We start from the raw sequence: 66,452 nt of genomic DNA, 5'->3' as shown, positions 1-66,452 counted from the left end.
TTCTCCTCCTTTTTTCTGTGATTTTTTCTCCCCATCCCAATTTACCTCTCATGCCAATTCTCCCTGTCCTGTCCTGATCGTTGCTCGCATATGCCCCCCACTGGCCGGTTGTAGGGAGGATAGAAGCCTTGCATCACATGTCCCCTCCGATACATGTGGAGGCAGCCTGTCACATCTTTTCACCTGCCAGCGCGGACTCTCATTTGGCGAGGAGTAACGTGTAGGAGGCTCACACTGCACCCGCCATTTTCCTGACTTTGCTGTGCAGGCACCCCAACCGACCTGTAGGAGTCGCTGTTCACAACGACCAGACTACCACCCTTCGACTTCCCACCCACTAACTCTGCCAATTGACTTAATATGACGGACGGCCCAAGCCGGAGGCAACGCCCACAGCCGTATTCGAACCCGGTGTCTCTTGCGTTGGTGACGAGCGCAATGTCCGCTGCGCCACCCAGCCGCCTTATTTTGATATTCCTTAAGGTGAGACAGCACCCCCTAATATGGAAAAAAAATACTTGAATAGATATCACTATGAAACTTTCCCAGTTTGTTATGTACATATACTAAGAAAAAATATATTACAAGTTTTCTGGATTTTATGTTTATATATGCAAATTAGGCACTTCCCCATTAAATATGCACATATTTGCATGTATCGCCAAGACTCGCATCACCAAAATGGATAATGCCAGATTCAAAAACTTGGTTTCATTTTGTTGATACATTCAAAATGAACTTTGTATAGAAAGACTTTGTGGCTATGTCCTCTTATCAGCCCATACATCAGGAAATACTGTCTACTGTCATTAAAAGAAAATCTCCTAGTTTTGGTATAAAATGTACTATAAACCCGGCTATGAGTGATATATCAACAAACCTTTCTATAGAAAGAAGCATAATATGGATGGGAAGAAATGTGGAAAGTTTGGTGTGTGTAGGTACTAGGGAAATGGAGTTCCAACTCTTTATGTGTAAGTAAAATGCATAAAAACTAGTTTTTCAGAAAACAACCTCAAAGTTTTGTATTGTAAAATGCCATACATTTTTATTTGAAACAGCTATTTACAAACACAACACCCAATCAAACCATTAGTAATAGACAACCTAAACACATGCCTGATAACTGAATAATAATAATAATAATGATGTTATTAAACTGAACAGAACTACACACAGGCTACAAACAGTGTAGTAAGTGTAGTACCCTCTAATAGGCAAAAACAAATTTGAATAGATATCACTATGAGACTTTCCCAGTTTGTTATGTACATATAAACTAAGAAAAAATATATTGCAAGTTTTCTGAATTTTATGTTTATATATGCAAATGAGGCACTTCCCCATTAAATATGTGCACATTTATGGTTGCAAATTGCAATCAGGCAAAATGAAGTCAAATAAACAACAAAATGTGTGTTATTGACATTTTATTGTCACTAGTTTCATAGAAGACATGTTTAGGAAGCAAAATATAACAAAATCTCAATATCGTCGAGAGAAAAAAAGCAAAAAGGCAATTTTGGGGGTGCTGTCTCGCCTTAATTCCATGTTGAAATTACATGGGGTCGCCAAAAAAAATCATAAATAAAATGGGGTTGTGGTATAAAAAAGTTTGAGAAACCATACGTTAGACCAAAAAATATAATACTAATAGATAATGTGAGCAAATAACAATTTCTGAGTCCAAAGTTGAATAAAAATTAGATAGATTTATTCCTGTATGGCCATACAAGGAAAAATGCTCAGTTCACAATCACAGCCAGAGACAACATGTAACACAAAATGTCTGACCGAGAAGTGAGAACGAACTTTGGTCAGACATACAATTAAATACATGAAAATGACGTAGGAGAATGGAAAATAACAAGAAAGAACAAGATGGTGGTTTAGAATAATCAATACTACGACTATGTTATGGCTATCCTGGGAGGAAAACAGAGCAGTTTCCCACACAGCTATGTTATGGCTCTGAAGAACACACATTGTGTGACCCACAGCATATGGCATATAATAGAATACTTATAATACAGCCTGTATAATGACATAAACATTTTCCACCACAAAAGTCTAGCGGGAATTAAGAAAAAAGGCCTCATGTACAATGAAAGCTGGCACTTATCAGGGACAGGCTGGCTTTAGCATAGTGATACAACAATTTTTGGGGCAATGGGGAACAACACGACCACCAACAATAGACAACGAAGTGAGAAATAATATCCATGATGGTGATAGTGATGATGATCATGTTCCTATGTGATTAAAGCAAAAACACAGAGGCACCAGAAAGGTTGTCTTGTGTGTCATGATGATGCCAGACTCTGGCCTTTGGATTGCTGATTGAAAAAAGTAATATGCAAATTCACTGGATTACTCACACCTTTAGATACATTTGGGTTACTTGTCACACAAATCGAGTGGGTTTGTAGAATATGAGGTACAAACATGATATGGTAAACCAATCTCATGTTTTGGTTTTTGGTGATACTTATTTTTGCATTTACCAGTATTTTTATTTATCTATCATTGGGCTGAGCAACACTTCAAGTAATCAGGCTATGTAGGCTTGACACTTGTATGTACCAATAATAGAAAATAAGAAAAAATAATAACATCCATTATCATGGCATTACATCAATATCCATATACAACAAACGATCAAAATAGAATAGAATAGAATAGAAATACTTTATTTATCCCGAGGGAAATTTAGCACTACAGATCGCTCACAGTAAACAGTAAACATTTAGATATTCAAAAACAAAAGTCATGAATAAGAATAAAAATAAAGAATAAAATACAGGATATACATTCTGATATGTATATACATTCTAACATTTTAAATATACAGCCAAAAATATACAGTAAAATGTACAGTACTAAGTGTAAAAATTGTAAAATGTCGATTTAAAAGTAAAGGTCCAAGAAGATTTTGCCAGACTGTACTGTCACCCTGTGCTCAGTGATGCAGTGAGGCACAGTGATGCCTTATAAGTCTGATGGCTGTCGGAATGAAGGACTTCCTGTGCCATTCAGTGTTGCATCTTGGACACTGAACGTGCTCCTTCTATCAGCCAAGTCTGTGTGTAGTGGGTGGGAGGGGTTGTCCATGATGGCGTGGAGCTTAGCAAGGCTCCTTCTCTCTGACACCACCGCTAGAGAGTCCAGCACTCCAGCTCCACCCCCACCACGTTACTGGCCTTCCTGACCAGATTTTCCAGCCTGATTGCGTCCCCCGCACTCAGTCCGCTGCCCCAGCAGGTCACAGCGTACAAGAAGGCACCCGCCACCACCGACTTGTAGAACATCCTCAACATCCTTGTACAGATGTTGAAGGATCAGCCTTCTGAGGAAGTAGAGTCGGCTCTGGCCCTTCTTGTAGTGTTTTGACCTGTTCAGTTTCGACCCCCCTGATGGAAACGGGGTCACAGATGTACTCCTCCTCCTCCCCAGATCCACAGCCAGTTCCCTGGTCTTCATCACATTTAGCTGGAGGTGGTTCTTTTCGCACCATGTGACCAAGTCCGCCACCAGTGCCCGGTATTCCTCCTCATTACCGTCCTTTATACATCCCACCATCGGAGAGTCATTAGAAAACATCTGAAGGTGGCAGGACTCTGACTCGATAGTGGAAGTCGTTGGTGTAGACAGTGAAGAGGAAGGGAGAGAGGACTGTCCCCTGCGTGGCCCCTGTGTTGCTGACCAGTCACCAAAATATGACTCTCACAGTGCTCGCAGGCTTGTCTAGGTGAGTGTAGGCTCGGTTCAGCAGGTAGATGACAGCATCCTCTACCCCCAGTCGGGGCTGGTAGGCGAACTGGAGTGGGTCTAGGTGGGGTTTGATCGCCGGGCGGAGTTGCTCCAGGACCAACCTCTACATCGTCTTCATAATGTGAGAGGTTAGAGCCACCGGCCTGTAGTCCTTGGACATGCTGGGACGCGAGGGACAGGGACCACACAGCAGGTTTTCCACAATGTAGGGACTTTCTGCAGCCTCAGGATCATGAATATGTGCTGGAGCACATCACACAGCTGAGAGGCACAGGCTTTTGAGTACCCTTGGGTTGTTCAGCTGTTTATTCACCTGGTCTACAGAAAGCCACACTGTCGGGGTCTCAGGTGTTTGGGGGAGGGGCGGGTCGTCAAGCTGTGGGGAGGGGAGGGGGTGGGCAGTTGGGGAGAGGGAGGGGGTTGCTGGATTTGAGGGGCTGATAGGCGGGGGGGGAGACAGAAGACTAGCAGGGGCAGCTGTGTCAAACCTGTTGTAAAGCTGGTTTAGCTCATTAGCCCTATCCACGTTTCCATCAACTCCCCTTCTCCCCGCTGGTTTAATGCCGGTTATGGTTTGCATGCCCGTCCAGACTGCCATGATGTCGTTTTTGCTCCTGTAATTGTCTTTGAATTGTCATGAGAGTGACACTGAACATTCTGTAGATCTGTCGATTGAATGTGAAACCTCATGAAAATAAAAAGATTTAAAACAGTAATTGTCTTTGGCCTCTCTGAGGTTGGTTTTCAGCAGCCCCTGAACTCTTTTCACCTCCTCTCTGTTACCTGCATTGAAAGCCCTCTTATTTTCGTTCAGTAGGGCTTTGATGTCCTTAGTGACCCATGGCTTGTTATTATGGTAGCAGGTAACAGTCCTTGATGGGACATTGGAGTCCACACAAAAGTTGATGTAGTCTGTGATGCAGTCTGTGAGCCCATCAATGTCCTCTCCATGGGGCTCATAGAGTGCCTGCCAGTCTGTGACCTTAAAACAGCTCTGTAGTGACTCTTGGGCCTCCTTCTCACCGTTATTTTGGTCGCAGGCTGTCTTTTGACCAGAAGCACATAGCAGGGGTTGAGGTGAACCAGGTTGTGGTCCGACCAGTCCAGCTGTGGTAGTGGTGAGGAGCTGTACTGATTGATTGATTGATTGAATTGATTGAAAACTTTATTAACAGATTGCAGAATGGGTACAATACAGTACAGCTCAATACACACAATTGTTAAGGGGATGCAGACCAGAGAAAGACTTTCGTCTTGTTTACACCAGGGTCCCCCATTTTCAATTCATCAGGACATATATGACATACATGACATACAGATAGTCAGTACTGCTACATCTATACATTTATGACATACCAGATTTGCAAATACAGTACTGTTTGTGATACAGAAGGAGTCAAGAAAAGGGAGTATATACATTTGACGTAGAAACTGTACATTGGAGGAGGTTGGGTGGGGGGGGTTGGGTACACTGGGATATTGACAACCATACTGGGTAATTTACATTGGAGGTGGGTGGGGGGGGGGGGGGGGGCACATTGTATAAACAAGCAAAACTGTACATTGAGGGGGGGGGGGGGGGGACTCTGTACAAACAAACAAAATTGTACATTGGACTATTGACAAGACCATACTAGGTAAATGACTGTACATTGGAGGGGGTTGGGTTAGGATATTTACAGGGGCCAGTGTTGCATTGCAGTCTCCCGTAGGTGTCTCTTGAGAGAGGTTTTGAAAGTGGGTAGTGATCCACATTCCTTTACAGCTTTGGGTAGGGCGTTCCACATTGATGTGGCATAATTGCGAAACGTGTTTAGTCCCTTATTTGAGCCGAATCTGGGTTTAACATGATTTGTGGAGCTCCCTCTGGTGTTGTGATCGTGGTATTCACTGACCTTTGGGAAGTATTTTGCCATGTACATGGGTACCTTGGTCGTGTAGTGTATCTTGTAGACCAGGCCCATTGCAAGTTGCTGTACTCTGTCATCTACTCTAAGCCATCCTAGGTTGTCAAAGTGGGCAGGGGTGAGGTGGGTTCTAGGAGTAAGGTCAAGCAGTAGTCTGACCAGTTTGTTTTGAGATGTTTGTAATTTTGTTTTTAGCGCATTTGAGGTGCTTTGGTACCATGAGGTGCAAGCATAGTCGTAGTACCCCTGAATGAGTGCTCCTGCCAGAGTCTTCAGGGTATTCTTGTTTACCAGAGAGGAGATCCGGTACAAGAATCGAGTTCGTTGGTTGACTTTTTTTATTACATTGGATGCCATTTTGTCACAGGAGAGATTAGCCTCTAGGATGGAACCCAGGTAGGTAATTTCATCTTTCCTTGTGACAATATTGTCACCCACTGTAACTGAGAAGCCGTCGGTCTTGCTGAGTTTGTTATTTGAACCGAAGAGAATGGACTCTGTTTTGCCCATGTGTAATGATAGTTTGTTATCAGCGAGCCATATGCAGATTCTGCCTAGTTCAGAGCTGAGGGTTTTTTCAACCTGTAACTTGTTCTTGTCAGAGACCAGCAGGGCTGAGTCGTCCGCAAACAGGAACAAGTTGCAGTCACAAGCTGACGACATGTCATTTGCATAAATTAGGAACAGTAGCGGTCCTAGTATGCTTCCTTGTGGAACACCACAGCTCACTGTGAGAGGGGGGGATAGGGTACCGTTTACCTCCACCATCTGTTCCCTGCCCTCAAGGTAGGATTGCATCCAGCTCACTGATAGACTATCAAAACCAATTGCTTTTAGCTTGTCAATCAGAATGGAGTGATTGACCGTGTCAAATGCCTTTTGTAGGTCCAGCATGACCATGCCGCAGTATTTGCCTGCGTCCACCTCTTGTTTGATGTGGTCATTCAAATAGAGAAGGCATGTGTCAGTGGAGTGGGATGTTCTGAAGCCAGATTGGAATTCGTAGATTAGATTTTTTTCCGCTAGGTACTTTTCGACCTGTTCGTAGACTATTTTTTCCATGACTTTCGAGATGGAGGTGAGAATAGAAACAGGGCGGTAGTTGCCTGGGTCTAATTTGCTGCCCTTTTTGTGCAGAGGGGTCACCCTCGCAATTTTGAAGTCCTTGGGGACGTGTCCCTGTTTTATGGAGAGGTTTATTATGTGTGTGATGATTGGGGTGATGGCGGCTGCTGAGTCTCTGAGGAATTTGGAGGGGATGTTGTCATGGCCAGTGGCCTTGTTAGGTTGGAGGGCGCTCAGTTTATTGAGTACCTCATCTGTTGTTACCATTTCTAGCTTGAAGTCGTCCTTGCGGACCCCTAGGTTTTTGTAGTAAGCTACTATGTGTTCTACCCCATAAAGCCCTGAGTGGGAGGGTAGTTTGTTTACCAGTGTTGTGGCTATGTTTGTGAAGAAAATGTTTAAGTAATTGGCTACATCCAGCTTGTCTGTGATGAGCGTGTTGTCCGTTTTTATGTTTATGTTTGAGAATCTGGTTTTAAGTTTTTTACTGCATCCTAGTTGATTATTGAGTAATTTCCAAAGTTCACGTGGTTTGTTTTTGTTTTCCTCAGTTTTGTCATTGATGAAATTCTTTTTTGCAGTTTTGATCATGGAGTTTACGTCGTTTCTTAGTCTGTTTCTTTCTAGTTTGAGTTCAGTCACGTGGACTTGGAGTTCACTGCTCGTGCTTTTAGTAAGCTTTGACTGACTTTTACGAAACTCAGAGCATTTTTTGTCTCTGGTTTTCATAGCGGCCAGTATTTCGGAGTGCATCCACGGCTCAGCGCGATTTTTTACCCTGGTGGTTCTTAGGGGGGCCATGTCGTTTAGTATTGTTGAGAATTTGGTTTTGAAACCAAGCCATGTTTCTTCAACCAGTGTACCATTGAGTTCATCTGACCAGTCCAGGCTCTCCAGTTCAAGGTTAAAGGCCTCGCTAGAGTAGGTTTTGAGGTCTCTAGATGTGACTGTTTTGTGGCAGCCAGCCTTTTGTTTTAGTTTTTTGCGGGTACAGAATATCATATAATGATCACTTAACCCGCATGCTATAACCCCTTTATTGGTGTTGACATACAGCAGGTCCAGGGTCCTGTTTTCCCTGGTGTGGCAGCTGACATACTGTGTGAAATTTGGTAGCGATTTGTCCAGTTTTACTTGATTAAAATCCCCTGAGATGAGGATTAGAGCCTACGGTTGTTTTGTTTGTAGAATAGCATGTTATATAACAGACATAATAATAATAATACATTTGTCTTATGTCATGATATATCTGTCCCTTCGCAAATATGAAATATGACGTTGAGATTATGAATTGAGAATGACGTTTTGAATTCTTATTGATTTGTCTTTGTTTCTCCAGTAGGAGGCACTGGCAGTATAAATGATTGTAACGTTCCCCCGGTCCTGCTTCACAACTCCCATCTGTTCCAATACTATCCACCTGCAGAACCCCAGATCCCCGCAGGCTGAGGATTCGCAGGCTGAGGATCCGCAGGCTGAGGACACTCGCTTCCATTGGCTGATTTGGGTCACGTGACCGTGACCGTGTTATATAACAGACATAATAATAATAATACATTTGTCTTATGTCATGATATATCTGTCCCTTCGCAAATATGAAATATGACGTTGAGATTATGAATTGAGAATGACGTTTTGAATTCTTATTGATTTGTCTTTGTTTCTCCAGTAGGAGGCACTGGCAGTATAAATGATTGTAACGTTCCCCCGGTCCTGCTTCACAACTCCCATCTGTTCCAATACTATCCACCTGCAGAACCCCAGATCCCCGCAGGCTGAGGATCCGCAGGCTGAGGACACTCGCTTCCATTGGCTGATTTGGGTCACGTGACCGTTGTTGCACCCAATGGCTGAGGGGACCCGCAGGCTGAGGACGCTCGCTTCCATTGGCTGATTTGGGTCACGTGATTTGGAGCAGCGGAAAGGAACCAAAAAATTATAATAATAAACACTGAACAGACGTAGACAAAATGGGGGCATCTTTGGACACCCCTGCGGCTTGTCCTTTGTGTAGTTATGCATATCGGGACCCGATCACGTTGAAGTGCAAGCATCGTTTCTGCAAGTTTCTGGAGTGACTTCGCGACCGGTCCGTTTTATTGTCCCGAGTGGCGGTGCAACACCTCGTACAAGATTGATTGATTGATTGATTGATTGATTGATTGATTGATTGATTGAAACGTTTATTAACAGATTGCAGAATGGGTACAGTACAGTACAGCTCAATACATACAATTGTTAAGAGGATGCAGACCTGAGAAAGACTGATGAATGAATTGAAAATGGGGGACCCTGTAAACAAGACGAAAGTATTTCTCTGGGCTGCATCCCCTTAACAATTGTGTATTGAGCTGTACTGTACTGTACCCATTGATTGATTGATTGAAAAGTTTATTAACAGATTGCAGAATGGGTACAGTACAGTACAGCTCAACAATACACAGACCAGAGAAAGACTTTCGTCTTGTTTACATCAGGGTCCCCCATTTTCAATTAATCATAACATATATGACATACACGACATACAGATAGACAGTACTGCTACATCTATACATTTATGACATACCAGATTTGCAAATACAGTACTGTTTGTGCTACAAAAAGTGTCCAGAAAAAGAGTGTATATACATACATACTTCCTTAACTGTCTCAGGTGGTAGAGGCGCTGCTTCACCTTCTTTACGACTGAGTCTAATAATAATAATAATAATTTAGGACCTGCTCAGAGGTCATCAATCGGCACACATGCGATGCATGCATGCAATTCGTATCTGCGATTAACCCATCCCATCGTCCTTCCCCCCCAAGGGCAGCCGGGAGCAGACGGGCGTCAACGTGAGCCGCGCCAGGGGACCAATCCAAGTGCTCCTGTCCGTCTTCGTCAAGGACGCCACAGCGTTAGCGATCTGTTGTTGTGCATGTTTTTCCATTGGGTTTATCTTATCGGGGGGGAAACCCTTGCGAGCACATGCAAACATGCAAACTCCACACAGAAAGGCCCGGGAGATACCCCACCTGGGTAACTGGCATCATGGAAACCTGGTCCCCAAGCGGGAATCGAACCCTGGACCTTCTTGCTGTGAGGCGACAGTGTTAACCACTACACCACCATGCCGCTATCGTCTATGTGTGTTGTCCATGTCAGGTCCTCTGAGATGTGGACCCCCAGGTACTTGAAGCTGCTCACCCTGTCCACGGTAGCCCCGTTTATAACATTACATCTCTAATATATTGTATAACATTACATCTCTAACATACTGTAGTATTATAACATTACATGTCTAATATATTATATAACATTACATCTCTACCTACTGTAGTAGTTTAAGTAACAGGACATGTCTAACTCATCTCTGATCGCCTGTCTTCCTCTTGTATAGCTGGGCATATCTCCACTATTGTTCCATGAGGTCTACCTGCCAAAGAAGGACGACGGGGTAAAGACCGTGTCCCGCCGCCTGGACAACCAGAAGGGACACGGAGGCAGAGAGGACGGGGTAAAGACCGTGTCCCACCGCCTGGACGACCAGAAGGGACACGGAGGCAGAGAGGACGGGGTAAAGACCGTGTCCCGCCGCCTGGACGACCAGAAGGGACACAGAGGCAGAGAGGACGGGGTGAAGACCGTGTCCCGCCGCCTGGACGACCAGAACGGACACGGAGGCAGAGAGGACGTCTCCCTCCCCTGTCCCCGACTCTGTGTCCTGGACCGAGAGGAGACCGGGTTCGGGTTCCACCTGGGCTGTGTTCAGGATGAGCCCGGGACATTCATTAGCCAGGTACTCCATACTATAGGGATGCACCGATCCGACTCTTTCAGTCCCGATACTGATACCGATATACCTGGGCTTTGGGTATCGGCCGATACCGAGTACCGATCCGATACCCATTGTTCAATTAATAAACTGTATGCCTCACTGTGTGGAAGAGACTGGGATCATTCTTTTGTGCAAGGCAACATCAGGCTTGACATAGATATAAATGTACTGAATTGTTATTTATTATTAAATTAAATATAAACATATAAAAAACTCTAGGAAAATGGAGAGAAAGAGCGCATATACAGTAGGAAAATGAAAGCCGCAACCCAATCAGATAAGTCGACCCTAATTGGTTGGATGGAAGAGAGTCCAGTACAGATTATTGCCGACGAACACGACCATACAAAAGGTAACGAATAGCTGTGGAAGCTATTTGGCTCCAGGTTCACTTGCCTCATTTAAAACCTATATTGATATGCTGTTGCTACAGACCACCAGGTACTAATATTGAATATTTGGATACGATTTGTAATATGATACATAATGCCACGGATTCCGACCAGGAACTACTTTTGACTGCAGATATGAATATTAATTGGTTTGATAGTAATTGTTTTTTGAAAAGAAGGCTGATCAATGCAGCTTCTGTTTGCAACCTGTCACAGATCATGAACCTCCCAACCAGAATACATATTAATCAAGATGGTTCTAGGTCATCAACTTGTATTGATTACTTCATCACTAATGCTCCTGAAAAATGCTCGAATGTAATTTCTGTTGCTGTGGGTTTTAGTGATCACAACTTAATTGCATTAACTTGGAAAGCAAAAATACCCAAAAGTGGGCAGATGATAATTAATAAGCGTATGTATAAGGCTTTCTCAGAAGAGACGTTTTTAGAAGATTTAAAAGATGTGAATTGGGAGGTTGTGCTTGAGGGTAAGGATACAGAGGTTGCATTGTCATATTTTGTGTCATTATTTTCTAGGATTTGCGATAAACATGCTCCAATTAAAAAGCTGACAGTCAGAACAACTAAAACACAGTGGCTTGATAAAGAATTAAAAACAAGTATGACGAAGAGGAATGCTCTTAAAGTGTCTACAATTGCCTCTGATCTATCTTTAGACTGGAAGGCATATCAAGTCAAGTCAAGTCAAGAGTTTTAATTGTCACGGCATACAGGTATACAATGAAATGCGGGTGGTCTTGCCCGCAACGATGTGCAATACAGTGGTACAACATATAATAGAATCAAAAAATTGAAAACAACATTGTGCAGTAACAGGTAACAGGTAACATGGAGTGACATCTCGGTATCTGTACATAGTTATTTACAGAGCATATGGGACATGCTATAGTTAGCTTTTGTAGTGCAATACACTGTTCCTGTTATTCTAATTCTAATTTAAAGTGTCCTTTCCTTTGGCCATAAGTGTGCGTGTGTGCGACATGAGTGTGTGCCCGCTCATGTTAAAGTGTTAAGTGGCTGCTCGTGTGTGAGCGTGCACAGCGTGCATGTCGTGTGTGTGTTCATGTGTGCTTGTGTGTGGATAGTTCAATGTTCTGAGCACTCAATGTTCATTGTTCATGGCTCTGATGGCCTGGGGGAAGAAGCTGAGCCTATATCGAGCTCTTAGGAACAGAACCACTCAAATGAATAGACAGAAGAAGAAAAAATTATTATTATTTGAAGCTTGAAGAATATAAAAATGACAGTAAAAAACTTTGGAGGGCACTTAATGAAGCTATGGGGAGGGATACATTCACCAGGACACCTTCCTTCATAGAAGTGGAGGGAAAGTTTATTACAAAACCTGTGGAAATAGCCAATTACTTTAATAAAGTGGACACAATTAGAAGTCAGATGGGATCTGTGGATGGGAAACTCTCTGAATCAATAATAAAAAATGTAATTATGAAGGAAAAGGAGTGTAGCTTTGAATTCACGAAGATAAGTGTCAATGAGGTGGACACACTCTTGTCAAGCATGAAAAATGGCAAGCCATGCGGCTTTGACAATATAGATGGTAGATTATTACAGCTAGCGGGTTCGTTTGTAGCAGAGCCTTTATGTCACATTTTCAACTTGTGTTTTGAGTGGTATTTTTCCACAGTCCTGGAAGATTGCGAAGGTCACTCCGCTGTCAAAAACAGTAGGGAGGCCTTCACAGGACAAAATAGTAGACATGTGAGCATATTGCCTGCCTTGAGTAAATTAATGGAAAAGATTATATACAAAAAGGTACAGGCTTATTTTGATGGGAACAGAATCAATTCAGAACACCAACACGCATACAAAGCTGGCTACTCCACAAACACAGCACTCACATCGCTGACTGATAACTGGCTTAAACATATTGATAGGAAGTCAATGGTGGGTGCTGTGCTTCTGGATTTTAGCGCTGCATTCGACATTATAGATCATGGTCTTCTGCTCATGAAACTTTCAGCTTATGAATTCAATGAAAGTGCTATTAAGTTGTTAAAGAATTACTTACTTAATAGACTACAATGCGTGATGTTTAATGGCACACTATATTGGAGATGAGGGAACTCCATGCCGGAGTGCCCCAAGGGAGTTGCCTGGGTCCCTTGTTGTATGCAATATTCGTTAATGATTTACCATTAGTACTTAATAATGCATCAATGGAGATCTATGCAGATGATACTACAGTGTACATAGCGGCGGAAAAATCTGAGTCTGTTAATAGGTTATTGCAAGATGAGATAGTTCTAATTCCCAACTGGGTAAGTGAAAATAAGTTAAAGTTAAATGTTGCAAAAACCAAGAGTATAATAATAGCCTCAAAATATACATCTAGATCAAATCCTAAATGAAATCTAGTTCTGAACTGTGCTGATATCGAACAGGTCAGTGAGGCAAAATTGCTGGGTGTTGTAATAGATGAAACACTTTCTTGGTCAAAACACATTAGCAATATGGTGGCTAAGATGGGCTGTGGTACTTCAATGATCAGAAGGTGTAGAAATCTGTTGACTAATGGTACTGCAAAGCTTGTACTACAATCTTTGGTCTTATCCCGCCTGACCTGAACAAACTCCAGTTCGCTCAAAACAGGGTGACACGCCTCGCTCTGTGCTGCTCTGTGAGGAGTAGTGTTGGAGTGATGCATGCCGCGCTGACCTGGATGATAGTGGAACAGAGGATGGCATGTAGCCTGGTAACTTTTTTGTTTAAAATCTGTAATACTGGGAAACCGGAGGGTTTGCACTCACAACTGTACCCAACTAATATGAGACATGGATATAACACAAGGCAAGCATTAGATGATTCATGCTTTACTTTACCTCTACCAAAAACAAATGCTATGAAAAAGGCGGTAATGTATAGAGCAGTTGCTTATTGGAAAAAAAAATGTTTAAAATTGCGCTCATGAATAATGAGTTACATTTTGGTCATTGACTCATTATGGAAATTAGTATAGAAATATAAAGGTGATCGGTGACTTGAGAAAAGTTATGCTATATTATGAGTTAAAATCATATAAATGATTTTGAACTGTTTTGTTCTTATGGACTGACTATGTAATCTGTATTTTATGGTTGGAGAATTGTGATATCTAACTTATGAATATTGAGTGAGCTTTAATTCACTGTTTTGTTCGTTGTGATGTTTTCTTGTGAGTACTTCAATGTTTGTGGTTTTATATTTTTATTTTTACTTTTTGTGTGTGTTTGTATTTTTAATGTTTGGACCCCAGGAAGAGTCTCACTTTGGTGTGTAGACTAATGGGGATCCACAATAAAACAATAGTCAAGCTGCTCCCACAACAGCTCAATGGGGTTGATATCTGGTGACTGCGCTGGTCACTCCATTACAGACAGAATACCAGCTGCCTGCTTCTTCCCTAAATAGTTCTTGCATAATTTGGAGGTGTGCTTTGGGTCATTGTCCTGTTGTAGGAGGAAAGCACTGTCCACAGGGTATGGCATGGTGCTGCAAAATTGAGTGATAGCCTTTCTTATTCAAAATCCCTTTTATCAAATCTCCCACTTTACCAGCCCCAGACCATCATATTACCTCCACCATGCTTGACAGATGGTGTCAGGCACTCTTCCAGCATCTTTTCACTTGTTCTGCGTCTCACAAATGTTCTTCCGTTTGTTTGATTGATTGAAAACTTTATTAACAGATTGCAGAATGGGTACAGTACAGTACAGCTCAATACATACAATTGTTAAGGGGATGCAGACCAGAGAAAGACTTTTGTCTTGTTTACATCAGGGTCCCCCATTTTCAATTAATCATAACATATGACATACACGACATACAGATAGACAGTAGGCCTACTGCTACGTCTATACATTTATGACATACCAGATTTGCAAATACAGTAGTTTGTGATACAAAAAGAGTCTAGAAAAGAGAGTATATACATTTGACGTAGAAACTGTACATTGGAGGTGGGGTGGGGGACTGTACATTGGAGGTGGGTGGGGTGGGGGGTTGGGTAGGAGGGGTGGGTGGGGGACACTGTACAACTGTACAAGCAAACTGTACATTGGAATATTGACAAAACCATGTTTGGTCATTTACTGTACATTGGAGGGGGTTGGGTTAGGACATTTACAGGGGCCAGTTTCGAATTGCAGTCTCCCGTAGGTGTTCTTTGAGAGTGTTTTTGAAAGTGGGTAATGATTCACATTCCTTTACAGCTTTGGGTAGGGCGTTCCACATTGATGTGGCATAATTGCGAAACGTGTTTAGTCCCTTGTTTGAGCCAAATCTGGGTTTAACATGATTTGTGGAGCTCCCTCTGGTGTTGTGGTCGTGGTATTCACTGACCTTTGGGAAGTATTTTGACATGTACATGGGTACCTTGGTCGTGTAGTGTATCTTGTAGACCAGGCCCATTGCAAGTTGCTGTACTCTGTCGTCTACTCTAAGCCATCCTAGGTTGTCAACGTGGGCAGGGGTGAGGTGGGTTCTAGGAGTAAGGTCAAGCAGTAGTCTGACCAGTTTGTTTTGAGATGTTTGTAATTTTGTTTTTAGCGCCTTTGAGGTGCTTTGGTACCATGAGGTGCAAGCATGGTCGTAGTACCCTTGAATGAGTGCTCCTGCCAGTCTTCAGGGTATTCTTGTTTACCAGAGAGGAGATCCGGTACAAGAATCGAGTTCGTTGGTTGACTTTTTTTATTACCTTGGATGCCATTTTGTCACAGGAAAGATACTGTGTGATTCAAACTTCGATTCGTCTGTCCATAACACTTTTTTCCAATCTTCCTCTGTCCAATGTCTGTGTTCTTTTGACCATATTAATATTTTACTTTTATTGGCCAGTCTCTGATATGGCTTTTTCTTTGCCCCTCTGCCTAGAAGGCCAGCATCCCAGAGTCGCCTCTTCACTGTAGACGTTGACACTGGCGTTTTGCGGGTACCATTTAATGAAGCTGCCAGTTCAGGACCTGAGACGTCCATTTCTCAAACTAAAAACTCTAATGTACTTGTCTTCTTGCTCAGTTGTGCGCTGCGGCCTGCCACTTCTCTTTCTACTCTGATTAGAGCCGGTTTGTGCTGTTCTCTGAAGGGAGTAGTAGACACGGTTGTAGGAAATGTTGTTTCTTATCAATTTCTCACATGTAATAGCCTTAATTTCTAAGAACAAGAATAGACTGTCGAGTTTCATATGAAAGTTCTCTTTTTCTGGCCATTTTGAGAGTATAATCGAACCCACAAATGGGATGCTCCAGATACTCAACTAGCTCAAAGGAAGGCCAGTTTTATAGCTTCTCTAACCAGCAAACCCGTTTTCAGCTGTGCTAACGTAATTGCACAAGGGTTTTCGAATCATCCATTAGCTTTCTAACGCGATTAGCAAACACAATGTACCATTAGAACACTGGAGTGATGGTTGCTGGAAATGGGCCTCTATACAGCCATGTATATTCCATTAAAAACCAGACGTTTGCAGCTAGAAGTCATTTACCACATTAACAATGTACATTTCGAAGTGACCCCAAACTTTTGAACGGTAGCGTAGATTGAAAGATTCTTCCAATACCATGTGTCAAGGGATCATGTCATATTAAAACATGCGCATAATAAAGGTTACAATTCCCTTGACATGACTCCATGTAACAACCCATCATCTACTCATTGTACACACATTCCACACGACATTCATAACTCTTACCTCAACGTTTTGTACCTCTTTCTGCATTGTACCTCACCGTTTACCCATTTTTACTGTATTGTATATTCCTCTGTACTTTTTACTTAGTTTCTTTTTTACTGTATCAAGCACACTCGGGGCCTCATACAGAACCAAGCATTTCACCATAAAGTATGTATTTTATTGTGATGATTAAATAAAAAAAAAATTAACTTGAAGTGTTGTTTCTGAACAACTATTGGCAGGACTTACAGTAAAGTAAATGACGAGAGACATTTGAACTGTCAAAGCTGTTTAATAGGTGTCACATGGAGGAAAAAAAGCTCCCACTACTAGAATCCTCGACCAACCTCTGTGGTGCCTGCAGAACACGCTTGCCTCAAGCACTCAAACCACCACCAGCAAGTATTGACATTTATCCATGGGTAATGAACACAGTGACAAGTTGTCTGTTCACAAGTTCAGTGTCAGTCCGGTCATCTTGGAGTCATCCGAGTCCACAGCCCCCTCAAACCTTCAGAGTATCAACACTGGACCAGTCTTGTTCGGCAGGTATAGAAGGTAAACGTGAATCCACACAGATGTTTTTGATTGATGGGAGTGGGGCTAAATGGGATGAAGGAACTATACCAGCGTTATTCTTTTCTGTGGTTTACCTGAGCTCTGGGTGATGGCTGAGTTTAGGCCGCTGCCTCTCCGCCTACGGCATTAAGGAAATCTGCAGCGACAGGCTAGCTAGCGTTCAGCACTACCTATTAGATAGAGGATTTTATAGAGACATCTCCTATACCAAATGTTTCATTAAGAAAAATACACCTGAATTCTCTTTATGTACAACAGAAAAAGAAACATTAACCTGCATATTCAAGATTCATTTTAATATTATGTATATATATTTTCTGTATTAGAAATATCACTATTTTCTGAAATGAGGAACTTCGAACTAGTGTAATAATGATAATTTCACCCATAAATCATTGAAGTACAATATTTACATATATAATACAGAGCCCATTTTATCTGAAACAATATTAAAATAAATGTTCAATAGATAGAACGTTTTCTTTTTTTTGTGTGTGTTTTTATTTTTTATTCTATTTATATTTCAACAACCTTGTCAAGGAGTCCTTGAACACTCCAAAATTGTAAAGCCTCTTTTCCAACAAACTATTAAGTGCAAACAATTTTATTTTTTTTTGTTTTCAAAAAAAAAAAAAAAAACTATGATTGCAGCATCCAGCGTTCAGACAGGGGTCATGACAAGCTATATCCCAAGTGCTTCCAAAATGTCTTCAAACACTTCGCTTTTGTTCCATCACCACTATGGATTCAAATTAATAGAAAAACAGACCAAGAAAAGATGGAGAAAAAAAGGAAACAGTGCAAAAATACTTGAGCTGTGATATTTCTGATCGTGATTAACAACTTTTTTTTGTGAAGGAAGCAAACTGCTCCAATCTCCCTTTGCTGTGAATAATGAGGTTAGACAGTGGCTGCACCAGGGACATCGTCACATCATGGAGCGATACGCTTTGGAGAGATGCATCTCTGCCCTAAAACAAACCCTCATCCTGTTCCCTTGTATGGTGTGCAGATTCATTTTGGAAACAAGATACAGTTGGTATATACGATATCTAAATCTCCTCAGGTGTACACATCAAAAAAAGGTTAGGGAAAGACGTTCACCATACTGCTTACATGTTGTCTAGAATTTTCAGATCCGCAGACAAAAGAAAAAAGCAGGGAACTGGGAGTTTATCATCAGACTAAGCAAGCTGCGAGTTGATAGGGCTAGAGTTGACTCAACAACCCGTCTCCTGGACGTTTTCAAGCTTTTCCTCTCTCTCTCTCCTACTGCACCCCTTTCTTCTCCATACAGTGGGGTGTGACTTGCTACCCTGGCTAGGCCATGGTCGCCATCTGTCCTATCGATCAGCGTGGCAGCTAAAACGGAGCATCCAGGTGGGTCGCAGTGAAGAAGACGATGATGAAGGTGCCGCTGTGTGTGAACAGTGTGAAAAGCAGCTGCAGGGCTGTGGCCAGGTCATCTCAGTCTCTAGAACATACAGCACCCTCCCCCCGGGGAGGGGGGAGGGAGGGAGGGGCTATACTACTGTCCCGCTGGGAGAGTTGGCTGGGTTTTGGGATGATAGTAATCCCTGTGGAAGAAGACATACATTTAATTAAATTTCCACGCACACACAATGATGTGACTTTTTGGCCCTTACTCCGATTATGAGAATCATTTGATTAAGCCGTTTATGACAAGTAGAGAAGTACTCTGCCCAGTCTGCACTTTCCATGCAAAATATGCTATCCCAGTGGCACCCTCCCACGCTATGCGACGTCTCCGCGCAAAGGGTTAAATCCCATCATTCAAAATTACAGTGAGGCTTCTCCCGACGGCAATGTCCCTGCGAGTTTTCCGACTTGCCGAGATGCAAGCAAGCGGCGGTTCTTTTCATTGTGCAATGAAAAAAAATTAAGAGGGGAAGACTGGCGGGGGCCTATTCAGCAGGACTCCTTATTCATCATCCACCATATTCCATTCATGCCACCTCACATCACATGCACATTTTCTGAAGTGTGGAGCTGTACGGCGTTTACATGCCTCAACAAGCCTCCGATAACGCCACCGTCGCTGTGACACTCAGCGTCTCTAATCGCAGCATTGTGACCATATTTGGTGCGACACAGACTTTAGGTCGGTGCGTGCCTTAATAACGGTACTTTCAAAAGAATAGCACAGTGATCAATGTATTAGTGTGTGAATGTAAACATAAGTCATTGATGAAACTGAAAGACAGGAATTTGGATAATAAAATAAATCAAAAAAAATAAAAGCATCATGGTTGGATCATGAGGCACATCATCTAGAGAGGTTGTTTAACCCCAACTATCAACAGACGATGACGAGCTACAGAGAAAAGGAAATTACCCTTTACTTGCACAGAGAATAAAATAGCCTCTGAATGCAGTGAGGGAAAAGACTAAAACAGAAATCAATCTGCTGAGAGTGATTGATTTCAGATGCATCACATCACAGTGTCCATCGGAAGCCTGTCACTCACCACTTTCCCGGGCCTGGCCCATGTGCAAATGAAGCCCTCCTGGCAGGCTGTGACCAGACAGTCTTCCAGGAAGATTAACACAGTGAGTCTCTCGTGAGCGATCTTCTTGCACACCAGCGGCTCCAGCAGGGGCACCTCCTCCATGCGCGGACACAGAGTGGTCCCCAGAGTCTTTGCCGCATCGGCTTTTGCCGTCCGCGCCGAGCTCAGCTGGTTGAGTTTGTCGCTGCTCTTGCTGCTGATGTGACCCATGCTGTGATTGCGCTTATGGTCTTTCTCGTGGCGCTCTTTGCGTGTGTCATGGAGTGATAGAGTGGCAAACTTGCTAACACCGGTGGCAATGAAGGCGCTGTCTATGATGCTGTTGCCCTTGGTGCTGCTGCCAGTGTGGCTGTTGGGGGTGCTGGCCCCAGCTGGATTGGAGGAGTGTGGCAAGCTGTTAGATCGAGGCAGGGAGGCAGGGAGGGAGTTAGCTTGGTTGCCACTATTAGTACTACTGCTTGCACTGCTGTTGCCATTGGTGCCAGAGGGGTTTGTGGTGGCGGCCGTGGTAGCTGCCCCAGTAGCAGGGGGACTGCTGGCACTCATGACATTAGTGTGAGTCCTGGTGCGGGATAGAGGGAGGTGGGGGAAGAGTATGTCCTCAGTAAGATCCCAGAGACACAGTTGGGTGTCTTGGCCCACTGAGCCAAAGCGGTAGGTCACACTTACGGGCCTCCCATCTGTAGAGTTCCTCTTGGAGAGCCGGGACTGGGCACTGTTGGCCCTGTCTCTGCCCGCTCCGAAGTGAATCTGCTCATGAAAGTCCTCGTCGCTGCCGCTAAACTCGGCCGGAGGCTCGCCGTCCTCCACGCTGGTGGTACAGTGGTCGAACGCCACTACGCTCACCCAAGATTTGTGCCCGTGCCCCCGCGCAATCACCCTGCAGTCCGAGAACGACCACACCGTCACTAGGTCGTCCTCCCCACCCGCCACAATGTAGCGTCCGTCCGGGCTCCAGCACACGCACAGCAAGCCGCCAAAGTAGCTCTTCATGGTCCCGTGGAGTTCTGCGGCGTCAAAGCCGAACACCCTCAAGAAACCGTCCTGGCTAGCGCAGGCCAGAAACTTGCCGTCTGGGGAGAAGGCAAACTCGTTGAGGGTCCCCTCGCCCACCGTCCAGCGGAGTAAGGGGTTGCGCGCCGACTTGCTCTTGCAGGTGTGCACAGCGTAGTTTTCGCCCTGCTTGAGGAGCTGGTAGTGTGGCGGCGTAGTGCCACACGTGTGTTCCACGTTATACAGGTACATGCTGCCACTCGAGTGGGCCACCAGGAACAAGCTCTCGGAGCCGGGGACCCATCGCACGCACGTCACCCGCGACTTGTCAATTAGTCTCTGAGAGAAAGAGGAGACAGACACAGGCTGGTCAGGGAGAAGCAACACCTTTTATCAGTATTCTGTTGCTATTCCGTTGCTAGAGGAACAGCTTTGGTCCATGTTTATTTCCTGTCGGCAACTGTATTAACAACTCAAGATTCAAGATTGTTTATTGTCATATGCACAGTTAAACAGACAGTTTGCCATACAATGAAAATCTTACTTTGCTAGTCCGCCCTTCACACAAAATCACACAATACTTAACTTAAACATATTTAAATACAAGCGAGCGCTAGAAAATAAGGTAAAAATAGATAAATAATATATACAAGGCACAGTGAGTAACATTGCACGTTCCGATCAGTATTTACATATAAGAAAACGTAACAAACATTGCAACAGGAAATACAAAGGGGCCTATTTAGAATGTTTATGTTGTCAAGTTACAAAAGGTCTTGCAATCATCCCTGGTGCCATAGAGGCGAAGTCCCTCCCCTTCCACTAACCACCATGGGAATCTATTTCAGGAAGAGTATGTACGGTAGTCAATGGAAGAGTGTACGGTAGTCAATGGAAGAATATGTACGGTAGTCAATGGAAGAGTATGTACGGTAGTCAATGGCGAGAGACAAATCATCTTTTGATCTAGTTTGAGTTGTGCCATGATACACGTATGACGTTTGTCAATAAAATAAATCTTTATTGATAGCTTTTGATGCTATAACGTAACGTTAGCTAGCCAACAATTACACTTTTAAATTGACAAAGATCATATGTAATTCATGGCACAATACAAAAACGGGATAAAAAAATTATTCATACGTTATGAACATTCATATTTCTTCTGAAATAGGGTCCCATGGCGGTTCAGCAGAATGGGGCGGACTTTGGCTCTCTATAGACATGGGCGTCAAGTACTATGTGACGGTAATACTGATGCACAGTCAAAAGGCAACACCAATGGCTGATGCTCAGCAGGTGAGAAATCGTGTCTGCATGACAAAATATCTTAGTACTTTTCGGGAGTAGCAAAGCACTCTCTGGTATGTTTTTGTCATAGGCTTTAGTGTAAAAGAATGAAACTCAAGTCGGACAGAGTTGACCGGAATAAACCCACCTCTTCATTGAAGAGCTTGCTGGTTTCCTTCTTGATGGGGTCAATAAGCTGCACCTGGCCGGCAGAAAAGCCCACAAGCAGGGAGACGCTCTCCGCTGTGGCCGTGAGCGGGTTGAAGTCATGACACGTCGGCTGCGTTCCTTTGTATATCCTCTTGTCAATGGGTTTACTCAGGTCAGCAGCCTAAGAAGGGTGTGAAACACACAAGAATCAAAATTATCATCCACTCCAGAGTCTGAAAGGAACCTGAGGCAGCGCCTATTTCTAGTTCTCTGTTGAATCACAAGAATATTACTGTTGTACAATGTGAATACCAATTAGGGCTGCAACGATTAGTCGACGACGTCAATCATAAAAATTTGTTGATGCGGAATTTTAGTGTCGATGCGTCGTATAAAAAGTAAACAGAGAGCCGGTAACGTTCATTCAAAACTGCGCAAATGCACTACAGGAAGTGCTGGGGCAGTATCATTTCCCTTGTCTGCCATGACTGCATTCTGTGTACTAACGACAGAAGAAGAAAGCTGCACGAGCAAGCACCCTGGAACCGTGATGACAGCTACTCGGATCATTGGTAAGTTTGAGCTTACATGTTGGAAAACAGAATGTCTCATGGATAATGCTTGCTAAGCGAACTCTATTTCAGTTAATATGTTGTTGAAGCTCCGTGTCCACCAACTACTATATTGTAACGTTAGCAAACGTTAAACAGCGCCAAGCTTACAGCCTACTAGAGCACACTAGAGCTTGGCTAGGCTACGCCTACCGTGTTTACAGCTCCGTGAATTAGCACCAAGTGTCGTATTTTTGCAGACTGGAGTATTAATTAGGTAAGTTAAGATAGCTAATGCCAACGTCCACTGTCTATATAGCGCTATGGTCTAGACTAGGCTGCTTTTTTTTCTCAGTTGAAAAAAGTTGAACTTTTTGGGCTAAGACTGCAGAGACAGGGAACGCTAGCTATCTTATATCTGATGATTTATAAGTTTGCTATAGCAATGCAATCACGGGGTTCCTTTATGGACGCTGTCATTTGTAAATGGTGTGTTCCTCTGCATGAGATCAGAGTAAGACACACACATAGCTCCTCTCACTCACACAGCAAACAAAAGTCCTAGAAGTCTGTCTGATCTGACTCATCCTCCTCTCCTCTCCCCTTACAGCTGTTGGAGATGGTGGAGCCTAGTGAGGGATTGTGTCCATAGCGGAAATCTTTTTCAAGGCGGACCGCTTTGAAAAGCAAAAAAAAAGAAGCTCAGAGCGGTTTCCTGAGTCTCGCGACTGCCGCGGCTCCACCACTTGCTCGATGTTGATTGGTCGGTCAAAAAAAGTTACCTTGATGAGCACGCTACTCTCCAAAAGTTGAACTAGTTTCAACTTTAAGCGCTGGGAGCGCTCCGCCCAAAAACGCTGCCGCAGAGAGCGCTAAAACGCAAGGCGCGGCGCTGGGAAAAGGAGCGTGCCTGTCGCGTCTGTAGCATAGAAATTAATGACAGAAAGGAGCTGACAACTCATAAAACGTCCGCTATGGACACAAGCCCTGAGTGGATCCACATCACCCCCCTGGACCAGGTTAACAGCCCCATCAGAACCAGTGCTGGGGCAGAGGCTGCTACTTTTAACACTTTGAGTGCCAGCCACGGCATAATTCGTTATTTCATGCCAACCGTTCAGTGCCAGAAACGAGCTATGCTAGGGCTGGGCGATATGGCCTAAATATGATATCACGATATTTTCTGACCTTTCGGCGATACACGATACACATCACGATGTTTTTCTTTTTGACCCCAAACAATTCATTATGAGGCTTACCAAGACAGTATTTGATTTTGCAAGCTAACATTAAAGACAAAATAAAATACCCATGCATTTAGCATTTTTATATTATATATTAGATTTAGATTATTAGATTATATATTGCATATATTTAGCAATGAGATATTATATGATTTAGATATGAAATATGATGAATTGAAAATGGGGGACCCTGATGTAAACAAGACTAAAGTCTTTCTCTGGTCTGCATCCCCTTAACAATTGTATGTATTGAGCTGTACTGTACCCATTCTGCAATATGTTAATAAAGTTTTAAATCAATCAATCAATCAATCAATCAATCAATCAATAGCATTTTAATGAAACTACTGTATATATGTATGTCTCTAAATGTTTTGATGAATTGAAAATGGAGGACCCTTATGTAAAAAAGTCGAAAGTCTTTTTCTGGTCTTCATCCTCCTGTACTGTATTGTACCCATTCTGCAACCCTTTAACAAAGTCTTCACTCATTCATTCTGACGGAAACATATAATTTTGATTGACAGTCGAGTCTGCCAATTACGTCACAGCGCTTGCACCCGCCCTGCTGTTCTTAGCACCAATCGGCAAGCTCCTAGTTTTTTACTTCCTGAATGTCCTGTGGCTGAACAACGTCAACAAAGCTACTAACGTTAGCTCCCCGCGGCCGTCGAGTAGGAGACCAGTGCTCAACAGGATGACTAAATGAGGCATAATGATTTTACTACAACGAATGTTATAATAAAAGCCTTTCCATACATCTGTCTGATTGAAAACTTTATTAACAGACCGCGGAATGGGCATATCTCAGCACGGGCTGAGATATGAACGAGTAACGTGTGGACAGATTGACGCGACACAATCCTCTTGGGCAAAACATCACGATATCCACGATACGTTGAAAAAGTGTATCGTTAATGAACTGTACCCGATATTTATATAATATCGTCATATCGCCCAGCCCTAAGCTATGCCGTTTTTTTTAATCGTTATTATTAGCAATTTCCATTCATATTTCATCAATCTAGCCTCACGTTACCAGTGGCATTCTCTCTGAGCTCGAATTGGGAAAAGACCGCCCCCTATCGTCTCCCGGATGGTACTGCACCCCTTTGGATTGGATTGAATGAAACGCATGGGAAAAAAAGAGTCCAGAATCCAACTTTTTACTTCTCAGGCAAGTAACCCGAGCCGATCGGACTCATTGTGGACCATCAGAACAGCGTGGAATATATATTTCCAGTACCCAGGGTTGGATCAATAAACGCGATCGATATTTGGAATGGCTAATCAGGAATTGGAATAATCTTTTTGGAGAACATCTGATCTGAGGTAAGGAATCTATTTTACCAGTATTGGGATAATCAGAGCTGTTTTCACCTATATATCAACGTGTCCCATATGTGTGTGTGTGGCTGTGAGTGTGTGTAGCTGATCAGGAAATGAGAATAGATTTTTCAGCCCGCTTCTATAGCGTGCATAAGTACACATATATACTATCGATAATCTAGCATTTATTTGAAAACTATTCATAAATAGGCTGAAAAATGACAACATGTTTTGTGTATTCCAGTGTATTCCAGTAAAGGGCGATTATCACAGAATCTTCTGAAAGTTAAGAAACAAGCGTTTTTCAAAATGGTATAAAACGGAAATGAAACGAATAAAAAAACAATCCGTTTCGACAATGTTGACTGCAAACAAGTCATTGATAAGCGACGGCCATATTAGACACATAGCCATAATTTAAGATATATAGTTTATGCGTTCGCAAATATGAGAGAGAGCTCCATCATTGAAGTGGGTGGCGGCATTCAACAGGGTAAATGGGAAACGGAGGCCGGCACTGAAAGTGTTAAAACATTATTTGCACATTATCTTTACATTTAAACTTGCATTTTAATTTGTATTATTTAATTTGTTTTCATTATGATCGATTGTTGTATTTGTTATTAAAATACATTTGATTAAGCAAGTAGCTTAACACATTCTGCGCCAAGAACGAGTTAACTCGTTATTGCCCGCCAATCGAATAACGCCAATAACTAGTTTACTCGTTTTTATGATCGTTATTTCTTTTATTAGCTATATCTATTCATAATTAATGGCTGCAGCCTCTGCAGACCCTGGTGAATGTGTCTGAGCTGGCAGACGGTCAACACCGCCCTCTACTGCCTTGTGGAGCTATTGCACTCCATTGGAAACGGTCTGGTGTGTTTTCTGAACCGATCTGAGCCGTGGGGGCGGGGTTTAAATACTCAGGCGAGGCAGGCCTTTACAACGATGGCATGGAACACTAACCCTGCCAGCCCGTTCATGTGTAACGCTCGGTAATGTCGGGGACAGGAACGCTGTGGATAACTGGAATGGCGATCAGATAATTGGATTGTTTTTTTCAGAGATATATATATAGTAAGAACACTATATATAAAATCTTGCGTTGACCTGATATTTCTTTCTCCCGCTGTCAAAGCTATCTGTGTGGACCGTGTTGTGCTTTTTACCGTTGGCTGCGGTGGGGGGGGGGGGGGGGGGGGGGGGGGCGAGCGCCCCGCTACGAGGGACATTTCATGTATGCACGAAGAGACATAATTACGTGACAACTGGATTACACTAAAATGCCTTTTTCTCGTCTTTTCCTGGAATTACTCAGAATCACTCAAACTATACTCATATTCAAAACGGTATAAAACGGAAATGTACGGATGAAAAAACAATCTGTTTATTGCATGTTGACCAGACGCAACTCACCGACAGTCGACGGCGTTATTAGATCCATAGCTATAATATAAAATATAGTTTTAGGACTCGCAAGTTTGGCATTCTAAAACTATATCCATTGAATAACACACTGGCGCTGAAGGTCATCAGCGCCGCCTGCTGCTGGCGTCCAATGTGTTCATTAAGATCCAAATTCAAATGTTTCATGAGTCCTTAGCAAATTTTTTGCTATGGGATCATGTTAAGGCAGAGGAAGGGTGACATTCACAGGTGTGCAGACTTGAGCATGTGAGGTAAAACATGCACTGGAGCCCTGAAAATTTGCCACGCCCACAGGAAACAGAGATGGAGGGTAGAGCTGCCGCGATAACCGCATTACCGCGGTATCGCTGTTGCATCACGCTCACCGCAGAGTTAGGCTGAATACCGCGTCACCGCTGTTTATCATAATAATAAAGTTGGCTTGCGGCTTGCGGCTCTGCAGATATACCCTACTCGGTTCCAAGCGACCCTATTGGGTAGAAGTGGTACCAGAAAAGTCATGTGAAACATTGCAGACCACTGACTGGTCAGAAGAGAGACGCGTCACACTTTGTAGCCTCTGAACAAAAACAGAACGCCGCCATCTTTACTGCCTCGCTAAGGATGCATTTCATTCAGGATTTGTTTGCGACAGAACCAAGTGCAATAAACAAAAAAGAATGGATTCACTGTGTATTCTGCCTTATTTATTGATGAAACAAAACCGACATCAACCCAATTTACCACCGAGCGGAGAGTTTAGTGTCACAACAAGATCGCTGATGTGTTAAGTTTGTTGTTGTTATTAGCCTAATACTACCGTCAGCCGATATACACAAGAGGTAACGTTAAACCCGGGTTTGCTTGGTAGAATACACAATGAGAGGTAACGTTAGCTTTGGCAGAATAGACGCAACGAGAGTCTGGTTAATGTTGTTATTGATTGATTGATTGATTGAAACTGTGTTAAACTCTGGCTTGCTGCAAGCCCTCGGACATCTATGCCCACGGAGCTTTCAGTGTACACAAGCGAGCGGCCCCGCCTGCATCCCCACACGGAGACAAACGGAGTAGTACCTGGCTGCAGTGGAAAAGGAACGAAGTACCAGGTGCCTAAAGCGGGTCGAGTCGAGTAGGTACTATGCAGTGGAAAAGCGCCATTAGACTAGAGGCAGGCTATAAGAGTAGACTACTAAAAAAAAAAAAATGCATTCAAACTTTTTTTTTTTTTTTGTGCGCACTGTGCGGTAATAACCGCGGCGGTAGGAAATATTTCGCAAATTCGTGCGGTAAGGAAAATATCAATACCGCGGCAGCTCTAATGGAGGGTGTGACAGAAATAATCGTTAGATTAGTTGACTAATCAAAAAAATAAGACAGATTAGGCGACTACCAAAATAATCGTTAGTTGCAGCCCTAATACAAATTGCTTCAATTCCCTGCCTTTTGGAACTCAAAAACCTCAGCTCTCAACCTCAACTCCCACAGAGCACCACACCTAGTTTATATTGTTTCCACTGGGAAATGGGTAAAGCAAGTTCATTGTAGGGGTGCACCGATGTATCGGTCGGGTATCGGTATCGGCCGATAAGTGCCTTGTTGACTGCAATCGGCCTATCGGCCGATAAGCTTGAATGTGCCGATGGCAGTAGCCGATAAATATCCATCAGTTTGTGTAGCGTCAAGACAAAAAAAGTTCACTCGCGACCTGCACAACGCCGTCCCCAGTCCCCCCCACACACACACAAGCTACTGCATCAAAGTTACTACTTATGATTAACAAGGCATTCGTTTTGTGGCATTAACGTTATATAGTTAGTGTTACACGTTCAATAACATCAGCATATTATTTACCCGAACGTAGCAAGCGTTCATACTAGCTCAGGTCCTTCCGTTGCTCACAGAGCCCTGAGTTTTACCCATTCTGCAATCTGTTAATAACGTTTTCAATCAGACACATATATAGAAAGGCTTTGTTTTATTATAACATTAGTTGCAGTAAAATCATTATGCCTCATTTAAGTCATCCTGCGGAGCTAAAAGCTAAACGTCGGCCGCGCCGTGTTGTTGTTGTTCTAGAAAATTTTTGTTCTCGTCAAAATCAATGGCGGACAAAAGCAGAAGTAAAAAATGTATACGCGCTTGCCGATTGGTGGTAACAGCAGAGGCGGGTGCAAGCGGTGTGTGACGTAATTGGCAGAATCGACTGTCAATCAAAATTTCATTGGTTGAGTGACAATAGTATCTAGCTGCAGCCCAGCAGACCTGTAGACCATGCTGGGAGAACTAGTATCTAGCTGCAGCCCTGCAGAACATACTGGGAGAGAGATAGTGCTATTTCTTGATGTTTCCTTTTTTTAAGTAAGTAAAGAGGCCTATGTTCATATCGGTGAGCACAATTTGTAAGACAAATATACAGTAGTTTCATAAAAAAAATATATATATTACAAAAAGAAATATTAAAAAAAAAAAAAAGTGCCACAAATATCGGTATCGGCCGATTGTGTTAGTTGAACAATCGGTATCGGTGGCAAATTTTCATATCGGTGCATCCCTAGTTCATTGTATTGCATTACATTGACAGGAAACGTGGCATGAAATGGGGGGGGGGGGGGAGAATATAACTGACAATGGCATGTCAGACCCAATACAGATGGGTGCAACATAGAGCTATTATTATTATTTCAATTCCACTGAGACCCTCCTCCAAGGTGACCTTGAACTCTATTCCAACACGTTGACATGTTACTATTTTTCATCACAAAGAAAATTATTATCTCAAAACTCTGAAAAGTTATACAGGAAGGAACAATGGAAAATTCAGCTTTCACTTCAAACAAAAACATGGCCAAGATAACAAGCCTAACAAGAAGCATGGGTAGCTGCAAGCCCAGGGTTGGGGTCTTGAAAGGGCACAAGGCACTGCGTTCCGGCAGCATGACGGTAATGAAGTCTGAAACACTGGAAGTCATTATCCCAAAAGAAGAGAAAGGCAACAGCAAAGAAGGTAGGTTAGCCTGCAGTGCCTGTGTCTACCAACAGGTGGATGGGGTGGGGAGGCACAACAGATTTACAGTAGATCACAGAAGGAAGATAGAAAATGACATGAATTAAGTTAATCTGTTATTCAACAGCTGGTGGTATAAGCTCACCGGAGTGTGGTAAGCCACATCTAAAACACTACAAAACGGGCGGCCGGGTGGCGCAGCGGTCTAAGCGTCTGCCTCTGCCCACCACCACAGACACAGTGGGATCGAATCCAGCTGTGGTGCTTCCGGGTTGGCCGACCGTCCATAGTCCATACTAACACAATTGTGTGAGAGTGTTAGAGGGTGGGAAAACCCGGCGAGGGTGGGTCCTGGTCATTGTAAAACAGCGACTCCTACAGATCGGTCGGGGCGCCTGCACAGCGAGGTCGGATCCTGGGGGAGGTAGTGTCCTCCACACGTTAAGTGAGAGTCCGCGCTGCCAGGTGAAAAGAAGTGGGGATTGGCTACACATGTGTCGGAGGAAGCATGCGATAGTCTCCGCCCTCGCAGACCGACGGTAGAGGGCAGAGCACGCAACAACCAGGTAGGGGATTGGGAATTGGCAGAACGACTAACATTGGGATGGGAGAAAAACGGAAAAAGAAAGGGGGGGGAAAGAGAAAAGTATATATTTTTTTTTAAAACTACAAAACAAGATGACAGTGTGGCGCGCTGGTTTGTAGTAAGTTGCATTCTACAAAGCATTATTAATTGTTCTTTAAAAAGTAGCTATATGTGTAAACTTCACCACATTCTCTACAGATGAATTAGCCTGACGGTCACCATACTGAAAATAAGAGCAAGGAGGATGAACGTGAGCATAAATCGAAAGGTTAGGCTTTAGCCTATCAGAAATAATAGAGTAAAATAAAGACATGGACTAGATCAACAGAGGGGACAGGTATGTGCTACCAGAGGGGCTGACAGCTGGATGCTTTAGTCTCTCTGTCGGTCTAGTGGTGGTTACGGGAGGCAGGGAGAAAGTGTATTTGGATAAAGATGCACTGCCATCAGTTGTGTCAAACTGAGGCAACTAATTAAATTATTCTTTGTCCGAAACTCAAGTGTAAGGCTGCTGCTAAGCCTGGTTGTGGTGCTAACAGGACACTAGTGCAAACTTGGGTTTTATTCATCAGAAGCATGACAGCCAGGACATTATCATGGGACAGCCCACAGCTAGACCTAAATGTTATTGAGGGAAAGGCAGTCCAACTAGGACCAGGACCAAAGCATGGTATTCAATGCCCAATCTGTTAGGGAGATAGATGGCACACTGCTTGTCCAAGTCAGCCACAAAATTAAAACGCCCTGCAAATGAAGCTACTTCGTTTAGTTTATTGTTTAGTTTGTCAGGGACCATGCATGTACAACATACATTCATCTCAATTAATGAGATGCACTGCACCAGATTTAGCTATTAGCTATGTTACATCTTGCAGAGGGGTTGACACTGTACTACTGTGTGTTAATGGTGGAGTTGATAAACAATCTAATGTCATAAGAGTCAATCACTGAAAAAAGTAAAACAATCTTTGAAGTAAGTAGTAGTAGTAGTGCTGTTCTCTGACCAGTTTTTCTCTAAAAGGTTAGGTCATTTGAATGTTGTAAAGTCATGAGGGCTGACCACTGACCAGCTTTTGCATGTTTGTCTATTCTACCAGGCACTTAAAGCATGTTAAAAACCAGAGGCTGAATTTTTACTGTGGCCTTAGAACATTAAGTTATGTTCCCCCACCATCTTAACAGGCGTGCCTATACTCCGACGTGTAATGAGTCACAGCAAGATGTCAAGAGAATGACAGAGTGATCACACAACATTCCCTGTCTCTAGACAATGTATCCTAACAGCAAGATGTCAAGAGAATGACAGAGTGATCACACAACATTCCCTGTCTAGACAATGTATCCTAAAGTGACCCATTGGGCTGCCAGTCTTCAGAGTCACTGCTGCAACCGACACGGCTTAATTATATATATAAAATAACTCCAAATTCCAATCCTGTGTCATATTCTTGGCTATTTTGAGTGAAAGTCTGGTAAGAACAAAACCACTGCTAATTTGTGATGAACTCCCTCTGGGGGCATATTCCTAATGTGGTCGTGTTGGTGTGAAAGATGACAAAGACTGCCCTGTTTAAGAGAAGAGTAGCGGATAATTTAGATGCATGACTTCTAGTCAACATGAAGGTAGCCTAAAACTGCTGGGCAGCTTAAAAAAGCATCAACATTATCACAACAACAATCACAAGTGGGGAAGAATATCGCTTGCTACGAGGATATTATGTGTATACAACCACAAACTGGTCCACTTCACACTGCATCACATCCACTCCCAAAATCCTGACAGCTGAGCTCACACTGCATTACATCATCTCAAATACCAGACAAAGTCTAGCATAGTCAAGGGTACATAGGTATACAGTGTAGGCCATATGACAACCTTTTTCTGAGTATTATAAGGCTATACACACACCTTCAGCAAGGTTACCATTGGCATTGGGGACCCTGATGTAAACAAGACGAAAGTCTTTCTCTGGTCTGCATCCCCTTAACAATTGTATGTATTGAGCTGTACTGTACTGTACCCATTCTGCAATCTGTTAATAAACTTTTCAATCAATCAATCAATCAATCATGTATTGTATTGCACTGTATCCCCTCACGTGCTCCAGTGGCAGTGATAACACTAAAAGGGGCAATAGTGTTGAATATGTACTGAAAAAGTACAATGAATGCCTTCTTCGGTTCAAAAATAAAGTAGTTGATATCCATGCATAGCTAAACGCGCAACGGAAAGATGAGTAGACAACCACGTCCCCACAGCAACGTTCGCCTCAACGTGACGGCATCGCTGACTGACAGTTGTAAACATGTCAACTCATTGGAGCCATTCCCCCACACATCCACCAAGGTTAAAGCGTGCAAATGCCAAGAGCAAGGCAGTTTCGAGATAATCTCGTGTCAGAATAGCCAAATCAGCTAGCCAGTGACTGTAGACCAGACAAAGACTATTTGGATGTACACTGTGCAGATGACCAGCACATATCGGACGAGGTGCGGGCAAAACAAACTGTGGCGATGCTAGCTGGGAATGCTAACTAAGTTAGCTAGGTCAGCTAAATGGCCTTGTCTGGCTATCTGCGCACTTTAGTCAAACTAAAGCTACAGACACAGTGACGATGCAATACATTTGGATATGCAGACGAGAGTCGTGACAGTACAGGCTTTGTCATTGTAATGCTGTTTACCTTTCTCACGCCTTTGTAGATATAAAAGTACAGTTCCCGGCCCACATTGAAACAGATTCGGTCGCCGTTACCGGACTGATCGTTTACATTAACGAAGGAGACTTTCACGGGATTAGAGCCCTGCGAGTTAAAAGGCACCCTGTTTGGGCGGCTGTATTCTGAGTGAGTGAGGAGTTTATAGACGCCTTCCCGAGTAGTGAATTGAGTTTTAATTTCGTTCATCTCCTTCCCTCCTCCCTCCGCCGCCATCTTGAAAATTGGCGTTCATCCTGTCCAAAGCCCGGATCTGACCAACAGAGCATGCGCGTTCCACTGTGGAGGCTAGAAGCCATGCGCTCAGATGTCATCGGCATGAACAACAAATGGACCAACAATCACATGAACCTGTTATCTAATGATAAACGTGTGTCTAGTCCCACATAATGAAATGTCTGTCTGGTGAATGTAACTTGAGACCACAGAGACAGCCTATACTATGTGTTACAATCTGAGATATAGCTCTGGCCTGGGGTCAGAAGTATAGGTAGAAATAGCCCACAAAAAGTCATAGGGGGAAAACAACAACTTGGAAATACATTTATTTTTATTTCACATGTGTTTACCCAATGAAACCTTTTTGACCAGTAGACGATTGAAACATGAATATACCATATCAACATAACAATCTGATGTTCAAATAACAAACTCAGCAAGACCGACGGCTTCTCGGTTACAGTGGGTGACAATATTGTCACAAGGAAAGATGAAATTACCTACCTGGGTTCCATCCTAGAGGCTAATCTTTCCTGTGACAAAATGGCATCCAATGTAATAAAAAAAAGTCAACCAACGAACTCGATTCTTGTACCGGATCTCCTCTCTGGTAAACAAGAATACCCTGAAGACTCTGGCAGGAGCACTCATTCAAGGGTACTACGACTATGCGTGCACCTCATGGTACCAAAGCACCTCAAAGGCGCTAAAAACAAAATTACAAACATCTCAAAACAAACTAGTCAGACTACTGCTTGACCTTACTCCTAGAACCCACCTCACCCCTGCCCACTTTGACAACCTAGGATGGCTTAGAGTAGACGACAGAGTACAGCAACTTGCAATGGGCCTGGTCTACAAGATACACTACGCAACCAAGGTACCCATGTACATGTCAAAATACTTCCCAAAGGTCAGTGAATACCACGATCACAACACCAGAGGGAGCTCCACAAATCATGTTAAACCCAGATTCGGCTCAAATAAGGGACTAAACACGTTTCGCAATTATGCCATATCAATGTGGAACGCCCTACCCAAAGCTGTAAAGGAATGTGAATCACTACCCACTTTCAAAAACACTCTCAAAGAACACCTACGGGAGACTGCAATTCGAAACTGGCCGCTACAAATGTCCTAACCCAGTTGTACAGTAAATGGCCAAGTATGGCTTTGTCAGTATTCCAATGTACAGTGTCCCTACCCCCCCCCCCCCCCCCCCCCCCACCTCCAATGTACAGCCCCCACCCACCCACCCAACCCCACCCCACCCACCCAACCTCCCCAATGTACAGTTTCTAAGTCAAATGCATATACACTCTTTTTCTGGACACTTTTTGTATCACAAACAGTACTGTATTTGCAAATCTGATATGTCATAAATGTATAGATGTAGCAGTACTGTCTATCTGTATGTCATGTTATGATGAATTGAAAATGGGGGACCCTGATGTAAACAAGATGAAAGTCTTTCTCTGGTCTGCATCCCCTTAACAATTGTATGTATTGAGCTGTACTGTACTGTACCCATTCTGCAATCTGTTAATAAACTTTTCAATCAATCAATCAATCAATCAATCAATCAATGATACTTGTAGGCCCAGGCCTAGGACATGGACCTGTAAATGAATGGATATGAGAGTAAAATGAATAGACAATATCTCTAAGTATATACAAGCTCGGCGTTGCTAATAAACATTTTAAATATTTTTTATAAACTGGTCAAAACGGCTTTAGCTGTCGGCGTTGCTAATAAACATTTGGAATAATTTGTACAGATCACAGCGCAGGCGCATCAGGCACCCAATGCCGGAAATAAAGCTGTCCAGTTTATAAAAAATATTCAAAATGTTTATTATATTAGCAACGCCGAGCTTTCAACCCCTAGCGTTTGTCTGTCCGAAACCCCCGTGCAACTGTGAGTACCTTTGACATTTCTCTGTGATACTTGTACAACGAGCGTTTCGCTGAGGACCAGTTATTCAGAGTTAATTGTGGGATTTTCCTATGGAGGAATAATGGACTGTGTATTCACTCGGTGCATCACAGTCAGGAAAGGGGCTATCAGCGCACATACTTTCTAGCAGTAGTATCGCTGGTTATTAACACCTGGGCCATATTATAGCTTTTAAAAATCAAAGGGTTTATCTGAAAACACGCGTACCGGTAAGCCTCTTTTAGACAAACTGGTATCAGATCGGAATTTCTTAATATAAAATACTTTACTGTGTATCATTCTTATAGACAAACAGAAGACAAATGCAGTGCTACATTTGAATTTGCAACAGCATTTCCTCTCAATATTTCCAGAACTATCCAGAGACGGCTTCTACGGCTTTCTAAAGTAAAGTGGAAATTGTGTGAATTTAAGTAACTGAGTCAGTGTTACACACTGCCACCCTCTGGTCAGTTTAAGTTGGACATTCATCTATTCTAGTCGAGAAAATTCTAGTCAGTCATTCTGTTTTTTGTTGTTCTTTTTCACATACTGTCTAATACGTGTGTGACAAATGATGTATTCAACTTTCACTGAGATTGACGATAATTTTTTGTTACAGTAGTAGGCAATGTGATAGAAGTTAGAGTGTCAACCCATGACATGCCACAATGAGTCTGTGACTTCCTTCTTACCCCCTCACAACACACATCTAGTCATTCCGCTATTGGCACCAGGTTGCTACTGAAACTCCCGACAGACGTTACACTATGGCCAGTTTTCGTTTCGTTTTCTGGGTCAGTTTCGCTTTTCAGAACGCTATGTAATGGCAGGCAAGTTAGACATCGTTTTTGCCTCCTGAGCACAGTGATGTATATACATGTAGTACAATGCCAAAGCAGTAGGTGGCGATGTAGTTCAAACATGAAGGCCATTTTCAACCAATCAGAAAAGTTTAATGTGCCAATACACTTCCTGCTAAAAATCAACAATCCACCATCTTTAAATGCCTTGCGTGAGCCATTTAGCCAACGTAGCATTTATTTTTCAGCAAAGAAAGTGCAATAAACAAAACGGATACATTCACTGTGTGTTCTGCCTCTCATTTGTTTGTTTTTTTTGTATCTTTTCCCCCCCTCCTTTTTCTGATTTTTCTCCCATCCCACTGTTAGTCGTTATGCCAATTCCCAACCCCCTTCCTGGTTGTTGCGCACTCCCCCCTACTGTTGGTCCGGGAGGCCGGAGACTGTCACATGCTTTCCTCCGACGCATGTGCAGCCAGCCGGCAGCCAGCCTGGCAGCGCAGATTCTCACCGGGAGAGTGTAACGTGTGGAAGGTCAAACTACCTCCCTCCAGATCCTACCCTCGCTGTGCAGGCGCCCCGACCGAACTGTAGGGGTCGCTGTCCACAACGCCCAGGACCCACCCATCAGCTTTCCCACCCCTAACACTGCCAATTGTGTTAGTATGAACGACCAGCCAAGCTGATAGCAACGCCGATAGCTGGACTCGAACCCAGCGTCTCCAGCGTTGATGGCGAGCGCCTTGCCCACTACACCACCTAGCCGCCCCTGCCTCTCATTTGTTGATGAAACAAAACTAACATCAACACAATTGACCAGCAAGAGCAGAGTTTAGTCTCACAAAAAGATTGTCGCCGATTTTGTTAGCTTACATGCTAACATGATTGGGATATGCCAGTATAACAGTATAGCATTGTGGCTAGCAGCGAAGTTTGTTAGCTTACGTGCTAACGTGATTGGTATATGCCATTATAACAGTATAGCATTGTTGAGTTAAAACTCATGAGTGGAGCATGTCAAGACACCTCAGACAACTACCAACTACATCTCCCAGAGTGCATCAGCTGCAAGATGGCTGCCGTTGGCTGATTGAACAGCTGTTAAAGGCTGGTGGTGGAGACACTCACAGAACAAACAAACAAAGCAAGCTGAAGGTCGACCCAAGGAGCTCTACCCCCAAAGACGCCAATGGTCGGTTATGTTCTACTTATTCTACTGTTTATTTATACTTCTGCTTAAATGTGGTTAAAATCAGGCTAATTCAATTGTGTGTTTAGTAGCTCCAACTGTTTCAGTCTACACATTCACTTGCTTGAGAGTTGGTTTTCATTTATGTTTAAAAGTATCTCTTTACAAATTAAGACCAAGTTAGAAATGTTAAAATGATTTAAGAATTTGAAAGACTACTAAAAAGGTCGACAACTCATGTTTAAAGGTTTAAAATGCCTTGTTCATTCAGAGCTGATCTACAAGCTTAAAGTTTAGCTATATTTCTTCACTTATTCAATTTAAAATACCAAATGTTTACTAACTTGAATCATTTATTAAAGGTTACAATTCAGAAATGATTAATTGAAAATGACTTTAATAATTGGGTTAAAATGTCGACTTTATAAGGTAATTTAATACTTTACATTTTGGCATTCATTACACAATCGTTAAAAGACGTTTGATTATTTAAAATATATATTTAATGTTTAAAATCAACCATGTTTAAAAAGAACTTATTGGTTTGAAAAGATGGTTATTGTTTATTTATGTTTATTGCATTGTTAAAACCTTTTTCTTTGTTTTCGAAGGTTTTCAACCTATATGAAGAACCAACCAGTCAAGAATCAACTGCAACTGAAACTGTTGAAAATAAAATTGACTTGGAGTTGGAACTTGGAGTTGTTTCCTTATGTCCTTTGGAGTGGAAAGCAAGAGTTGACTTTACAGTTGAAAACCATTGGCGTCTTTGGGGGTAGAGCTCCTTGGGTCGACCTTCAGCTTGCTTTGTTTGTTTGTTCTGTGAGTGTCTCCACCACCAGCCTTTAACAGCTGTTCAATCAGCCAACGGCAGCCATCTTGCAGCTGATTCACTCTGGGAGATAATTTATAATAATTTAGGACCTGCTCCGAGGTCATCAATCGGCACACATGCGATGCATGCAATTCGTATCTGCGATTAACCCATCCCGTCGTCCTTCCCCCCCCCCAAGGGCAGCCGGGAGCAGACAGGCGTCAACGTGAGCCGCGCCAGGGGACCAATCCAAGTGCTCCTGTCCGTCTTCGTCAAGGACGCCACAGCGTTAGCGATCTATTGTTGTGCATGTTTTTCCATTGGGTTTATCTTATCGGGGGGGAAACCCTTGCGAGCACGGGGAGAACATGCAAACTCCACACAGAAAGGCCTGGGAGATACCCCACCTGGGTAACTGGCATCATGGAAACCTGGTCCCCAAGCGGGAATCGAACCCACAATCGAGATGTAGTTGTCTGAGGTGTCTTGACATGCTCCACTCATGAGTTTTAACTCAACACCTCCCACTTGAGCTCCTGGGTTCTTAACCACAGAGGTCACTCAAGTCCTTCACGCCTCTGTTCTTCAGTAGGAAGTAGAATGACCAGCCGTCTGACATCTCGATGCAGAATTGTGGCCGGGATTTTGGTTTTCTCACTGTTTGATTTTGTGGGCTTTCCTTTGTCATTTGCTTTCGTGATGGGGACAGGATAGCTGGGAAAGGTCCTCACCAGCACATCTCTTACGATGCCTTTGCGGTCAGCGTTGACACTGACTACTCTAGCCAGCTTGTACCGTCCTCTCAGGGCATTTTGGTCAGCCAACCCGACCACATCTCCAACAGCAACATTTCGCTCTTTGGTGTGCCATTTGTTCCTTATGAACAAATTAGGACCGGCCAATTGGCTCCATTTCTTCCAGAACTTGCTGACTTCTGCCTGAATATTCTGAAGTCTTTTGTATGGGTAGCCATCAAACTGAAAGTCTCCAGGGTCACCTTTAGGATGGGCACGTCCTAAAAGCAGAGAGTTTGGAGTGATGTACTCTATGCAGTCTTCCCTGCTTTGAGTTCTTGCGTCGATGGGTCTCTCATTAGCAAGGTTGGCTGCCATGAAGAGAAACGTTTGGAATTCTCCCCATGTGAAAACACCTTCTCCACCAAGGTTGCTTAAGGCCCGCTTCACTATTCTGACAGCTGCCTCTGCTGCACCGTTCCTGTGGGGAGAGTCTGCGGGGTGGATCTTCCACGACCATTTTGTGCCATGTTTGGCAGCTCTTCCTTCAAGTTCAGGCCTGTTCAGTTGGTCAAGGAATTTGTAAAGCTTTTCCAGAGCAGGCTTGGCTCCCACAAAGTTAGAGCCAGGGTCTGACCAGAGTTTCCTGGGGTGTCCTCTCAGCGAAGTGAACCTTTGATAGGCGAGCAGGAATCCTTCGGATGACTGGTCACTCACACCTTCAGTGTGCATGGCTCGGGAAGCCATGCAGCAGAAGACGATTCCCCATACTTTGAGTCTGGTCCTCTTTTTGACCTCATCCTTCACTTCATAGGGGCCGAACAGGTCCATGGTGGTGAATTCAAAGGGTGCAGCTGGGCCTGTTCGCTCTGGAGGCAGGTCAGCCATGATTTGTTGACACTGTTTTACATTGTTCTTTCTGCAAACGACACAGCTGTCAACCACCCTCTTGGCAAGTCTCCGGCCTTTTATCACCCAAGCCTTTTTCCTCATGCGAAGAAGGGTTCCTGCTACTCCCTCATGGTTTGCTTTGTGGGATTCTTGTGCCAGCAATGTAGACACCCACGATTCAAAAGGTAAGAATGGCACTGCAGTCTTCACTTCGTTGAACATCTGGATTCTGCCTCCACAAAGTAGGAGTCCAGAGTTCACGTCTTTGTACACTGCCAATCTGCTTAGAGTCGTCTCTGGGAAGGTTATAGCTTCTTGAGCAGCGAGGAAAAGGTCTTCAGATGCGTTGGCAAGTTCTTTTACAGTCAACCCAGCTTGTTTGGGTGATGCCTCCCACTTTGACTGCCCTGGCACCTGGCACTTCCTCTCTAGCCACTGCTTGACAGCTCGATAGACCCAGGCGATGACTCTCACCAGTTTGGACAGGTTGCTGAATCTTCTTATTTCCACAAGATCTTTGACCCAGCCAGTGGGCTTCCTTCTTAGAAGAGTTGGCATTTCCTTTTTGACTTTCCTGTGTGGTCAGAGGGTCGTCTTCCTGCAGACTGATTTTAGCTTGAGCTCGTGTGATTGCAGCTGAAAATGCCTTCCTTTGGAGTGTGTTTACGCTCTCCCTGGCCTGGGCAGCTACCTCTCCAGCTGATTTAATGGGCCACTCCTCCACTGGCCACTTCAGGAAATCTGGTCCATTTTGCCAGGTGGAATCCTCTTTTAAATCTTCAGGAGTGCCTCCTCTTGTAATGATGTCAGCTATGTTCAGACCTCCACGGATCCACCACCAGTCCTGCACTGGTGCAGTCTTTTGGATTTCACCCACTCTGTTGGCAAAGAAGCTTTGGTACCCATAACTGTCTTTCTGGATTGCCCCAAGGACCGTCTGACTGTCCAGCAGATGGAACCATTTCTCGATCTTCATTCGAGCATGCTTTTCCACATACTTCCTGATTCTGGCTGCGAAGACTGCTCCACAGATCTCAGCTTTTACAGCTTCTCCCTTTTGATCCAGAGGTGTCAGTTTGGCTTTTGATTCCACGAACCGAACTTCAATGCCATGACATGTTTCCCACCTTAAGTACATCACAGCTCCAAAGGTTTTGTCACTTCCATCAGAGAATGTGATGCCCCAAGGGTTTCCTTTCCAGTCAGCTGGTGTGAGGCTTCTGTAGAATTTCACCTGACCAAGCTGTACATATTCTTCAAAAAGCTGTATGGCTTCTTCTCTGATGCTTTCCGAGAGTGGTTTGTCCCAGGTTTCTTGGGTCAGCTTGCCACCTCCTCCCTCTTGGAATGCCTTTCTGAATTGCTCCCTTCTGCTTGACCGGTGCTACTAGGCCAATTGGGTCGTACAGCCCGGCTACTTGGCTTAAGAGAGCCCTTCTAGTCAGTGGGTTTGGTGTTTCGGTTCTCACCTCTTCTTTGAGGAGATCTTTGCCAACTCATTTTCTTCTTTCTTTTGGAAAAGTTAACTGAGGTCAACATGTAGAGCTTGTCTTCGTCCACTTGGTAGCCGATGCCTAGGGCTTTGTCTTCTTCCCTCATTTGATTTGGGAGAATGAAGGTTTTCCCTTGTTCCTCTTTTAGGACTTCCTTCTCTGTTCCTTTCCTCCCACTTTGCCCTGACCGGACCCATGGTTTGAGGAAGAAGCCTCCAGCTCCCAAAATCTCCAACTTTTGCAGTGATTTTGTCGAGTTGATCCAGGTTATTGTGGGAGGTCAAGAGGTCGGCCACATAACTGTCCTCTTCAATGACTCTGCGTTCATCTTCCAAGTGAACAAAACTGGGCAGGCTCGCCGTTTCTCTCATAGCCAACTGAGCGATGCAACCAGCAGGTTTGTCCCCGATGTTGACTCTGGTGATTGCATATTCACTGATCTCCTCTTCTGGGCTGTCTCTCCAGAGGAATCTGTGTAGATGCATCTCACGCTGCTCCAGCCACACAGAGTTGTACATCTTCTTTATGTCTCCTAGAGCTGCATGCACACCTTCTCTGAACCGTAGCAGTACAGCTCTAATAGGGTTGAGTACATCTGGTCCCTTAAGAAGGATGTCATTCATGCTCACGCCTTTGTATTTCTGGCTGCTGTTCCAGACAATACAAACTGGTGTTGTCACTGAATGGGGGTTTGGCGCCACCAGGTGGCTCACATACCACACTGGTCCAGTCCACTTGTCAATGATGTCATCGGTGAGTTTTATGGCTGCTCCTCGTTCGACCATTTCCTGGATTTGGGTTGTGTATGCGACTTTCCAGTCTGGTTCTTTGCTCAGTTGTTTTTCCATCCTTAAGAAGCAGGCCTGGACTGCACTTTTGTTGTAGGGGAGAGAGACCGGATCTACGGTCCAAGGATATTTTGCATCCCAGTGTGGAGATGGGGTGTGAGCATCCTCCTCTTTGTAGGTGAGGCCTCCTTCAATGATTTCATACTCCCTCTCCTCTGCCAGGGTAATTTCTTTTCCTCCTGGTGGACAGTTTCCACATCGACATCCTCCACATCTTGGTTCACATGCAGCTCCGATGCTGTCCCAGTGCCACCACTCAAGGAACTCACGGTTACTGGCAACTGTGAATGTCTCTTGATATTTGACTGCTGCTGTTCTCATGGAGCGAGCAAAGTGAGTTCTTGATTCATATGCTTCCACGTCCACCTCTTCATGCAGATCAGGATGTGCTCCGCCCACCGTCTTCCCCAGTGGACTCTCCCATAAGACAAGGTCTCCAACTACTTTTACTCTTTGGGGAGCGAGTCTTCCCTCTCGGTGGCTTATGAGTAGTTCAACCTCTTCTGGCCTTTCCAGCTCTTCAAGCTTGACCGCCGGGAAAAACCTTTGCAACCTCTCTGGTTGAATCACTTGATGGACCTTGGCGATTTCATCTAGGCCGTAGCAGACTAGTTCGTGGGCTCTTTCAGTGCCTGTAGGAGTCTTCACTCTAACTTTGAGGAGGTATCTCTGAGTGTCCACCTTCATGGCCATTCCTCCAACCCCATGCACAATCAATGTTATCTTCTCTCTTCTCAACCCAAGTCTTTCAGCAGCCTTATGGGTGATGTAGTTTGTATCTGACGCTAGGTCAATCAATGTCCCAATTTTCTGACCAGCGTTTGCAGTGACTTTCATCAGCATCATGATGACAGGAAGCTCGGCGAGACCATTTCTTCGCAGTAGTTCAGACTGGCCGGAGGTTTTGAGTGCCACTGTAGTTTTGTTAGTAAAAGCCCTTCTGCCTCGATCTGCCATTTCAGAGGAGAGTTCAGACAAGAACGACTCTTGTTCCTCTGTGAGTTTGCCTTGTTGCCGTCTCTTCCACCTCTTCCTTCTTCCCATCGAGGCTTGAATTCTCCTTTTGGGCAGAGGATATAGTGGTGGTCTGCGGCATTTCCTCCCTTCTTACAGTCTGCATTTCTGCATAGGAATGTCTCTGCAGTATGCAGTTCCGTCATGGCATCCGAGACATTTCCTGCATGCTCCCAGCTTCTTCAAGGCAGCAGTCTTCTCCGAAAGCTTCAGTCCCTTGAACTATCGGCAAAAGAACAGTTTGTGGTTATGTCCACTGTCGCCACAGACAACACATATGTCAAGCTCTAGTCTCTTTGTGTTCTTTGTCGAGGCAAACTTTCTTTCATTTTTGTCCGGGCGATCTGGCTTGTCAGTCTTCTCCACAATTCTTAGTTGATCAAGCCTCTCCAGTACGTCTTCCTGGTTCTTCAAATATTTCAAGAGCATGTCAAAATGGTTCTCTGCTGTGACATTGCTGCTGGGATCTACCATGAACATCAACCAGTCTCTCTTGATAAAGTCAGGTAACTTGCTTTCAATTGATTTGATCACAAGTGCTTTGGCTAGTAGCTTGGTAACGTTAATGCTAGCAGAATGAATGGATGTAAACTTTACGGCTCAATACAAACAATTGTTAAGGGAATGCAGACTGTTGTAGCTTGGACTGGGCTCCTTATAACAATAACTTGACAACACATGGTAGCCGCAGCTACTTGGGACAGCTCTGCTGTAAACACTGGAAATAACCGTGCAGGTCTCTACTGCGCATGGGCGTTGAGCAACAACGGCTCCGTATCCGGCTCACGCAGATTACATGGCACCATTGTCTGTGAGTTTTGGCGAGTATCCAAATGGAAACACCTTTTCAGCGTTTTCCTGTGTTTTCCTGCCAAAACGGCGTTTCTTTTTAACTTGGACAGCAAACGTAATCATTCAGCAACAAAAACTTTGCTGTATTCCCCAATACAGCAACGTGTTTGCTGTCCAAGTTAAAAAGAAACGCTGTTTTGGCAGGAAAACGCGTTGTCCTACTGGCAACGCTGAAAAGGTGTTTTCGTTTTGGATACTCGCCGACAATGGTGCCATGTAATCTGCGTGAGCCGGATACAGAGCCGTTCTGCCCAATGCCCATGCGCAGTAGAGACCTGCACGGTTATTTCCAGTGTTTACAGCAGAGCTGTCCCAAGTAGCTGCGGCTACCAACGTGTTGTCAAGTTATTGTTACCACGCAAGAGTCGACTGCATGAGCAGCTCAGAGCTCCTCTTTCAACATAACAAGCATTAAACAAAATGGCCCAGTCATCTATTCACTTTTGTTTAATACATGAGGCGTTGTCTAATATCATCAGTTTGGTGCTGGCTGGCTAGCGTCGCTTGTGAGCTAACGTTACTTTCGGACCCTGTTAGCTGTGGCTACCAACGTCTTGTCAAGTTATTGTTATAAGGAGCCCAGTCCAAGCTATAACAGTCTGCATTCCCTTTTGTTAAATAACGTTTACATCATTCATTCTGCTAGCAATAACGTTACCACGCTGCTAGCCACAATGCTATACTGTTATACTGGCATATTCCAATCACGTTAGCACGTAAGATAATGAAATCTGTGATATTTTTGTGAGACTAAACTATCCGCTCTTGGTGGTAAATTGTGTTGATGTTGGTTTTGTTTCATCAACAAATGAGAGGCAGAACACACAGTGAATGTATCTGTTTTGTTTATTGCACTTTCTTTACTGAAAAATAAATGCTACGTTGGCTAAATGGCTCGCACGAGGCATTTAAAGATGGTGGATTGTTGATTTTTAGCAGGAAGTGTATTGGCACATTCAACTTTTCTGATTGGTTGAAAATGGCCTTCATGTTTGAACTACATCGCCACCTGAATGAATGAATGAGAACTTTATTTAACAGATTGCAGAATGGGTACAATACAGTACGGCTCAATACATACAATTGTTAAGGGGATGCAGACCTGAGAAAGACGTTTGTCTTGTTTCCATCAGGGTCCCCCATTTTCAATTCATATAGACATTTATGACATACACAACATACATGACATTTATGGCATAGGGACATATAGGTATTTAGTACTGATACATTTGTGACATAAACGGTATTCAAATATACAGTACTGTTACCCCTAGATCCTGACAGAGTATATACATATGATGGGGAGGGGACTGTACATTAGGAGGGGGTGGGTGGGTGGGAGAGAAATATACATACGGCGGGGAGGGAATATATACATGCGGTGGGGAGGAGACTGTCTATTAGGAGGTGGTGGGGGTTTTGGGCATTTACGGTGGCCAGTTTCGAATTGCAGCCTCCCGTAGGTGCTCTTTAAGAGCGGTTTTGAATGTGGGCAGGGATTCACATTCCTTTACAGCTTTCGGTAGGGCGTTCCACATTGTTGTGGCATAATTGCGAAACGTGTTTAGTTCCTTGTTTGAGCCGAATCTGGGTTTAACATGATTTGTTGAGCTTCCTCTGGTGTAGTGGTTGTGGTATTCACTGACCTTTGGTAAGTATTTTGACATGTACATGGGCACCCCGGTCGTATAGTGTATCTTGTAGACCAGGCCCATTGCAAGTTGCTGTACTCTGTCGTCTACTCTAAGCCATCCTAGGTTGTCAAAGTGGGCAGGGGTGAAGTGGGTTCTGGGGTTCAGGTCAAGTAGTAGTCTGACCAGTTTGTTTTGTGATGTTTGTAATTTTGTTTTAAGCGCCTTTGAGGTGCTTTGGTACCATGAGGTGCACGCATAGTCATAGTACCCTCTGCCAGAGTCTTCAGGGTATTCTTGTTTACCAGAGAGGAGATCCGGTACAAGAATCTAGTTTGTTGGTTGACTTTTTTTATTACATTGGATGCCATTTTGTCACAGGAAAGATTTGCCTCTAGGATGGAACCCAGGTAGGTAATTTCTTTCCTTGTGACAATATTGTCACCCACTGTAACTGAGAAGCCGTCGGTCTTGCTGAGTTTGTTATTTGAACCGAAGAGAATGGACTCTGTTTTGCCCATGTGTAATGATAGTTTGTTATCAGCGAGCCATATGCAGATTTTGTCTAGTTCCGAGCTGAGGGTTTTTTCAACCTGCAACTTGTTCTTGTCAGAGACCAGCAGGGCTGAGTCATCTGCAAACAGGAACAAGTTGCAGTCACAGGCTGACGACATGCATAAATTAGGAAGAGTAGCGGTCCTAGTATGCTTCCTTGTGGAACACCACAGCTCACTGAGGGGGGGGATAGAGTACCGTTTACCTCTACCATCTGTTCTCTCCCCTCCAGGTAGGATTGCATCCAGCTCACTGATAAGCTATCAAAACCAATTGCTTTTAGCTTGTCCATCAGAATGGAGTGATTGACAGTGTCGAAGGCCTTTTGTAGGTCCAGCATGACCATGCCGCAGTATTTGCCCGCGTCCACCTCTTGTTTGATGTGGTCGTTCAAATAGAGGAGGCATGTGTCAGTGGAGTGGGACGTTCTGAAGCCAGATTGGAATTCGTAGATTAGATTTTTTTCCGCCAGGTACTTTTCGACCTGTTCGTAGACTATTTTCTCCATGACTTTCGAGAGGTAAGAATAGAAACAGGGCGGTAGTTGCCTGGGTCTAATTTGCTGCCCTTTTTGTGCAGAGGGGTCACTCTCGCAATTTTGAAGTCCTTGGGGACGTGCCCCTGTTTTATAGAGGTTTATTATGTGTGTGATGACTGGGGTGATGGCGGCTGCTGCCTCTCTGAGGAATTTGGAGGGGATGTTGTCATGGCCAGTGGCCTTGTTAGGTTGGAGGGCGCTCAATTTTTTTGAGTACCTCATCGGTTGTTACCTACTGCCACCTACTGCTTTGGCATTGTACTACATGTATATACATCACTGTGCTCAGGAGGCAAAAACGATGTCTAACTTGCCTGCCATTACGTAGCGTTCTGAAAAGCGAAACTGAAACTGAAAACTGAAACGAAAACCGGGCCTAGTGTAACCGCAGCCTCACAACGAACTTTTGCTACATGTGAAACGTGTGAGATTCTCCCCAATCTCACAGGTCAAAAAAAGACTTTGGCCTGTTATCTTTGAGGCCCCTCTGGCCTGAGTCTATCTGAGAGTGGTGCCATGACTTTCTACTGCTTTCTAAATAAAACTGGAAATAATGTGAATTTAAATAACTGAGTCAGTGTTACACACTGCCACCCTCTGGTCAGTTTAAGTTGGACATTCATCTATTCTAGTCGAGAAAATTCTAGTCAGTCATTCTGTTGTTTATTTATTTTTTTAATATATTTTGAAATATTTTGTATCGCATACTGTCTAATAGAGTGTGACAAATTATGTCTTCAACTTTCAGTGAGATTTACGATTATTTTTTGTTACAGTAGGCAATGTGATAGAACTAGAAGTAAGAGTGTCAACCCACATGCCACAATGAGTCTGTGACTTCCTTCTTACCCCCTCACAACACACATCTTGTCATTCCGCTATTGGCACCAGGTTGCTACTGAAATTCCAGACATTAAACAAAGCATACATTAATTCAACGTCATTTTATGACATCTGACTCAAGAGCACCAAAGTCCCGACCAGTTCCATGCTGCAGGATCCAGGGGTAAATGGGGGACCCTGATGGAAACATGACAAACGTCTTTCTCAGGTCTGCATCCCCTTAACAATTGTATGTATTGAGCCGTACTGTATTGTACCCATTCTGCAATCTGTTAAATAAAGTTTTCATTCATTCATTCACTCATCGCTTTAAAACAGTGTGAGACTCTCACAAGGAACTTTTGCTTTAAACATGTGAAACGTGTGAGATTCTCCCCAATCTCACAGGTCAAAAAAAGACTTGGGCCTGTTATCTTTGAGGCCCCTCTAGCCTGAGTCTATCTTGAGAGTGGTGCCATGACTTTCTACTGCTTTCTAAATTAAACTGGAAATAATGTGAATTTAAGTAACTGAGTCAGTGTTACACACTGCCACCCTCTGGTCAGTTTAAGTTGGACATTCATCTATTCTAGTCGAGAAAATTCTAGTCAGTCATTCTGTGTGTGTTTTTTTTTAATATATTTTGTATCACATACTGTCTAATAGAGTGTGATAAATTATGTCTTCAACTTTCACTGAGATTTACGATTATTTTTTGTTACAGTAGGCAATGTGATAGAACTAGAAGTAAGAGTGTCAACCCACATGCCACAATGAGTCTGTGACTTCCTTCTTACCCCCTCACAACACACATCTTGTCATTCCGCTATTGGCACCAGGTTGCTACTGAAATTCCAGACATTAAACAAAGCATACATTAATTCAACGTCATTTTATGACATCTGACTCAAGAGCACCAAAGTCCCGACCAGTTCCATGCTGCAGGATCCAGGGGTCTGATCGCTTTAAAACGGTGTGAGACTCTCACAAGGAACTTTTGCTTTAAACACGTGAAACGTGTGATTCTCCCCAATCTCGCAGGTCAAAAAAAGACTTGGGCCTGTTATCTTTGAGGCCCCTCTGGCCTGAGTCTATCTGAGAGTGGTGCCATGACTTTCTACTGCTTTCTAAATTAAACTGGAAATAATGTGAATTTAAATAACTGAGTCAGTGTTACACACTGCCACCCTCTGGTCAGTTTAAGTTGGACATTCATCTATTCTAGTCGAGAAAATTCTAGTCAGTCATTCTGGTGTTTTTTGTTTATATATGTTTTGTATCACATACTGTCTAATAGAGTGTGACAATTTTTTTTTTTTGTATTATTTTTTAAACAAACATGACAACACACGATTAGATATACAAGCATTGTAAAACAGTGTACATCAGTTAACTCATCGTTTGGATAAATGTCTTATACAAGATATACCCCTAATACCTGCTATCTATTCCCCTACACACATTATGCTCCTGCTCGCACCCCCCGCCCTGGACCCCCCCATGTATAATCCATCCATTATCCTTCGCTCCTACCCAAACACTACCATTAAATGCTAGCTTTTATTCTCTCCACCACTTCTAACCACATTGTCAATTTGGATTCATTGAGACCCAAAGTTCTTGCTGTAGATATTTCTAGATAAATCACATCGAGATATGTAAGAATCCAGACCTTTCGGCACATTTTTTCGGGTTGAATCCATCGTGAGTGTGACAAATTATGTCTTCAACTTTCACTGAGATTTACGATAATTTTTTGTTACAGTAGGCAATGTGATAGAAGTAAGAGTGTCAACCCACATGCCACAATGAGTCTGTGACTTCCTTCGTTCTTACCCCCTCACAACACACATCTTGTCATTCCTTAATAGATGCTATTGGCACCAGGTTGCTACTGAAACTCCCGACAGACATCAAACAAAGCATACATTAATTCAACAGCATTTTATGACATCTGACTCAAGAGCACCAAAGTCCCGACCAGTTCCATGCTGCAGGATCCAGGGGTCTGATTGCTTTCAAACGGTGTGAGACTCTCACAAGGAACTTTTGCTTTAAACATGTGAAACGTGTGAGATTCTCCCCAATCTCACAGGTCAAAAAAAGACTTGGGTCTGTTATCTTTGAGGCCCCTCTGGCCTGAGTCTATCTGAGAGAGGTGCCATGATAGCAGGTGCTGGGAAATGCTGTGCACAGCTGTGACGCTGACAGGGGGATGGGTGGGCCTCATCTGCCATAGGCTATCTGGAAAGCCGTCGTCTTGAGTGACGGGCACCCCCTGTGACTCTGCAGCCCTATAAGGGCACATGTAGTTTATGGCTATGGAATCCTGGCACCCCATCTACCCCATTGGCTTTCTTTACCCCCCCCCCCTTCCCCCCTTACTCTAACACAGTAGTGGGCATTTCTTCTGGAAGCTTCTCAATGGAAGCTTCTAGAAAGCCACCCCTTGAGTATAAAAAGACAAGCGGCATGTCATAGGCTCTGCAGAGAGTGAGAACTCATACAGGATTACTGCCCAAAGGAGGAGCTGTGGACGAGCTTGGCAATTCACATTACCTATACCTTCCGGAAATAAGTGAAGAAAAGGATTTCATTGAAGGTAAGATATATACAAAATAAGGAGCACAGTGAAGCCTGTCTTGAAACTAAAAACAGGAAACATCAATTACTAATGATTCTGAATGGAGGAATACCCTGTTTGTAGCCAACATAGATATTGGCAGAAAAGGCAGGAAAAAAGCTTATTGGCTACATAAAGACACTTAACTATAGATACAATGGGCATATTATCAAATGAGATGTCAGTTATATGAATTGTGGCAGAAAAATATCTTGATAGTATCAGAGTCTTATGAGGCCATTGCATGTGAAGAGCACATGGCACAGAGCTTGACCCTGGGGAGGGTCAAGAAATGCAGAAGAGCAGAAAATCTAGTTTACACAAAAACAGTTATAGCCGAGTAGTTTGAATGCAAATAAATCAAATGGATTAATTTATGAAACCGCCATCTCTGATTTTACTCTTCTCTTGAGCAACAAATCCTATTACAGTAGACACAATATATTTCTTGAACATGAATAATTTAAGGATTTGTGGAATTGCATTCCATAGTGCAGAACATTTTTTCATGGCAGAAATGGATAGACTATGGCCTGCTCTCTTTTGACGACAATTAGTGTAATTGCTGTATAGAAACAACCTACAAAACCAAACCCTCACCATCTTTGCAATGATTCTTACTACTCCACCCAACCCCCGTCCAAAGAAAAGTTGTTACACGACTCTCTTGCAGCTGTTGGCAAAAGGGGGGGGGGGGGGGGAGTGAAAAACCCATGACACTCCACCCTCTTTTCAAAATGCCAAATCTGTGATTGACAGATGGGACATGTGTAACAGGAGTGTTTGTCCCCTCCCCAGCCTTTACGTCCTTCAGCCACATGGTTTACAGTGAGATGATCAAAGATGAATAAGAGTGATCAGAAACACATACTTTTTTTCAGATATAAGAGAACATTATGCATTACATTTATCTAAGACAAAAGTGTTAAAATCGTGGTTTTACTTGAAATGAACCCTTTCACTGCCGCATTACCAAACCGTTAACCCGTTCGCTGCCACAATACAGAAGGTTAACCCCTTCACTGCCACACGACAGCTGTAGTGTGATAGTAAAGGGTTAACCTTCTGTAGTGTGGTAGTGAAAGGTTTAAATACATTACTCAGCCAGCATAACATTAATATACAGAAATATTACAATGTCTTTATATTTGTTCAGATGCCAGAGAAAGCCGGCCACGCAATGGAGGAGGAAGCGGAGACCTTTGCCTTCCAGGCTGAGATTGCTCAATTGATGTCTTTGATCATCAACACCTTCTACTCCAACAAAGAGATCTTCCTTAGGGAGCTCATCTCCAACTCCTCTGATGTAAGTAAAATATGAACACAAATTGAACACTTTTTTTTAAATGAGATTAGCATACATTAGCATACAGTCAAAACATGAAGCACACAATACATATATAAAGGAGCAGTCCATCATATTAATGATTGCTTTCTTACAAATTAAACGGTTCTTTTGAACCTTCCTATTCTTTTCTCATAGGCTTTGGACAAAATCAGATATGAGAGCTTGACAGACCCAACCAAACTTGAATCCTGCAAGGAGATGAAGATTGATGTCAGCCCTGACTTGAAAGCTCGCACTCTGATGCTGTCTGATACCGGTATTGGCATGACCAAGGCTGACCTGATCAACAACCTGGGAACCATCGCCAAGTCTGGCACCAAGGCCTTCATGGAGGCCCTGCAGGCTGGAGCTGACATCTCCATGATTGGTCAGTTTGGTGTGGGCTTCTACTCTGCCTACCTGGTGGCGGAGAGAGTGACCGTCATCACCAAGCACAACGATGATGAGCAGTACATCTGGGAGTCATCAGCTGGAGGCTCATTCACAGTCAAAGTTGACTCTGGTAAATATTTCCACTTATTACTGTTTCACCAGGAGCAATGAGTTGCATTATAAAGACGATTTGCAGAATGTAATTCACTGCTCTGATCCTAATTTATTCATTTCTTTATCTAAAGGAGAGTCTATTGGTCGTGGCACCAAAGTGATCCTTCACCTCAAGGAGGACATGTTAGAATACTGTGAGGAAAAGCGCGTCAAGGAAGTCGTGAAGAAGCACTCACAGTTCATTGGCTACCCTATAACACTTTTTGTAAGTTCTGGAGGACACAAATCAATTAAGCCAGTGATAACCTAAGTTTAGCTTTAAGTAACTTTTTGGATTTTCGTCATTTGTCACATTGAGGAGATTACATTTTTTCTCTGTACTGGCACTTCATTTAATCCCAAAAAATGCATGTCAGGGTTGTTAGTGTTGTTAATGTCTCCCCAAATATAACAGTGGTAGATAGAGAAAAAATACTCTTTTAATAACCCACTATTTTCCTTTACCCAAGGTGGAGAAGACTAGGGAGAAGGAGGTTGACCTTGAGGAGGGAGAGAAGGATGAGGAGGCTGAAAAGGATGCTGCTACTGGAGACAAGGATGCGCCTAAGATTGAGGATGTGGGCTCTGATGAAGATGAAGACACAAAGGAGTGCAAGAACAAGAGGAAGAAGAAGGTCAAGGAAAAGTACATTGATGTCCAGGAACTGAACAAGACCAAGCCCATCTGGACTCGTAACCCTGACGACATCACCAACGATGAGTACGGAGAGTTCTATAAGAGTCTCACCAATGACTGGGAGGACCACCTGGCTGTCAAGGTGAGTCTAATACATTTTTTATCACATTCTTTTATTTTCTTTATTTTCTTTCACATGGAACATAAAACATGACAAAACACAATACAATAATAATAATAGTAAACAGGACATCACAGGACAATGATAGTAATAATAATAACCATAATGACAATAGAAATAACAAAAATAATAAATACAGAACATAAAAATCAAATTCAAATTATATTATCACAGACACCACAAAAGACATTTCCTCCCCCACTAACACCCCAGGACCCCCGGACCCCCCAGGACCAACACCCTGACACCCTAGATAGTCGCAGTCGCTTTAACTTTCTCGGCCGCTGAGACCCACAGCTTAATGCTGGCTTGTCCAACCCCAATCACACGTGCACTAGAGATTTCCATATAAATGACATCCAATAGTGTCAGAGACCATTAATCATTGTGAGTTTCTCAGATTGTTTCCACCTCATGGCTATCAGCTTCTTGGCTGCAGTAACGCCCGCCAGAATGATTATTTTTTGTTGTATATTAAATTTCAGGTTTCAAGTATATTTCAGGGATTATCAGGTTACATAATGTTTGAAAGTTTAGTTGTTATGGATTTCCAAAAACAACTCTAATCACAACTGTTGTTGAGATAGGTCAATTAATTTTGAGGTGCAAGGAAGAGTAATATAACCAAGCAAGAGCAAAACGATAATAATAACGCGATTGTCTCTGGTTTCTGCAGCACTTCTCGGTGGAAGGCCAGTTGGAGTTCCGCGCCCTGCTCTTTGTACCCAGGAGGGCCTCTTTTGACCTCTTTGAGAACAAGAAGAAGAGGAACAATATTAAGCTCTATGTGCGCAGAGTCTTCATTATGGACAACTGTGAGGAGCTGATGCCTGAATATCTCAGTGAGTATCACAAGTTTTATTATCATCTATGAACATGATATAAAAACCTTAATGTGTCTTCACTTTACATTTTACATTTGTTTACATTTTTGTTCATTATATTAGGGAAATTAACGGATCAATTTCATATTATCTTTTGACATCAGACTTCATCAAGGGTGTGGTGGACTCCGAGGATCTCCCCCTGAACATCTCCAGAGAGATGCTGCAACAGAGCAAGATCCTGAAGGTCATCCGCAAGAACCTGGTCAAGAAGACCCTGGAGCTCTTCACTGAACTGTCTGAGGACAAGGAAAACTACAAGAAGTTCTACGAGCAATTCTCCAAGAACTGCAAGGTAAACCCATTCACCCAAAAAAAACATTCCTTCAAATCTCTGACATTTGAAATGTTTGAATATTTGAGACTGAAGGCTCAGTAGTAACAATATGTCCATCTGTCATCTTTTAGCTGGGCATCCATGAGGACTCCCAGAACAGGAAGAAGCTGTCTGACCTTCTGCGTTACTTCACCTCAAATTCTGGTGATGAGATGGTTTCACTGAAGGACTATATTTCCCGCATGAAGGACAACCAGAAGCACATCTACTATATCACTGGTGAGTTTTTGCTTTTCTTTTTTCTTTCATGTATTTCAACAAAAAAAGAGAATGTTCAGTAATATTTACTCACACTTTTGTTTGCTTTTGTAGGTGAGACCAAGGAGCAGGTGGCCAACTCTGCCTTTGTGGAGCGCCTTCGCAAAGCCGGTCTGGAGGTCATCTACATGATTGAGCCTATTGATGAGTACTGTGTTCAGCAGCTGAAGGAGTATGATGGCAAGAACCTGGTTTCAGTGACCAAGGAGGGACTGGAGCTGCCTGAGGATGATGATGAGAAGAAGAGGCAGGATGAACTGAAGACTAAATTTGAGAACCTGTGCAAGATCATGAAGGATATTCTTGACAAGAAGATTGAGAAGGTAAATGTCTTAGAAGTCAAGGATTTCTCAGCTGATCAAAATTATTCTACAGTACAATTCACTATAGTAATGTGTCTAATAATGACTAATAGTGTTTAATAATGACTAATAGCAAATGTTCAATATATTTTCAACAGGTTGCAGTCTCCAACCGCCTGGTCTCCTCCCCCTGCTGCATCGTCACCAGCACCTACGGCTGGACGGCAAATATGGAGAGGATCATGAAGTCTCAAGCCCTCAGGGACAACTCCACCATGGGTTATATGACAGCCAAGAAGCACCTGGAGATCAACCCCCAGCATCCCATTGTTGAGACCTTGAGGGAGAAGGCAGAGGCCGATAAGAACGACAAAGCTGTTAAAGATCTGGTCATCCTTCTGTTCGAGACTGCCCTGCTGTCTTCAGGATTCACACTCGAGGATCCACAGACACATGCCAACCGCATCTATAGAATGATCAAGCTTGGTCTGGGTAAGTAACTTCTATTGTTGAAAAATAATGGAGATAATGGTGAAATGGTGGTTGTTTTCACAACAAATCAATATGAGTTTTTATTAAAGTTTTTTGCTAATCAAGGCCATTTTGCTCTTTTCTCTCTCTATTCACAGGTATTGATGACGATGACTCGGCAGTTGAGGACCTCATCCAGCCTAGTGAAGATGATATGCCTGTCTTGGAGGGAGATGACGACACATCAAGAATGGAAGAAGTTGACTAAGATAATACCAACAAACTTTTTCTTTGAACTTTAACTTGATTTTTTAAGTTATGGTATTTTCCCCTAAAAATACTTTTCATTTTTACATCACTGTAATATTTCTTTAACAGTTGTATAGTAATTTACAGTTTACTTTATACCCGCCATCATTGGTTTCTATTCAGATGAACTTGAGGTCATATGCAGCTAATATCAGCAAGTCAACAGGAACTTTCATGTCTTTTTGTAACTATGTAATATTTTTTATTAAGATAATGCAAATTTGTAATAAAAATTGATTTAGAAACACATTTTGTTTTCTCTTTCTCTTACTGAGCTTGTGAGGTGTTTGCATGTTGGTAAAAAAAGACTGATTGATTGATTGAACATTTTATTACATATTGCAGAATGGGCAGTAACAATACAGTACAGCTCAATACACACAATTTAAGGAGATGCAGACCAGAGAAAGACTTTCGTTTTGTTCACATCAGGGTCCCCCATTTTCAATTTATCGTAACATATATTATATGACATACATGACATACAGATAGTATAGACTATCTCATTTTATATTATTTAATGCCAGTTGCTTTACCCTTGAAATGTTTGGGTTTCAGTTTTTTTCAGATGTTAGTCTGTCATATACATCATAGGCTACTCGTTGCACCTAGAGCCCGCCTTCTCAACTGAATTGAATGGAAGAGAGGCGTGCTCAAAGAGACGCACGCGATTGACGTCAGCGCACACAGACGCGTTAAGTTAGGAAGATTCCAGACGGTTCTGGAAGCTCAGGATTTCTCGAACACTCTCTAGGTCGGAGTACAAAACCCACTCAGCTGCTTCACCATCTTTCTCCTCTCCATCTCATACCGGGCAGTCGAAGACACATCAGAACATCTCAGAGCGGGATCCTATTTAAGTTATACACCGCAGAGCAAGGTAAATACATACAATATATATTGTGTTCTACTGTTTAAACAACATGTGAATAACTTGATAGACTTTGATGACACATAACGTTGGGCGACTTTTATGTTCGCTAACGTTAATTGTTGTCGTTAGCCTTTGTTATCCCTATTAACGTTATTTGAAGAGAATCCCGGTTAGCTCGTAAGACAAGTAATACGTAACTAACTATTAACTTAACGTTACATCTAACATAGCTAACGTCAACGATAATGTTGATAGTATAATTTTGGTCACTGCAGGTTCTCATTGAATCAATGTGGCCAGTGGCCACACTTGACCATTCGAATCCAAATCGTAATTGTTACTCGTGCGGTGTGTGACCCAGTTTATTTCCCATGGTATAACCTTACTCGTTATAATAACCAATCGCCATTAATGACATTTAAATTAGACATCTATACTTCGATGACAGCAACCACCACATGTCCACACATCAGATGAGATGATGGTGGAACAGCGCGGCCAGCTGGTTGGCAGGCACTTGCAATAGGGGATATCTGCAGAGCCGCAAGCCCAACGTCTGGGAGGGGCTTCGGGTCTTGTACTAGGTTTGAGGCGGGGCTTCGCACAGTAAAACCTAGTACAAGCCCCGAAGGCCCGCCCAGACGTTGGGCTTGCGGCTCTGCAGATATACCCTACTCCACGCTCACACAAACGAACCGAATGTGCGCGTGGCCCGCGTGCCTGGCACTCATGATTCCACGCGCTTCTCCTCAACGGGAAGAATGGAAGATGGTCCACATTACCTGCCAGATTAAATTAGGAGAGCGAGCGACTACTAATCTTCTACAAAACTTGGCAACCGAGGAACGAACTGCTCAGTGCGCCTCCGCTCCGACACGTTGAGAGAATGGACGCGGATAAAGCTCTGAAATGAAATAAATATTCCATAAATAAGGAATTAAAAGTAGTTGTATTTTTTTCTATTGGTTTCTAGTGTTGGGGTATGGGCGGGATACTGTACACAAATCTAAATCTTATTCTGGGGCAAGCTTGAATACGCAGAAAATCTCCTTCTTTTTCAGTCTAATGTTGGCAGGTATGTTACCGTATGTCTCTAGGCGAAAGTGAGTCTTAACACTTCAGCATGTATTTATCTATCTAAGTAATAATCATCATATCATCCATTTCAAACCCGTTGCTGTTTGGATGAGCTCGGGATCCCAACAGAAAGTGATGGAGAGTACCGGTAGCTTCTAGAATCATGTCATGTTCCGCGCAAACCAGCAGGTGGAGTGTTCTTTACTGAAGCCGAGACACTTCATACCATGATGTGCTCTGTATCAGTGGTCCTCAAACCTTTTCATGTTTGTCAAGGACCCCAAATGTAATTGGCAAAGATAGTTCCCCAGGGACCGCCATCTCACAATATTATTGTTGTTCCATGATTTAATCCAGAATTCCACAACTGTAAACTGTAGGTCGATAGATAAGTGGAGAGCACAAGCATTTTATACATTCTCTCAGACTCACTGTACAATTAACTTCTAGTGAATAATATATTAGTGGAATTAAACTGTTCCTCATTTTGCTAGGGACCGGACCCCCTGGAACTCCCTCAGATACCACTGGGGGTCCCCGGACCCCACTTTGAGAACCACTTCTCTCTCCATGATGGTCATTTTAGTTAATAATGACTGCCTTGCTATAGTGACAGGTGTGTGTAACAGCTATGTACCTCAGTCTTTAGTGCTATCAGTTGTAACTAATTCACCAATTGTGAAATTCTGGGCCGATATAAATGATTAAAAATATAAATGATAAAATAGTTTATTTAGTTTTTGTTATTATTTATTCCCATTTTTGTGCCAGGGAATAATTGTTTGAAAAGCCTTTTTAGCCTGCTATACAACTACCTGAGAATCATTTGTCAGTACTTACATAGCTCAACAAAAACATTAGCTACTACTACCATCGCCATCGGTAAATGTCATCTTATTTCCAGATACTAGGCCGATGGCAGTACATCGGTGCATCCCTAGTTTTAATGTCCATACCGCCCTATTTCCAGCGATCCTATCAATCGAAGATGTGCGAGACAATATAAAGGAATCATTTCAACACAAATTCCTCTTATCAGCTTTTATGATATATGTATAGGTGATGGATGTATGTAAGGCTAATAGGCTATCCACATGCAATAGTACCTTTCTTGACAAAAGTCACTCATCATGGGTAGAGGCAGGTGGATGGATTACAGACATGAATTGCAGCAGTGAGCAGAACAGTGAGGACAGTCTGTCGCACCACCTGTCTGTGTAAGCTATTATAAACCCATTATTACTGATGCACTTGTCAGTGTTTCCATCGATTCAATTAATGGCTTCAACAGCGCCATCAAATAAGGGAAAATGGTGGTCTATTTTTTGTATTTTTTTGGAAGTTTGGATGAGCCAGGTGCCACTTCTCTCACAATCAATTGACCTATCTCAAACCTTGCCCTCTTTTTTGATCCTCCAATCACAACTGTTGCTTTGGGAAGCACCACTTGTGATTGGAGGATCAAGAAAAGAGTGGGGCGGGGTTTTCAATAGGTTAATTCACAATCAATGTCACCCTAGACCTGATGATCTGTGGATCAATGCTGCATATTATCAACTGTCTTTTGCTTAAATGCAGAGATTCAAATGAACATCGTCATCTACACATGTAGAAATAAGAAACGACAAATCCATGGATTTAGAAACTAGAAACACAAATTTGTCTACTACAATAAGTTGCAGTCACAAAATACTCTCTTCTGATTGCTTTGAGGAATCAGTTAAAATTGAATAATGTTTTTGCTTATGACATTTCTAGCCTCCTTTTACTTTGGGTCAAAGCAAATGTTAGGTACACGACCACGCCACCTACACCAAGCTAGAGTCAAATAAATGCAGTCTGACAGGCAATCAGTGCGTTTTCTTTGCACATTACAATACAGATATGTATACTGGTCTAAGGTACAACGTGTATGTTTTTATTTATTTAACCATGCAGAAAAGTCTCATTGAGATTAAAAATCTCTTTTACAAGAGTGTGCTTTCCCCCCTCTGTTCAGATGCCTGAGGCTCATGACCAGCCGATGGAGGAGGAGGCAGAGACATTTGCCTTTCAGGCTGAGATCGCCCAGTTGATGTCTCTGATCATCAACACCTTCTATTCCAATAAAGAGATCTTCCTTAGAGAGCTCATCTCCAACTCCTCAGATGTAAGTTATTGTAATCTCTTGGTATCAGACTGAGGCTAGTTACTACGTACTAAACTTGTGCAATAGTAAGGCAACATTTTCTCCTGACTTATTTTGGCCAATGCCAGAACTACAGAAGTATGTTAGCATTGTAATTTCATCATCTAATTATGTAAGGCCTAGTCCACACGTACACAAGTATTTTTGAAAAAATGGTTTTTCCTCCTTTGTTAAAAAAAAGAAAAGGGTAATCTGTTCCAGACCAACAGTGTTTCAGAAAATCTCTCAGTCCACACAACAACCAAAAACACTCACATTAAATGTTCTGGACCAGGGAGCTCTCCATGGCCCTGATTGCATAGAAAATACGATTATTTATTAAAAAAATAAAAATAAAAATCCATATACGACAGGGCCATTAGTCATGATGTCAGTATTTTCCACAAGCTCTGGTTTCACCTGTCTACACAAATACACTTTGTATTTTCTTTTAGACAGCAAGTTTTTAAAAAGGTTCGTTTTCAGTTATCTAAAACGGAGTTCGCATGTGGGGCAAAAGGCCAAACTGCATAGAAAAAATTACGTTTAAATGTGTGGACCAGGCCTAAGAAAGGGAATGGTGACTATGCCTAAAAATAGGGCTGGACGATTTTAAATAAATGTATATCACGATAATCAAATGGAATTGTTTTTTTATATCAATATATAATACAATATTATGTTCATGTGTGCAAAATCACAAGATAAATAATCAATTTGCTTTTCATTGCATTGAACTCCATGATAATGTAAAGTGAGAACCAAACCAAAATGAATATCCCTTTTAAATATCGAAGATCAAATTTTCAGAGACGTTTTTGTTAATATCTTGTTTTTATTATTCATTTACACAACACTCGACCCTACTTAAAAGCACGACACAGAGTTGAATAAACTGACTATTGAAAGTAAAAACTTAAATTGATTGTGCACGTCTTTAGGCTCTGGACAAAATCCGCTATGAAAGTCTCACTGATCCCTCCAAGCTGGACGATGGCAAGGATCTCAAAATTGAGATCATTCCCAACAAAGAGGAGCGCACCCTAACCCTTACTGACACCGGTATCGGCATGACCAAGGCTGACCTGATCAACAACCTGGGAACCATCGCCAAGTCTGGCACCAAGGCCTTCATGGAGGCCCTGCAGGCTGGAGCTGACATCTCCATGATTGGTCAGTTTGGTGTGGGCTTCTACTCTGCCTACCTGGTGGCGGAGAGAGTGACCGTCATCACCAAGCACAACGATGATGAGCAGTACATCTGGGAGTCATCAGCTGGAGGCTCCTTCACTATTAAGGTTGACAACTGTAAGTGACAAGAAGGTCAAGAAATTAGCTACCTGAACTAAAACTAGTTTCACTTACGGTTCGGGGCACCTGGTTCACCGTTTGGTTTACTTTGGTACTGTGGAACCCTTTGCTGTAGCCTAATACATCACTTCTGGGGTGTATGGAGGGATTTTGTAACTGGCCGTTGACTATTTTCATTTACTATAAGAATACTAAGTAAGACTACTTCAGACCACCTATAACTAACAAATAATTGATAATAGACGTATAGAAGTATGTTTTCCTTATGCTTTCAGCTAATAATTTTTATTTTTATTTTTTTACCAAATACTATTTGAATTAGCAATGGAATGTTTTCTCCTCGCGAAACTGTACCGAACCGAAAACTGACCCCAAAACCGTGATATGAACTGAATGGTGATTTTTGTTAACTGTTCCCGACCAACTTTCTCAGTTGGTGGCACCAGCACAACACTTTTTATTTTGCTGCTCAGTATTCAGGACCTTAAAGGGGCAGTTCACTCCCAAAAACCCCTGAATGCTATCTATTCATCCAGATAGTTTCAGTGTGATTTGGAGCTATCAAATCACACCAAAAATATATGGATGGACAGATGGCACTATGGGTAAGGGGGGTGTATATATATATATATACTGTATATAAAATCTAATAAAAAATTGGTGAACTGCCCCTTTAATTGCACGCTATTTCTTTGTTTTTCATTCTTAATTTTCTGCCATGAACTCTTTTTGAAAAATAAATATAGATGGCCTATATCTATATGTCCTCTTTTGATATACCGTAGGTAGTGTTAAACTGGATGACTGGATAATTCTCCTCCCTTGAGGAAAAACCAGTTGGGAGGGGGTCAGTGTTTTGGGTCACGCATCTGTCTACCTGTAGAGAATTATTTGGTCTCTACAGGTTTTGTGTTTGTGACTGTTGTGCTATTTCAAATTAGAGTTGCCTGCAATGGACTGTCGCCATCTACGTATATATAGTTGTTCCCTGTGATGACATTTGAATGGGAGTTCCGCCGGTCGGGCCATTGTTTGCATTTGTTGCATTACATATGGAATAGGAGTCATGTTATTAATTTGAACTGGGATTGGGACAAGAAAGGAGACAGAATTTGTCACAGGATTGGGACAAGATGGGAGAATAACTGAGAATAACTCTCAGACCTGCATCAACTCTCAGACCAGATCCTCACTTTCTGTTTCTTCGACTGAGGATAACTTTATAAAAACATGTCTACTCTATAATCTACTCTATAAAATAGATGAGCCTACATGACTGCATCTCCCACACACACACACACAAAAATGCGACCAAGTCAAATATGAACTGTACTTATGTACAGAAAAGGCAGCATATTTCTAGAGCCATGCTTCTGGCCACTAACTTCCTGTTCTATGTATTTGTGTCCCTCATAGCCGAGCCTATTGGACGTGGCACCAGGGTTATCCTGCACCTGAAGGACGACCAGACGGAGTACATTGAAGAGCGACGAGTCAAAGAAGTTGTGAAGAAGCACTCGCAGTTCATTGGCTACCCCATCACGCTCTTTGTAAGCGCTTGTTGGCTGTCAGCTATTGAAATGCTCTTATTTTTCATTCTCTTTGTGCCCAGGCGGGACAGGAACCTTTTTTGACGTGCCCCGTGATTGATGTTCTCTCTTTGTTCAGGTGGAGAAGGAGCGTGACAAAGAGGTGAGTGACGATGAGGCAGAGGAGGAGGAGGAAGAGGAGAAGAAGGAGAAGAAGGAGAAGGAAAAAGAAAAGGACAAGGAGGAGGATGAGGACGAGGACAAGCCTGAGATTGAGGACGTTGGCTCGGACGAGGAGCACGACCACGACCACAGTGATCACTCCTTAGATAAGAAGAAGAAGAAGAAGATCAAGGAGAAGTACATTGACCAAGAAGAGCTGAACAAGACCAAGCCCCTCTGGACCCGTAACCCTGACGACATCACCAACGATGAGTACGGAGAGTTCTACAAGAGTCTCACCAATGACTGGGAGGACCACCTGGCTGTCAAGGTGACAAAGTCAAACATGCCAACAATATCTAGACTTACATGGCTGTTTTGTTTTTGTGATATAATTTGTGTTAAGCCCCTGAATTGATATACATATCTTTTAAACATGAAAATCCAAATTCATTCATTACCGGCATCTTCGTACAAGTGAACGAATGATCATTACATTTATATAGCACTTTTCTAGACACTCAAAGCGCTCCCCACAATGTAGGGGACAAGTAATACCATCTTCACAATTTGAAAGATTACTTTAACCACCTTTTAATTTCCACAGCACTTTTCAGTTGAGGGCCAGCTGGAGTTCCGCGCCCTGCTGTTTGTACCTCGCCGTGCTCCCTTTGACCTCTTTGAGAACAAGAAGAAGAAGAACAACATCAAGCTCTATGTGCGCAGGGTCTTCATTATGGACAACTGCGATGAGCTCATCCCTGAATACCTGAGTATGTAATATACTGTAACTGTAATAAGTACTTACCGGTATTAGTATTTTCCATCACCCCTCTGTCCCCAAGCCCTTGATGATATATTGGTAACTGTATAACTGTTTCGCCTGTTTTATTGCAACACTACTATCACCGACATCTAATAAGGGAGTTTTAGTGAGTTTTTCCTTACCTTCGCGTGGGGTATGTCTGGGAATGTTGCATTCATTTCTTTTATTTATTTAAAATGTTTGGACTTTATGGTGTTTTTGTTTTGATCTTGATTTATTGTGATGTTTCTTCTTGACTTGTTTAAAGAAGACGAGTCCGGCCCATGGGGACATTAATGTGTGTTGTCGGGCCTTACAAATACATTTGATTTGATTTGATATTATAGGTACTTATTACAGTGAGCTGATTTTTCCTCATCAGACTTCATCAAGGGTGTGGTGGACTCCGAGGATCTCCCCTTGAACATCTCCAGAGAGATGCTGCAACAGAGCAAGATCCTGAAGGTCATCCGCAAGAACCTGGTCAAGAAGTGCATGGAGCTCTTCACCGAGCTGTCTCAGGACACGGAGAACTACAAGAAGTGCTACGAGCAGTTCTCCAAGAACATCAAGGTCAGTTACCTCACTTAACACTGTACATGCTGCAAGTAGGGCAACGTTGTTATTAATGGGTTCTGGAGAGCTTTGGTTCTACATGGATAGATAGCACTATGGGTAAGGGGTGGGAATGTTATATTCATTGATTCCCCAACATAGTCCACTACAACATGGCTCTGACATTACATGTCATGAGGCTGAAGTGAACCCATATTCAATTCAATCTTTATTTAATATTGAAGGATCATTGAGAGCAGGCTCTCGTTTACAGTGAGGGTGAGAACTACTACACATAACAAATACCAAAAAAACTATGTAGAAACAGAAAGTCAGTCAATTAAACATTTAAAATGATTAAAAACAACTGCAGACTGTGGTGAGATTGTTTGCTATTAAATATAGAACTGACCAATATATACTAATGAATTGACTTGTGCTTTGCAAAACATTCCATGTGTCTGGGGCACAGATGCTAAAAGCAGATTTTCCTAATTCAGTGCAAACTCTGGGAACCGTAAGCCAATCACCAGAGCGTGTATGATTAGGTCCAGAGCTCCAATCCAGCAATGAAGTGATGTAGGGTGGGAGATCACCAATAATGGCCTTATACAGAAACTGATGCCAATGCAAGTCATGTCTCTGCCAGAGAGGACCACCCCATGCTAGGAGTGCTAATAGCATAGAAACATGAGCGAATAAATTATCAAGACACCTGTATTTGTCCTACTGACCTTTAAACCACTAGCCACCTGTCTGATCCTCACGCCATCTTGTCTCCAAGATAAGCTGCTTTGAGCCCTGTTCAGAGCTCCTTACTGCCATCTTCTGATGAAATGGGAGTAGGGGCTCTCAAGGTGTAGCGAGGATCAACACACATTGTCATATAACATGAGCCTCCTGCCTCATCTGAGAGACTTCTTTCTATAATAGATATCTGGATTGTAGTCTTCTGTGATAAATGTCTGGTTCTTGTAGACTAAGTACACAGTAAATTTCGCAGAGTAAATTTTACTCAAACTGAGTACAATTTACTCTGCGAAATTTACTGTGTAAGAATAAGGTGTGACCAAATATAACAATACATCAACAAGAGACTGGACTGAATGAAAACATTCTTCTGCATGTTTTTCTTTCAGCTGGGCATCCATGAGGACTCTCAGAACAGGAAGAGGCTGTCGGAGATGCTGCGTTACTACACCTCAGCCTCTGGGGACGAGCTGGTGTCTCTTAAGGACTACGTCACCCGCATGAAGGACACTCAGAAACACATCTACTATATCACTGGTGAGGATGCTCATTCATTTCTTGAGTAAATGCAAAATAAGTAAGGGATAATGTATGTAAAATAATTTACCGACACAGAGTTTAGAAAAACGCAGTGAAGGTCGATTATTTTGCGACAATGACCGAGTATAGCTATACATTATCCCGCTTATTACATGGCTAACAATATACCTAATTCATTTTACACCATCGACAAGACGAGATCAAATGCAGACGCAGTTGTTCTGTTCCGTGGCTCCGCGCTGTCATCGCCGGCAGCTTGCACTGATGAGTGCAGCTGTGCATATGCTGAGCAGCTTTCATGACTGCGATCTAAATGCTTGATTGCTCCGGCTGCGAACAGCGGTCATTATTGCTCGGTTGCACCTGACAGCGGTCAGTTATCGAAAAATAACTGACCGCTGCTATGGGCAACCGAGCGCTATTGACCAATCACAATCGAGCATTTTCGCGAATGTTAAAACGCCATGTAATAAATTATATTAATCTCAGATGAGTTAAATGTGTGTGTGTGTGTATATATATCTGTGTTTCAGGTGAGACCAAAGACCAGGTGGCCAACTCTGCCTTTGTGGAGCGCCTTCGCAAAGCTGGCTTGGAGGTCATCTACATGATTGAGCCTATTGATGAGTACTGTGTTCAGCAGCTGAAGGAATTTGAAGGCAAGAACCTGGTTTCAGTGACCAAAGAGGGACTGGAGCTGCCTGAGGATGAGGATGAGAAGAAGAGGCAGGAGGAGAAGAAATCCCAGTTTGAGAACCTGTGCAAGATCATGAAGGATATCCTGGAGAAGAAGGTGGAGAAGGTGAGACAACAGCCCACTTCATAGTATTCGATCATAGACATCTTGGTCTGCAAACAACAGGTGATTATCATTACAATTGTGGCCAGTGGTCTGTGGTATTATAATGGTTGGCAAAACAGGACATGCAAATACAATGAATCAATCACACAACTGGTGATTAGCCAGCTAATGTCTGCATAAAGTCTAGGGCTGTCAAATTATTAACGTTTTTTTTATGCATTGATCACGTGATTAATCACAATGATGAACACAAATGAAAAATAAATAAATACATAGCAACATGTAGGGGCTGTGGTCATAAAGAAATGCATGATAAAATGGTTAGTGGAAGTAAAGATGAATATTTATGGGTCACAGGAGTCTTCAATAACATTTAATGGCTATTCGCTGTGGGAATACATTTGTTATCTGATGTAACTCTTTATTGAAAGATGGCTCATTGGGACTTGTCTCTTTTAACAACACTGCTAGATAGCATAATTAACAAAGATAGCATAGCTAGACCTGTAGATGGTATTTCAAACTCGTTGCCTCACTGGGAAAGACACACACACACACACACACACACACACACACACACACACACACACACACACACACACACACACACACACAGAGTAAAAGAGCAATAA

General features: G+C 42.9%; 3 protein-coding genes across 3 annotated transcripts in view; 2 read left to right on the top strand and 1 right to left on the bottom strand.

Annotated features, from left to right (window-relative positions):
* Positions 1–16,923: 16,923 nt before the first annotated feature.
* On the bottom strand, positions 16,924–33,253 carry LOC311229278 (WD repeat-containing protein 20-like). The gene is made up of 4 exons (XM_084315348.1): positions 33,002–33,253; positions 22,186–22,368; positions 19,713–21,086; positions 16,924–18,800 (listed from the first exon to the last, which is right to left on the bottom strand). The coding sequence occupies exons 1-4, from the start codon at positions 33,248–33,250 to the stop codon at positions 18,747–18,749; spliced, it is 1,860 nt and encodes a 619-aa protein (XP_084171474.1). The 5' UTR covers positions 33,251–33,253; the 3' UTR covers positions 16,924–18,746.
* A 16,617-nt stretch (positions 33,254–49,870) lies between these two features.
* Positions 49,871–55,448, top strand: hsp90aa1.1 (heat shock protein 90, alpha (cytosolic), class A member 1, tandem duplicate 1). The gene is made up of 11 exons (XM_084314651.1): positions 49,871–49,975; positions 51,153–51,302; positions 51,480–51,846; positions 51,962–52,095; positions 52,340–52,648; positions 53,364–53,529; positions 53,676–53,866; positions 53,980–54,127; positions 54,221–54,489; positions 54,627–54,960; positions 55,098–55,448. Exons 2-11 carry the CDS (start codon positions 51,153–51,155, stop codon positions 55,205–55,207), a joined length of 2,178 nt encoding a protein of 725 aa, XP_084170777.1. The 5' UTR covers positions 49,871–49,975; the 3' UTR covers positions 55,208–55,448.
* A 540-nt stretch (positions 55,449–55,988) lies between these two features.
* Positions 55,989–66,452, top strand: part of LOC311228855 (heat shock protein HSP 90-alpha) — an 11,901-nt gene continuing 1,437 nt past the window's right edge. Inside the window, exons 1-9 of the mRNA XM_084314811.1 lie at positions 55,989–56,128; positions 59,199–59,348; positions 60,308–60,674; positions 62,094–62,227; positions 62,346–62,699; positions 62,976–63,141; positions 63,556–63,746; positions 64,868–65,015; positions 65,552–65,820. Coding sequence (XP_084170937.1) covers positions 59,199–59,348; positions 60,308–60,674; positions 62,094–62,227; positions 62,346–62,699; positions 62,976–63,141; positions 63,556–63,746; positions 64,868–65,015; positions 65,552–65,820 — 1,779 coding nt within the window. The 5' untranslated portion in view covers positions 55,989–56,128. The remainder of the gene's footprint in view (positions 56,129–59,198; positions 59,349–60,307; positions 60,675–62,093; positions 62,228–62,345; positions 62,700–62,975; positions 63,142–63,555; positions 63,747–64,867; positions 65,016–65,551; positions 65,821–66,452) is intronic.

The sequence above is a fragment of the Notolepis coatsorum genome, assembly GCF_963971535.1.
Source record: "Notolepis coatsorum genome assembly, chromosome: 5".
Lineage (NCBI taxonomy): Eukaryota > Metazoa > Chordata > Actinopteri > Aulopiformes > Paralepididae > Notolepis > Notolepis coatsorum.
This window is presented reverse-complemented; position numbering and strand designations above follow the sequence as displayed.

What these genes read in the sequence shown, in the direction of transcription:
- LOC311229278 (XM_084315348.1), bottom strand. Translation starts at nt 33,250, where the DNA reads ATGGCGGCGGAGGGAGGAGGGAAGGAGATGAACGAAATTAAAACTCAA. An exon ending in GCAAGCTCTTCAATGAAGAG is followed by an intron (nt 21,087 to 22,185) that starts GTGGGTTTATTC and finishes TCTTTCTCTCAG; the next exon opens with AGACTAATTGACAAGTCGCG. An exon ending in GGGCCAGGCCCGGGAAAGTG is followed by an intron (nt 18,801 to 19,712) that starts GTGAGTGACAGG and finishes CTTCTTCCACAG; the next exon opens with GGATTACTATCATCCCAAAA.
- hsp90aa1.1 (XM_084314651.1), top strand. Translation starts at nt 51,153, where the DNA reads ATGCCAGAGAAAGCCGGCCACGCAATGGAGGAGGAAGCGGAGACCTTT. An exon ending in GCTGATGCCTGAATATCTCA is followed by an intron (nt 53,530 to 53,675) that starts GTGAGTATCACA and finishes TTTTGACATCAG; the next exon opens with ACTTCATCAAGGGTGTGGTG. An exon ending in GCACATCTACTATATCACTG is followed by an intron (nt 54,128 to 54,220) that starts GTGAGTTTTTGC and finishes TTGCTTTTGTAG; the next exon opens with GTGAGACCAAGGAGCAGGTG.